Source organism: Quercus lobata, chromosome 8 (genome assembly GCF_001633185.2).
Source record: "Quercus lobata isolate SW786 chromosome 8, ValleyOak3.0 Primary Assembly, whole genome shotgun sequence".
Lineage (NCBI taxonomy): Eukaryota > Viridiplantae > Streptophyta > Magnoliopsida > Fagales > Fagaceae > Quercus > Quercus lobata.
In genome coordinates, this window is record NC_044911.1 from 26,916,991 (window position 1) to 26,977,962 (window position 60,972).

General features: G+C 38.5%; 2 protein-coding genes across 2 annotated transcripts; both read left to right on the top strand.

Moving 5' to 3' along the window:
• Positions 1-17,793: 17,793 nt before the first annotated feature.
• On the top strand, positions 17,794-19,245 carry LOC115955610. Its single transcript, XM_031073806.1, has one exon. The coding sequence runs from the start codon at positions 17,794-17,796 to the stop codon at positions 19,243-19,245; it is 1,452 nt and encodes a 483-aa protein (XP_030929666.1).
• Positions 19,246-26,707: 7,462 nt separating this feature from the next.
• Positions 26,708-27,427, top strand: LOC115956671. Its single transcript, XM_031074979.1, has one exon. The coding sequence runs from the start codon at positions 26,708-26,710 to the stop codon at positions 27,425-27,427; it is 720 nt and encodes a 239-aa protein (XP_030930839.1).
• The last annotated feature ends 33,545 nt before the right edge of the window (positions 27,428-60,972 follow it).

Below are 60,972 nucleotides of genomic sequence, written 5' to 3' on the forward strand. Positions count from 1 at the left end.
TCCCCAAAAAATCTTTTATACTTTCTAGGGTAACTGCACACCTTTTCCCGCCCAAAAAGACCAGAAGATCACCACCATTCGATTTCCATCATACCGTAGAACGTGGGAAGCACAAAGCCGCCTGTATTTAATGAGGCCACGTTTCGCCTTCCAACGGCTCTAGGAACGTGCCTTGGGCAGGTGAAAAACCTCGGGAATCGATAGATGACAAGGATTGATAGGCATTGGCAGATCCCTGATGTCATCAAAACCTTCCTATCTGTCCGAGGAGATGGATAGCAGGATTTTGAGGGGCTATTGTGGGTTCGAGAGGTCTGCAATTCGGCCCAAACTCTATCTGGGCCCAGGGCCCGTGCCGAGGAGGTCTCTTGCCGAGGACGAATGATCGATGGTCGGGGTGTCAAGGGGAACGGCTGAGAAACTACCCTGTCCTCGGCATTCCAGAGCTTCAATGGGAAGACCAACATCTTGGTGGAGGCAATCCCCAAACAGCTCCCTCAAGGGGATGAGAGTGGAATGGGGCCCACAGGGAAGCAAGGTGTAAAATTGGACCAAGGAAAATGCGTCCCCTCTTCAGTAAATGCACCTGCCAATACCCAGAGCTGATTAATGAGAAAAGACGTTTGGACGGTGTAAACTTCGATCCATGCAACTAATAGAAAGTAAAAGAGGACGGTTGATGGGATGGATACAGAAATAAGCACTTGCTTGACCAACAAGTGGAGGGCCAGGATCAACCAAGACAGACTATATAATAAAAAGGTAGGTGCACCAGGCAAGGGGCTGAGAAAAATGGCCAAAAACCAGAGCCTCCCAGCCCACCTCCAGGAGAAAGATTCTAGGGGTGAAGAAAACTTAACCACGGATGAACACCACGAAAAACCCACCACCTGGTGACTAAGGCCTAGCCTTTCAAACTCACGCTCTACAAATGATATTGTTTGGGCCTTTTTACGTGCGAACCCAACACTGCTACGGTTCGTTACGAATCGTGTCCTTACAATATATATATTTTTTTCGAGTGAGCTATATTTTTGGTTCTTTCTTTTTTTTTTTACCATCTTTCTTTTTTCTATAATTTATATCATTAGAACGTGTATGGATCTTAATACCAAATATTATTAGATATATTAAGAACCTTAAATCTCACTCAAAGTTGTTTTTATTAGATGAATGTTCTTTTCATGTAAAAATTACTTTGCAAAGGCTATTCTAACTAAGAAGAGAGGAAGTGTCTAGTTTTTATTTCATTACCATCCTGTGCCTTACATGAATGCGTGGCCAAAATTGCAAAATAATGCATTTTTTTTTAACTCATTTTGCCAACCAAGTTAATTTGAAAGTTATTGGAGGATATATAACCTCATTTGAAACTCGACTTTTCAAAAGTTGAGTTCACTTCAAATTTATCTCTCTCACTCTCCTCTTATTTCTTGCCTTTCTCGCATTTATAGCGAAAGGAGTCTATCACTAGAAAATCACTCTTATCTCTCTCACTAGTGTGGACACAACAAAGAGTCGCCACCTAGTTTTACAATGGCCTAGGAACCATATATATAGCGTCCTCTCGAGGAAGGACTTTTTTGATTTTACTACCAGAGATATGAGTTCAGAATTAAGGTATGGTCTTGGGAAGACCCAAAACCACCTAACCCTAGTGTTGGCTTCCTCCCATTATGTCTTATGTCTTAATCATATTAAAAGCACACTCAATATTATTATTCTAACTCACACACACCAGCATTCATCTAACAATCAACATGGTATCAATCATCCCAAAAAGACCTAATCATTCGTCTATCATGGCAATCAACCAAAGCCTAACATTCATCTAGCACGACATATCCCAACCTAAACATACATGTCATATCAACCTAGCATTCATCTAGCATGGCATCTTATGTCTACCTAATATTCATCTAATCATGCATATCATTACATCACAAACCACAACATACATCTAATCATGACATCTACTAACATATTGCATCATCCAAGGCAGTAACAAAACAGGGCATAAAGATAGGCATGGCAAACAAACATAGATCATCACATGTATTCCAAACTTTTTGACATGAAATCAAACATCAAACAAACATATTACATCATTAAAATGTTTGTTCATACCAATGCATGACTTACCTCACTTACCTTGCAGTAACTTATCACCTATGGCATTATGTAGGGGTGTCCAGGCAAACCGGCAACCCGCCCAACTTGTTCGACTCGCCGCCGTCTAACCCGCCGACACCCGATTTGACTACTTTGGTAGTCGAACGCGATTTCCGACTTTGCTAACCCGACACCTAGCAGGTTGGTTATGGGGTTTTCAATTCAAAACCCGTGAAACCCGACTCGAATCGAAGTCCATTCAATATCTGGCCATTTTTTCCAAATTCCAGCCATTTTTCTTTTTTTTTCTAGATTTCGGCCCATTTTTTCTAGATTTCGGCCCCTTTTTTCACTTAAATTCGTCAATTTCTGGCATAATAAACACCGGATTTAGCCGAACTAGTGATTTTTCATCACGATTTGGCAGAAATCTCGCCAGATTCGATGGGATCTCACTGGATCTGGTAAGATCTCGCTGCGTTTCGAAGGATTCCGGTGAGATCGGTTTCACCCGAAACGGTGAAACCGACCACCACCCGCCGGCGACCCAAACCGACGAATCTGTTACTGTTACAGGTGGGTTGCGGGTTGAAAAACCACCCACCTGAATTGTTTCGGGTCGGTTGTGGGTTGGGCAAAAATCCAACCCACCCGACCCATGGACAGCCCTAGCATTATGCATGAACATGTGAATGCGTGTTTATAGCATTGAAGTAAGGAAAACACAAAATAAACCCTAATTCTAACATGCGAAAGACAAACAAGCAATTAAACATGTGAAACAGAAGCTTAAAACCATAAATACATGAAAAAGGATCCAAAACTGAAGCATTACATATGAAAACAGAAGTAAAGTCAGAAGAATTAGGGTTAGGGTTTTTGGGTAGGATCATGCGCACATATGAACAAGCCTGCGTGTGCAGGCAGAATTGTACGTGATAGGCCAAGAATGTATTGACCCCTTGTGATAAGTTAACCAATTAATTTAGTCAAGTTAATTAATTAATTCTGGTAGCACAAACAACTCACCAATTAACTAAATGTAGCGGAAATTAAATTGACACGATGATTTGTTTACGAATGGGGAAAACCTACATGACAAAAACCCCACCAGGTGATTTTAAGGTCACTACTCCCGAGAATTCACTATTATCAAAACAAGCGGTTACAAGTAAAGAAATCCCAATACCTTATACCAACTTACAATTGAATCCTTACCCAAATACCCAATTGAACTTGTTCTGTAGTGACAATCTCTCATTTTTAATGCATGGCACCCAATACATGACTAACCAATAGATGCGCGGATCCTAGTATGCGACTTAATTACCAACTTGAGAAAAATGTTGGCTACAAATTTTTTCAGTTCATCACACGATGAAGATCACGAAACTCCTTGGTCACAAAACCTTAAGGTGTACAAACAATGCAACTTCTTCAAGAGAAAGATGAATTAGGGCAAATTCTATCTCCGATCACAATTTGCATGAACAAAACTTTGCTTCACACTTGTGCAACCTTTTACGGCCTTTAAAATAATACTTATATATGTTTAGGGTTTTGAGAAAAGAAAGCTCAAACATATACACACAGATTGGATGAAAAACAGTTCTAAAAAACTGAATTCCATAAACCTTGATAGATAGGGTATTTATTGAGATAGCTATCGAGTTACGAGCTTTAGCAACTTTTTAAACCTCGATAGATGCTAGCTGTCAAGTTTTAAAATCCAGCACTTCTTCACTTGTTTCTTGGACAGATTTGCATGGCTTTAACACTTGAATTTGATAACTTGTTCCTTAAAGTATTAAACACATCATAGATCTACCCAATTACAAGTAAAGTGCGTTTTGTTAAAGGATTAGCTAATTCTAAATTAACATATGTTCCTAACATCAAATCACATATGTCCTAATAATGCGCACGTGGGTTTCAGCCCAGAAACCCTAGCAACACAGAAGAAATTTAAAACACTAAATCTAATATCCTAACATGCTTTTAAGATATACAAATATGTAAACCTAGACTACATAAACATATTAAAACATATAACAACTAAGAAACTAAAACAAACATAAAGATTAAAGCACAAAAAGGAAAAAAAAGTTTAGACTAATACCTCAAAGAAAAAGCTCTTCAAGCTTGATTTTAACCATTCCCTTAGTCAAATCTATTCATAATCAATAAGAAACGTGATTAGTAATCTTAAACTCAAAGATCAAGGCCAAAAAATGCCCTAATCAAAAGAAAATTGACTTGAGAATGTTTTGTGAAAAACTTTCTTTTTGATTCATTATTTCTAGTGAATTTTAGTGTTTTCTTGTGGGATTTCTGTGTTCTTGAAAATATACCATGTAAGACTACTTATATTATGAAAATAGGGCGTTTGGAATGACTCCCAGACGATATGGGATTCGTTCCAAACTTTAGCATTAACGCAGAAAACTTGCCTTATTTATGTTTCTGGAACCCTTCATGTGTGCACAAGATCAGGCCTGCATGCGTATATTGAGGGTTTCCTTGGTTTACATTTCCAAAAATAGATTTATTTGATTAATAAAAGTTATATTTTTCATTTTAACATTTCTCAAGTCAATTTAACATCTGATTGGGTTTTAAACCAACCTTGGGTTTTAGAATTTCAGCATTATTGGGGAACAGGGGCCCGAGTCATAAGGGGTATAAAATATGGTGTCTACAGATGCCCCTCTTTTGATTCGTGTGCTTCGCTAACAGAATCAAAAAAATAAGAGACAAAACATTTTGGTTCAACGTACGACTCGGGTCTAATCCACACACATGACACATATCACACATACATGGGGCAAGGTGCAGCTCCGAAGAGTTACGTAGGATTCGTATGTTCGAATTCCCACATTTTTTCCTTAGAAAACGAGCAACGATAGGTTCACCATCCCATAACCTGTTTTACCAATTGTAAGCAAAAGGCAAGTGACTCACTATCCTAGAGTTACTAAATAAGAAAAACAAACAAAGCCAACGGTCGCAACCATTAACCAAACAAACAAGGGTGCTCCTACGAGCTTAAAAGGATATATATATATATATATTTGTGGTGTCTATGAGGCTCTTGCCTCGGGGTGACCTTGGTCTTTATCTCTATCTCTACCTCTTCTATTGTGCCTGTATATTCAATTCCCTCCAGACATGTGCACAATTTCTATATTATGTGCCTGCGTGTTTAATTCCCTCAAGATATGTGCACAAGTTCTATATTATGTGCCTGCATGTTCAATTCTCTCAGGATATGTGCACAAGTTCTGTGTTGTTCGTTCTGATTTGTATATGGTTTTGTGCTTACATGTTCAATTCCCTCGGGATATGTGCACGAATTTTGCATTCTGATTTGCTTGACTATTTTTTGGCTAAAAGATTTACTAGGGATGTAGAAGAACTCACTAGGGAGTATACTTTTATTAAGAAGTGTTTTGGTGATGATTCTGACCTACCACGAAGTCTCAGTAGTGTACGGCCCATTAAGGGGTAGCTTACTGGGGATTTCCTAATGGTGTGCTGTTCATTGGGGAACTTTCTTCCATTGGAGAATAATTATCTTCTTCTTTCTTATAACTCATTGGGGATTGATGTTGACTCCACCATCGAGGGGGTTTTACCAAACTCTATTGGGGAAATTTTATTTTGTAACTCTTGAGGGGGTTGCCTCTATATCTTGGACCTATGAGGGAGTCTATCTATGATACTGGATTTACTTGGGATTTATTTGATGATCTTGTCTCACGAAGGAGTTTTCATGATGATTTTTGATCCACTGAGGGATGTTTTTTTTCGATCCACTAGGGATGCTTTTGTTGCTTTCGATCCACTAGGGATGCTTTTTTAGAGTCTTTGTGTTCCTTGCCTATTGAGGGCATTTCTGTCATTTTCGAATGCATTTTTGAATTTTCCTTTGCATTTCTAGACTCCTAGGAACTTTCTAGGGATATTTGGATTTTTTTTTTGCTAAACTTCACATAGTTTAGCAGGAAGGCCTAAACTACATGTAGTTTAGCCATCAGGTATGTTCTCGCCTCTTCATATTTTTTTCTCCAACGGTTACCAACCATTTCTTTTTTCATTCTCTTCATCTCTCTCACCTTTTCATATTCTCTCTAACTCTCTCTACAAAAGCCTTCTGCCTCTCTCTCATTCCCTTCCAATCTGACCTTCATCTTCTTCTTTAATCTTAACTTCTCCCTTAAACTTTCTCATTTCCTTTAATGGCATCGAAGTCCAAGAAGAGTTCCTACATCCTTTCCATCGATGCCTTCCATCTCACTTGCTGGAATGGAGCGGTAAGGTTGACGACGACTCCTTCCTTGACCTACAGATCACAACAACACCTTTCGGAGAGTGCAAGGACCGGATCAGTAAGTTTTTCAAACTTTTCTCATTTTCTCATTTTTCCTTTAATCTTCTGTTTTGATATGTTTTTAGGCCTGTAAATGCTTAGGTTTTGCTGTGGGATGGGTTTAGATGAAAACCTAACACTTTAGGAGGGGTAGTAATATGTTTAGGTTGAGTTTTGGTTGGGAAAAGTTTGAGAATGTCGAAGAACACCCTTCAGTGTTTGTTCTTGCATGCATAGGTTTGGGCCTGTGTGCGTAGACATGTTCTTGCGCACTCAACCTATATTCATGCGTTCGCAGGCTTGTTCTTGTGTGCGTGTATCTGTTCTTCAATTTATGCGTGTGCAAGTTCTATCTTGTGTATGCGTGCAGAATCCTGCGTATGCAGGGTCCTTCCTGTGCATGCATGGTGCTAGGTAGAAACCCTAGTTTGGGCATTTTAGCCCATTTTCATCTGTTTTTCATATGTTTGCAATTTTAACATCATCCTTCACCATTTTTGCATTCAATTGTACATCCCATGCCATATCTCATCCTATGGTGAATCCAATATCACTTTCCCACAATTCTTTTCACCTAATCATGAATATAATCCCATTCTCTTTTTGTAGGTTTCAACCTTAGATTCCGGTAGAGGAAGTACCAGTCGGGTATTGGTATGGTACAACATCCTTACCAAGGAGACTCGGGGCCACATCCGTGTTGCAGGTTTTAAGCCCGTCATCCATCTGATGCCTGAGAGGTTTGCCAATGATGTCTTGATGTAGACCTTAGCCAAGAGGTGGTGGGACACTACCCACACCTTCCATATTGCTGATCGGAAGATGACTATCACTCCCCACGACTTCCACCACATGATTGGCTTATGGTTTGATGGATTCCTGATTAGTCTGGAGGACGAGTCAGGATCTCGGCTGGGTGTGGAGCTATTAGAGAGGAGGTATGCTACTGAGACGATTCGCTATACAAATCTTGAGGCAGACTTCATACATAGTCCATAAGGGATAGTTGAGGAGTGTATCTGGATGGCTAGGGTCTACTGTACTTGTTTACCAATGGTGGGCAGACGGTGTCCTTGATGTGGTTGGCCCTTTTTTGGGATTTTGAGAGGGCTCGAACTGCCAATAAAGGGCAAGTATGCTTGGCCTACTTTTACTCCTTCTTGGACACACTCAGTTGGGGGATTTTGGGCTAGCTAGTGGGGCCTTAGAAACTCCTTGAGGTTAGTTTCTCTCCCTCTTCTCTTGTAGCTCATGCATTCTCATTCTTATGGTCATATATCCACATGCCATTTAGGTTAAGACTATGTACCATATTCTTTCTAACTGCATTCATTGCTTGGGGGACTTCGGTGGACTTGAATAGTGTTACCTCGCTTTGGGCCTACCTCGACAGGCTCTCTCCTGATGATGTAAGTCAGGAATATATTGCTTTCCACTATTTGTATGCTTCTTAGGATTCTCTTTCTAACCCCATGTGTTGGCACAGATTATGTGGAGTCTTTGGGAAGATGTTAACCTTGTAGCGGACTTGAACTTAGAGGCTACTACTATCATTGCTTCTAGGCTCTCTCAGCCCCTTGAAGGTGGTGGATTGAGGTGATCTACTTGGTAGAGAGGGTATGCTGCCAGCTGGCAAGTGAGGACATGCCTTAGGTTTCCATGGACCCTCTAGTGTTCATGCTTGCTCATTGCTCTATGGTGAACGCGGAGTATGACTTTTGGGGGCTAGGTGTCCCTTTCACTGAGCTGGACAATGACGAGTTTAGTAGGACTCACCTTATGCCATCCCTCATTGCTCCGGTATGTGTTCTTGCTTCTCTCATTTTTCTTTAATCATTCATCATTTGCATTCTTATGCATTGGCAATATTCAAATGAAACACTTGTGTCAAGAAGGCCCTGTTACTGGTGCTCTTATTATTCCTCCTTGTTTACCCTGGTTGGTTTATGCCTACGGCCTTGATGGCTTTGCTCAGGAGCGTCCTATTGATCGCAATAAAAATGTTATAGGCTACCCTTTTCCCGATGACACATAGGTGGTGAGTTCTCTTTCATTCCTGTTCTCTTTCCTTTCTATTCTTGCATCCTAACACCTGTTCTAACAACCTTTTCTTCAAAATTCAGCCCACTGTTCAGGAGCATGAGGAGCTCGTTTAGCTTGCGAGAAATCTCAAGTTGGAGTTGATTGAGTATTCCCGACAACTGTACGGTGGCGGGGATGTCAGTAATGATGATGATGATGGTGATGATGGTAGTGATGGTGGTGGAGGTTCAGTGTCGACTCCAAGCTATCAGTCGAGGAAGAGGCATTTCTGGTGACCCTGAAGACAGGCAGGCATAGATATAGACACAGCATAACATAGCATACTTTCTTTTTTGTTGCTTTTATTATTTTTCTCTTTTTAGCATACATGCCTGCACTTTAGATTTGGTTTGAGATATTGGGTTGAATTTTAAGAACATCTTTCACATTTATGCTTTTATTAGGGATATGTACTTAAATTATAAACTTGTGGAAACTTTATGCAATTCTGCTATCCTTGGTCTTTGACATTTGGAAGTTTTGTGCTTGAATTGTGCCTTGAGTAGTCTTTTAGGCAGTAAAAGTTATAGGAAAACATACTCAAAATAGGAGAACTTGGTTTTGCATGCCTTCCTTCACCTTTCCTAGTCCCAAAGAGGCTCACTTCTCTTGGTTTCCCTCGCATCTCTCCTATACCATTAAGTCAAAGTGGGTGAATCTTTTCTCTTAATCCCTAATTTTTGCCTAGGCCTTTGACCTAGCGGGATTCCTCTAACTTTTGCATGGATTGCCTTTCGGTTTTCAACCCATCGAGGCTCCTTGTATCGTCTTTGAACTTTTTTTTTTATTATTATTTTTCTCTTTCTCTCTCTTTTTCTTTTCATTTCACTCACGCCTTCTCTCCTTCTCTTTTACCTCTTCCAGCTATGGCCATATGAAAGGCTCTAATTGTTTCATCCAACTTTAGGACATAAGAAATGACTTAGAGGCTATCATGAAGTGGGTTCACATAACTAAGAAAGCTTTCAAGAGTCCAATCAAAAGAAAGAAAAACTGACCGACCACCTTAGTATGCTCCAAATTTTACTTTTCTGCACTTTATGATTCTCATGTCTGTTCTTATGAATTTAATAAAGGATTAGAATGTTCCAAATCCTCTATAGAAACAGTTTATCATCTTTTTTAATTTGAGCAATGAGAGAAACACCCATTTATTATCTTTGTTTATTGCATTATTTTTCTTCTTTTTCTTTTTCTTTTCTTTTTTCCATGCCATGTAATTTTTGTCCATGACGTCCTTTGATGAATTTTTGCCATGCCCATGGTCTTTGCCCCTATCTTTTGCCTAGATCGCTCTTTTGGGTTTTCAACTTAGCGGGGTCCTTTGGCCTTAATTTTTTCCTAGGCCGCCTTTTTAGGTTTTCAACCTAGCAAGTTTTTTTTTTTTTTTTTCAAATGTTGTATCTTCAGAGTCTATCCATGTTGATTGGGTGAAGCATCTCTTCCCCATCCAAGTCTGTAATTCTCGTAGCACCTTTTGACATGATTTTCTTGATAATAAAAGGCCCAGACCACCATGGCTTCATCTTTCCTCTTGGATCAAAAGTTTCATCTCTAAGCACTTTTAGGACCAAGTCCCTTTCTTTAAGGTTTCTAGGTTTCACCTTCTTGCTAAATGCTTTAGCAATCCTCTTTTGGTATCCTTATGCATGCTATTGTGCCCTAGCCCTCTTCTCATCTATCAAGGCCAATTTCTCATATCTTTGTTTCATCCATTCTCCTTCTAGGACCTTGGTTTCCGCTAATACTCTCAAAGATTGTATCTCCACTTCAATGGGAAGTATCGCTTCACTACCATAGACCAAAGAGTAGGGGTTGCTCCAGTTGACGCATGGATAGAAATTCTGTAACCCCATAAGGCAAATGGGAGCTTCACGGCCCAATCTCTACCATCTTGGATAGGATGTTCTTGATGTTCTTATTGGCTGCTTCTACAACCCCATTGGTTGGTGGTCGATATGGTGAAGAATTATGATGCTTAATATTGTACAATTCCATGATTGCTCTAACCTCTCCTTCAAAGTGGGAAACATTATCGAAGATAATCTCTTGGGGTACCCCATATCGACAAATGATATTATTCTCTATGAATCAAGCCACATGCTTGGCTTTTAACACTTAATAGGAGGCTGCTTTCACCCACTTGGTGAAGTAGTCAATTGCCACTAGGATGTATTCATGTCCATTTGAGGCCTTAAGAGCTATTCTTCCAATCACATCTATGCCCTAGATTGAGAAAGGCCATGGAGAGGTCATGCGGTATAGCTCACTAGGTGGCATGTGATTCAAATTTGCATGTGTTTGGCAATTGTGGCAACTCTTCACAAAGTCTACACAATCGGTCTCCATCGCGTTCCAATAGTATCCTATCCTCAAGACCTTCTTGGCTAACATTCTCCCATTCATGTGAGGACTACAAATCCCTTGATGAATTTCTTTCATAACTTTCTTGGTTACTTTTTTCTTTAGACAATGAAGATGTAGACCATCATAGGATCTCCTATAGAGTTGACCTCCACATAAGATGTATTGCATTGCCATCATCCTAATCAAATGACGCTCTCTCTTGTTGGCACCATTCGGATATACCCCTAACTCCAAGAATCTCATGATGTTATAATAGCAAGAAACCTCTTCCTTTTCTATAACTAAGACTAAAGCTTCGGCCCTCTCTTTGTGTATCATCCCATAACTTTGTTCAATCTCTAAGGGTTGTGTCCATACTCCCTTAGGTATTTCAACCATGGAAGCTAAAGTAGCCAAGGCATTTGCAAACTGATTCTGAGCTCTAAGAATGACTGTATATTCAATCTTGTCAAAAGTTTTGGTCAAATCCTTTAAATATTTTTAATAGGGTTTTAAGTACTCTTCCTTTATTTTCCACAACCTTTGTGCTTTAGTTATAACCAAAGTTGAATCTTCAAAGACCTCGGCCTCTTTCACCCCCAATTCTTGGAGAGCTTCCATTCTAGTGATACAAGCCTCATATTTTGCCATGTTATTGGTTGCCTTGAAGTTTAACTTAACTGTCAAGGGTATGTGAGATCTTTTGGGAATGATCAAAAGTACTCCTATCCCATTCCCATATTAGTTCACGGCTCCATCAAAATACATCTTCCATGCCCCTAGCTCAATGTTCGAAATATCCTCATCCATAAAATCTTTTCTACCATCCCCTCCTTCCATGGGGTTCTCAGCACAAAAATCTAATACGGTACTCCCTTTGATAGTTGTCTTTGCCACATACTTCAAGTCAAATTTTGCCAATAGGATCAACCACTTGACAGTCTTCCACTTAAAGCGGGTTTCTTAAACAAGTATTTCAATGGATCCATTCTGATTGCTACCCATATTTGGAAAGGTAGGATAATGTGTCTCAACTTCTGTATGGCCTATATGAGAGCAAAGCATGGTTTTTCTATGGGTGTGTACCTAGTCTTGTAATCATGGAACCTTTTGCTCAAATAGTACATAGCTCTTTCATTCTTGTCATTGTCTTCTTATGCAAGCATACTTTCAACCACATCTTCTATGATGGAGAGATAGAGAAGTAATGGTTTTCCGTGCATTGGGGGTACCAAGATAGGTGGATGGAGGAGATATTCCTTAATGAGCTCAAAAGCTTTTTGACATTCATCATTCCATTCATGAGGTTCATTCTTTCTTAGTAGCTTGAAGATGGGCTCACAAGTGGAAGTGAATTTGGCAATGAATCGACTGATGGATTGTAATTGGCCCAAAAATCCCCTTTTCTCTTTCTTGCTCTTGGGTGGAGGCATTTCTAATATGGCTTTGATCTTTGATGGGTAAACTTCTATCTCTCTATCACTTACCAAAAAGCCTAACAACTTCCCCGCGGTTTCCCTAAAGGTGCATTTTTGCGGGTTCAATCTCAGCCTATACTCCTTGATACTCTTAAAGAACTTCCATAAGTTAACGATGTGACCCTCTCTTTCCTTGGATTCCACAATCATATCATCAACATACACTTTGACCTCATTGTGCATCATATCATGTAACAAGGTTGTGACCATTCTTTGGTAAGTCGCACCCATATTCTTGAGCCCAAATGGCATCACGGTGTAACAATAAATTCCCCATTCTGTGGTGAAGGTAGTTTTGTTCATATCCCTAGGAGCCATATTGATTTGGTTATACCTTGAGAAACCATCCATCCATAAAAGACATCAAGGCACTACTAGCTGTGTTATCCACTAAAACATCTATGTGAGGAAGATGGAAATCATCCTTAGGGCAAGCTTTGTTCAAATTCCTAAAATCCACGCACATTCTTACCTTCCCATTTTTCTTGGGTATGGGCACAACATTGGCTATCCACTCGGCTTGGTGTACGGGTTTGATGAACCCTACCTTCAATTTCTTGGTGACCTCTTCTTTGATTTTTAGAATCCATTCGGTTCTCATACGTCACAACTTTTGCTTGACGGGTCCCATGTGAGCATGAGTGTCAGTGTGATGTCGGGCTATCTCGGGATCAATGCCAGACATATCTTTGTAGGACCATGCAAGCACTTCTTGAAATTTTGTGAGCAATTCTTTGAGATATTTTCTTTCTTTTTCACTTAAGGTTGAGCCAATTTTAATTAAGTGTAGATTCTTATCATTGCCCAAATTAAGAGTTTCAAAAGCTGGTTCCACAGGTTCAATTTTCTTTTCCAATAGTTTATTAATTTCATTTTCATTAGAATCATTTAAGTGCAGAATTTCAATATTATGAGACACATCAAAATAAGCCAAATCAAAATTTATCTTATTAAAATGTTGAAAAGTACATTAGGACTTGCATTACAAACTTTCTTTCCCACATTTTCAGAAAACCCAATTCAAGTCCAATTATTTAGTTGCCCCATAGTAGGCATGATGAAGGTAGAAGGATCACTTGGCTCCTCGTTGGTAATGGCGAACACGTCCCCCTCCATCTTTAGCATAGTCTCCATGGCTTCAGCATCCATTTAGTCCATCCAATCGACTTCCTCTTGGATCAGTGATGTCATCCATGCCATGTCATACATACCATGTAAGTCTTAGCCGACATCATCGACACATCAATTTTTTAGATTTTGCCATGTGTCTTCAATCATCCATGTTAGCGCCTTATCAGTAGCATTTGACATGTCACTAGACTATTAGTTCGACCAGCTTGACCAAACCGAACCGTTCTTATTTAGATCCAAGGATATCAACATGACCTTATACGTTGACTTTGACCTTCTTGTTAACGTTGACTGAATGTGAAAATTTTTAATAGGGCTTATCTTGCACAGTTTTTTGCGTAGATTCCAATTTTGGGCTCCATTTTTTTATTTGAAACTTCTAAATTGTCCAAATGGTCCATTTCTCATTTATTTTGGGAACCTCCTACGCATAAAGACTCGTAAACCATGCTTCATGACGATGTTCTCTTCGCCGATCTTCTTTAGACCTTTAATGTAGCCATTCTTTTGCATTATTAGGCTTTCTTGGTCATTAATGTAGCCTTTCTTTGGCATTCTTCAGACATCTCTCTGTCGGGGATGTTTTTGCGACGAGGGCCGAAAATGCGAGAATGACCCAAATCTCCCCTTAAGTTCTTTAGAAGTGTTTATTTGTGGAGAATCAAGCCCAAAATTCCAAATGTATAATGAACAAAAGGCTAATGGTGCTTTGACAAGAGAAAATCAAAATGCTAATAATGAAAGTGCAGAAAAAGCATAAAAACATAACAGGTCTGAAACTTCGACCCACAGTCACACAGAAAAAGAAAATGAGGAAGGTTGTGAGGAAGAGAGAGAAGGTTCCCCTGTACCCATATTTCCACCTCTAAGGTTTAGAATTGTGAGAATGTCTCTTAGCTCAGTGGGTTTTTGCTCTCAAGTTTCAGCTCTATAGGGAAAACGTGGTTTAACAAGTCTGAAACTTTAACCCACAGTCACACAGAAGAGGAAATTGAGGGAGGTCGTGAGGAAGAGAGAGAAGGTTCCCCTATACCCATATTTCCACCCCCAAGCTTCGGAATTGTAAGATTGTTGAATAGCTGAATGAGTTTTTTGCTCTGAAGTTTAAGGGCTCTAGGTAGTACGTGGCTACCCTTTTTTATGAGCTGAAGAGAGAGTTTTATATAGAGTTTGCGGTATTGCTCTTGATTGGTTTTTGAGTAGTGGAAGATGCTTTTATCCCCTATGATACCAATTTGGTGTTTTGGCTTGGGTTGCTTTTGTTTAGGGAACAGTTTGGTAAGCTTTTTACATAATTTTGGAAATAAAGGAGGTTTGCTCTAATTGGTTGCCTTTGGTCAGACATTTCAAACCATTGGGAGGCTCACCTAAGTGAGGTCTAGCAGATCGAGTTGGCCAATGGGAGCCAAATATGTTTTAAAGGTAAAAGTGGGTTAGAGCAGAAACTTTAGGCCACAGTCACCCAGAGCATAAAAACTATTTTGGGGTGGAAATTTTGGATACAAGACCTATTCCATGAGCCTGAAGTGCTACCAGTGTCCCTTGCCCACTTGGTAGCACGCGTTGGCTGGGCTCATGTAAAAGGTCTGAAAGGAACTGACCCATACTCTCCAAACCACACTTCCTCAATTTCCCCCAATAAGTCGTATAGGCTTGGGCCATACTTAAAAAAATAAAATATAATACATGAATTGAGCCCACAAGGAAGTCGGGCTTGGTTGAATCGGACTTGTAGAAAATGTGTTGCAAAAATGGGTATCAACACTCTCTCATTGTGCATGGTTCTTTCTCTATAGTGCTCGATTCTTCTGGTCTCTTCCAAGGTCATTCCTCAAGGCTTCCTTCATGGCTTCTCCAAGCATTCTTATGGCTTATTCAAGGCATTTTTGTAGTCATCTTCATGGTTTCTTCAAGGCGTTCTTCAAGGGATTTTTTAAGTTTATCCAACCTCAAGGCTTCATCGAGCTTCCACCTTGAGTTTAAGAGAGGTTGTTAGAGGTATGTTAGAGATATGTAATAGGCCTAAGCCCAATCCTTCTATGTGTGCAAATCAAGTTTCTTACTTATACTAGAAGTCTATTAGTCTAGGGTTCAACCTGCTATATAAACCCATGTTATGGTTCATAGTAACAAATGATTTATACTGCAATCTTATATATTAAAGATATAGTCCTCTAGGGTGAACCATGTAACTATTGTGCGTTCTTGTGTTCTATATTTTATGCTTCTGATTCCGCATCTATTCTAACATATTCAACATGGTGTATTAATGCTAATATTTAACAGTAAAAAATTATAAATTTAGCACCGTTGATGTAGAATTTTTTGTGTTTTGGGTGCTAAAATAATATTTTAGTTATCTTAACACATTTGATGTGAATGCTCTAATCCATTTTCTCATAGAGAAGATTATTAGTAGCTTGCTCCTCCGCAATAAATTCTCAGTGTTGACTTGATTTTTTTTCTTTCTATTTATTATGTACGTGCTATCTGTGTATAAAATAAATATACATTATTCGTATATGGTTTGCACGTAGTCTATAGGCCTGTCACTCTCCCCATGTTTCTATAATTTTATTTTTCCTCCAATTGATTGACTAATGGAAAGTAAAATTAAGACCACCGTGTTCCCGGTTGTTTTTTTAATTTCCTAAGAGCATCCACATCAGTATGTGGAAACTCTTGTATAATAGAAAAAAACTACAATTTTTACACATTTTGAAGCAAAATTGCTCTACATCAGTGATTCCAAAGTCTTGTATAATCATGTATATTTTTCAATGAGCTACAGTAACCGTGTATATAGCTCGTAACCGTGAATATATACACGGTTACTGTAGCTCGTGTATACAATATTTTAATAATTTCTGGTTCGCTCGTTTTTTTCTCTTTCTTCTCCATCTGTACAACTAACCATCCCTCATCATGTCCTTTCTTCCTCTGATACACACTCCCACAGACACAAAATCAAAAATCAACTACAAATATCAAAAATCAACCACAAAATCAACAACAAAATCAACCACTAGAACAAAATCGTTTGATCGGTGATCGGTGATTGTGGATCGTCGATTGGAGAGGCGATTTGAATCGGTGATGTGAATCGGTGATGTGAATCGGTGTTGATGGAGATCGGTGATGGGTTGACGGAGATCGGTGTTGATGGAGATCGGTGTTGATGGAGATCGGTGATGGGTTCATAGAGATCGGTGATGGGTTGACGGAGATCGGTGAGATCGGTGTTGATGGAGATCGGTTTTAATGGAGATCGGTGTTGATGGAGTGCTTCTGGGTTGACGGAGATCGGTGGATTGGAGAGGTGTTGTGGTGCTTGTGTTAGCTATGGTGTTGGAGTCCTTGCCCTGCTGCCTCTGGGTTTTGACCGTGAAAGAAAGAAGAAGAAAGAAGAGGAAGAAAAGAAAGAGGAAACAGCAGAGATAAAAGAAAAAGAAAGAAAGAAGAAAGAAAAGCTCTGGTGCCTCTGGGTTTTGACCGTGAGAGAAAGAAGAAGAAAGATGAGGAAGAAAAGAAAGAGGAAACGGCAGAGATAAAAGAAAAAGAAAGAAAGAAGAAAGAAAAGGATGTATTGGAAAAAGAAACGGTAGGTAAAATAATATTAAAAAAAGAATATAAAAATATTATTTATATAAAATATAGTGTATAATAGATGAACTGATATGGATGTTTTGTAAAAATAGATGTGTAAAATAGAAAAAGTAACTTTTTTAATGTAAAATAGATGATAAATTTAAACGAGCTGATGTGAACGCTCTAAAAGCACACTTAACCTAATTATCAATGGAAAAGCACTAGTTCCCGAGTCCTGACCATATTGTGTCACAAATCCAAGTACAAAAGTATCCTCAATTTCAACAAAAAAATAATATAAAATCCTCAATTAAATAAATAAATAGTAGCCTTATAGTTTATCTCAGCAAAAAAAGAAAGAGGCCAACCCAAAAAAAAAGAAAAAAAAAAAAAAGAAAGAGAAAAAAAGAAAAAGTAGCTTTAAAGTTTGAATTTCTGAAGTGGTAGAGATTTGACAGAATATCATACGTATGCCATGTGCAACGCTTCCATTAAGATTGTAAAAGCTCGAGGAGATCCGGCATCCATGGCTGAAAGCATTAATATCACTTGTCAGTTGTCACTACCCACCAAAAGTCTTCCAAATTTAATACTAATATAATAAATCAATGTCAAAACAGAATGATCCGTTGCAATAAAGAACCAAAACCTCCTTTGCAATTTGTAGTCTTCTCTGTGTAGCTAGCAATGGCCATGAAACGCCAAGCTTATAAATCCACTTCATGTTCTAACTTCCTCTGCATTAGATATTCAACCATCCTCAGTTTAATTCTAGTCTTTACCTCCTTTTTCCTCTTCCTTGCACAACTTAGGCACGTCCGGGAACCATTACTTTGGGCAGGGCAAGCCCGGTTTCACGGTGACCTAAGAGATGCTAAATTCCCATGGAACAAGCTATGCTTTGGACCGACCTTTAAGAAGCTCAAGCTCGCCGTGTTCTCCAAGACATGGCCAGTTGGTGCAGCCCCTGGTGGTATGGAGCGCCACGCTTCAACTCTATACCATGCCTTGGCGGCAAGGGGCCACGAAATTCATGTCTTTACTGTGCCTTCAAATAGAAGGCCTCAACATGACATCCATGAAGGCAACCTTCATGTGTACTTCGCTGCAAATGACCATGGTTCAGTCAATTGCTCTCTAGCATTTGAAATTTTTAATAAGATAAATGCAAGTGGCGCGTTTGATTATGTGCACACGGAGAGTGTTTCCTTGCCATATTGGCGTGCAAAATTTTTGCCTAATCTGGCTGTAACTTGGCATGGCATTTGGTATGAAATTATGCACTCAAAGTTGTTCCAAGAGCTTCTTGTCAACCCAAATGAGGCTCTTCCAGGTCCCATGACAGAGCTCCAAGAAGCTATACCCAGGCTAATTGATGAAATTAGATTTTTCTCGAGCTATAGACAACATATTTGTATCAGTACTAGTGCTGGCGAGGTTCTAGTTAACATCTATCAATTACCACAAAGAAATATCCATGTTATACTAAATGGGGTTGACGATGCAAAATTTGTGCAAGAGCCAGAAGCGGGTGCAGCTTTAAGAAGAAAACATGGGGTCCCTGTCAATGCAAGCCTTGTCATGGGAGTGGCTGGGCGCTTGGTTAGGGACAAAGGGCACCCACTTCTGTATGAAGCCTTTTCATCAATAATTAAAAGACATCCTGGTGTGTTTTTACTTGTAGCAGGGTCAGGTCCTTGGAGAAGAAGGTATGCTGAATTAGGCTCAAATGTGATGGTTTTAGGCGCATTGGAGCCCTCGGAGCTGTCTAAATTTTATAATGCTCTTGATGTGTTTGTGAACCCAACATTGAGGCCTCAGGGGCTTGATCTAACTTTGATTGAAGCAATGCATTGTGGGAAGCCTGTTTTGGCCCCAAATTATCCTAGCATCGTTGGGACTGTAGTTGTAAATGAAGGACTTGGGTATACTTTTTCACCTAATGTCAAATCTTTTGTGGACGTCTTGGAGTTGGTAATAAGAGATGGGCCTGAAGTTCTGAAGAGGAAAGGCATGGCCTGCAAGGAATATGCACTGTCAATGTTTACAGCGAATAAGATGGCATCTGCTTATGAAAGGTTCTTCCTCTGCATGAAGGACACTAGGTATTGTCAGTACCCTCTTCTAACAGATTGTTAGAACCTGCACTAAATGGAGGTTATATTGGTATGTTAAACTCTAAGATGGTCTAGTAGCTTATTTTTCTGCAAACAGGTATAAAAAGAATTCCGTATTCAAGATACAAGATTCATATATTTAAGGCGAAAAACACATTTTGGTCCCTACATTTTCAGTCGATTTCCGTTTTAGTCCTTAAGTTTTTTTTTTACCGCTTTTAGTCCCTCTCCTGAAAAACGCTTCCATTTTAGTCCCTGCCGTTACATCAGAAACGGATATTGCAGACGTGGCAAACGGCAAAGTTAAATAATAATAAACTAATGTCCACGTGGCCTAAATTAATAATAAAGAATATTTTTTAATGCCACGTCAGCATCTAAATTAAAAAAATTAATTTATTAATTTTAACTAAATAAAAAAATTAATTTATTAATTCTAACTAAATAAAAAAATTAAAAACTCTCATAAAAAAAAAAAATCAAAAACAAATTTAAAACTAAACCCAGCAAGAACAACAAAACCCAGAAAGAACTAAACCCAGCAAAAACAAAATCAACAAAACACAAACATGGCAAATTTAAAACTCAAAAAATTAAATTCAAACCCACGTTGTTTTTGTTTTTTATTATTATTATTATTTTTTTAATATTCAAAAGCAAATCAATCCTTTCTCTTCTTCTTTGCAAATCAATCCTTTCTCTTATTCTTTGCAAGCAAGGGAACGGTGAAACCACAAATACGGTCCAAATCAAATAAAAAGGGGAAATAATAATTAAATTGTCTAGTAACCAGAAATGATGATCTAAATCAACGATGCATATATTATTGAAAAAAACATGGAAGGCAGAAAAATACGTTGATCTATCAAAGAAGTAGATCTGATAATTAATAATAATCACACAGAGAGAGAGAGAGAGAGAGAGAGAGAGAGAGAGAGAGAGAGAGAGAGAGAGAGAGAGAGAGAGAATCGGACCGTCGCCATCCTTGTCGAACAAGCTGAAAGCTTCCTTGAACTCAGAGATCTGGTCGTCGGTGAGAGAGAGAGAGAGAGAGAATCGGACCGTCGCCATCCTTGTCGAACAAGCTGAAAGCTTCCTTGAACTCAGAGATCTGGTCGTCGGTGAGAGAGAGAGAGAGAGAGAGAGAGAGAGAGAGAGAGAGAGAGAGAGAGAGAGAGAGAGAATCGAACCGTCGCCATCCTTGTCGAACAAGCTGAAAGCTTCCTTGAACTCAGAGATCTGGTCGTCGGTGAGTTGGTCTGCCATTTTCAATTCTTTCCTTTCAAAAAAAAAAAATATTTGGCCTTTTTCTTTTTGTTTCTCTTTGTTTTCTGATTTTCTTTTCTCCGAGAAAAGAAGAGATATCATATGAGAAAGGATTGATTTGCTTTTGAATATTAAAAAAAAATAATAATAATAAAAAACAAAAACAACGTGGGTTTGAATTTAATTTTTTGAGTTTTAAATTTGCCGTGTTTGTGTTTTGTTGATCTTGTTTTTGCTGGGTTTTAAATTTGTTGTTCTTGCTGGGTTTAGTTCTTTCTGGGTTTTGTTGTTCTTGCTGGGTTTAGTTTTAAATTTGTTTTTGATTTTTTTTTTATGAGAGTTTTTAATTTTTTTATTTAGTTAGAATTAATAAATTAATTTTTTTATTTAGTTAAAATTAATAAATTAATTTTTTTAATTTAGATGTTGACGTGGCATTAAAAAATATTTTTTATTATTAATTTAGGCCACGTGGACATTAGTTTATTATTATTTAACTTTGCCGTTTGCCACGTCTGCAATATCCGTTTCTGATGTAACGGCAGGGATTAAAATGGAAGCGTTTTTAAGGAGAGGGACTAAAAGCGGTAAAAAAAAAACTTAGGGACTAAAACGGAAATCGACTGAAAATGTAGGGACCAAAATGTGTTTTTCGCCTATATTTAATTTGACAATGTAATTAATGATTGGATACCACATTCTCAAACTACAGAATTTATTGATATAAATAGAACATCTTACTATATCTACTTTGTAGCAATGAATTTTGCTAAAGTTCAGTGAAGTCAATGTTCATTGGAGCTAGCTACATTCAAGGTTTATGCGTAGTCTCTAAAAATTAATGCAAAAAAATCTTTTCAATTTGCTTCCCACAAAAATTGAGATTTGACGATGATGAAATGTCCTTTATCAACTTTCAGCAACCATTTCATTAATATTATGATACAAGATGTTTTCTAATGGAAAACAGTTCTGCAGAATTAGCTCTTAGCGGGCATAGTGTTTTCATATCTAAGTTGGAAAATATTGCATTGGTTTTTTGACATCGAATGCTAATTTACCATTGGAACAGATAGCAAGTAATTACATTTTTTTTTGAAGTAATGTTACAGGTTTTGTGTATGGGGTTCGGGTTTTCAGATATTTATAGCATAGAAACACACGATAACATCAAATGACAAAATACAGCACAATGTTATATTTTGCTGTTGAGTTCTAGTGTACTGATATCCTTATCTACTAGAAATTGGCTACTCTACTCCTTGTGTCGATTAAAGCCAGTATCAATACAACTAGAACCATTAGAACTCCAAAAGGCCAAACGTGGTGCTTTTCACAATGAGTCACTGGACAGTAAAGTAAGACAGACATGTAATCCATTCCCAACAAACACATTTTCTTTCAAGCTTTTTCAAAAAAGACGAAAACAACATAGTAGAAGATGAAGCGATTCAACGGCAGAGATAAAGTTCACAAAACTTGGGGCAAGCAATTTGGCAAGGTTGTACTTTTATGACAAGAATAGATTTACTATTTCAGTGACACTTCAAAAGACACGCCTTTCAGAGTACATAAAGGGCTTATACTTGTACATTGTGCCTGATGAGAAACTTTTTTTAGCTTATCTGAAAATTAAAGAGCTATGCCGCTAGTGAATAAGCACTAAAGGGGCTAGTGATGTTGACCATGTGGTCCTCCAGGTGCAACTCTTTGAGTTCCTGCACCTTGCATCAACCTTCTTCGGTAGTACTTGATTTTTAATTGATGATACTGCAGTTCACGTAAGATAGGGGGTTTACCAATCATTTTAGGTACGATTGAGAAACCATGAGAAAGACGTGCCTCAGAACTTGTTACAATCATTAGTACAATGATTAAGGATAGAATCTCAACCTTAGCCTTTAATAAAGTACCCATAGTCTTTAAAAGGCTAAAGTGAGGACACTAGGAAGTAAGTAGCTGAACAAGTAACAAATGTGAATTGAGCAGCTTAAGAGTGTAGTATGATTCTCCTTGTACATTCGAGTCTCCTTATATATATTCAAGTTCAGCAATGTGTGATGAGGAACTTTATGGAAGCTTTTGTCTTTAAATATTCCTAGTGAATGATAAATCAAAGACTGTGTTATATTGCAATGCTGAATAAGCGGATAACTTCAATACACATATTTCTTTGTCTCACTTCTAATCTTGGAGTTTTCTGCTTTTTCTAAGTCACTCCATTCACTATATTTTCTATCCCTATTGGCATAACCAATTTGGGCTTCTTTTCAAAACGCCACCAAGTCGATCAATGATTCTTGGTCATCATCTAGTCATCCTTAATTGTCCTATATCATCCAAAACCTGAAAACAGCAAAAATTACCCAGACAAATGATAAAGACTTATAACTCTTTGATCTACAATGAAAGATTGTATATTATCAACTGATATGCTGTTATGCTTCATCCACAATCAAGAAGCCACGGACAAAATGAGCCTGGCCGATAAATGTCTACCTCGCGAGGTAGACATTTTTTTAATCTCTTCGTTTTTTGTTTTTATAGTTTTGGATTTATGTGTTAAACTGCACAGCCAACTAACTTTTTATTTTTTTTTATTTTAGTTTGCATTTGGTATAGCTTAAAAAGCCATTTTTTTTTTTTTTTTTTTTTTTTTATTTTTTTTTTTTTTTTTTTTTTTTTTTTTTTTTTTTTTTTTTTGAGAATCAGTTTATTTTTGTTACTATTTATGAGTCCCATTACACTTTTTGATACTATTTATGGATTTACTATACAAATTCAGCAACATTTTAACTTTATTTGAAGTACTTTTAGTAAAAAGTTTTTAATTTCAACTAAATAAGCTGTTCCCAAATAGACACTTAGGGTCTGTTTGGATAGAACTTATTTTGATGAAACTGAAAACTGAAAACTGAAAACACAGTAGCAAAATAATTTTTAAATGTGTGAATAGTACAGTGGGACCCATTTTTAATGAAAAAATTGTTGAAAAGTGTAATTTGTGGGTCCGTGAACAGTGCATATATACACTGTTCATGTGAAAAGTCAACATTTGCGGTTACTGTTCAATGAACAGTAACCGCATTACTCCAAAACAAAACGCGTGAAAAAAAAAAAAAACCAAAACAGAAACGCAGCTTCAGAAACGCAACGCGGAACCCAAACACACACTTAGTCATGTCCAAATATTAGGACCAATCACAGCAGTACTAAAAAAAAAAGAATTTCCTTTTTGGATTTCAACATTTTGTGTACTAAAATACCCTCACGCAAATTCTTAAACTCTTTAAAATACCATTATCTTTTTGTTAAATAATTTTAAATTAAAAAATACAAATTGATTAAAAGAGTAATTTGTTGTTCCTAAGTTTTAAGTTTTTTCCTTTATCTTCTCCATTTAGCCTAAAACTTAGGACACTATATTTATCTTATTTTTAAACATTATTCCACGTTATCTTATCTCCTTCTTTAAAAAAAGAAAAGAAAAGAAAGTTATTTATATATCACTTTTAAACATTATAACACTAAACAAAAAATAAATAAATAAAAAAGAGTATTATTGCATGCGCAAAGGCGTGTGATGAGTCTAGTGTGTGTCTATATATATATATATATATATATATATATATTGAAAACCTTGACTTGTCCCAAGAATATAGGTTCAACAAAAATAATCTTGATTTCCCAAACATGATCCTTAACCCATTAAATGAAAAAAAAAGTGGATTCCAGTTAACTCAGTTGATAAAGTCTCTAATGGTTGAATAAAATATCTAGGGTTTAATTCTGGCTTATACCAAAAACTGATTGGTGTTTTTGTCTAATGATATTGAGCATAATTATTAGAAGCAGATATCATAGGTTGAAACTCTATAAAAAAAAAGAAGCCTAAATAACATCAATAAAAATCAATCATCAGAAGTGAATATCGTAAGTTGAAACTGTATAAAAAAATCTAAAAGAAAACTAAATAAATAAAAGCCCAAATAACATCAATAAAAATAAGCCCAAATAACAAAAAAAATCACCCAAACTATAACAAAAATAGGCCGAACAACAATATTTAACAAACTATTCAACAAAAATCCCATTAAAAAACAAAAAGTAAAAATCCCTAATATTCAAATTCGTAATTTTTTCAACCCAACTTATAAAAGTTCTCCTCAGTGGCGCTGGCATATCTACTCTCCTCAACTTCACAGTCGCAACAAGTCTGCATACTCGATAGCTTGACTCGCAGTCTTAGTAGGTAGCATCCATCTCTCTCTATTTTTCTCTTTTCTATCATCATTATTTCTTATTCTCCTTCATCTTAGCATTCTCATTTTTGGCATTTTATTTTCTTAGTAGAAGAAAATTGTAAAATTTCATAGATTTGCGTTGTTTCGTTTTTTATTTATTTATGTCAATGTCTTTAAGTTATCTTTTTTATTAGATTTTGTATGATTTAAATTTCTTAATAGTTATCCTAAAAAAATTCTTAAAGCTCCCAGCAAAATTTTTTATGGAATATATATATATATATATATATATATATATTGGTCCTAAATGCAAAGAATATTTAAAGAATTTCAAAAAGAGAACGAGGGGATTGACCCAAGTTATAGTAATACCGCCACCTGTAGTCAGAGTCTTGACTTAGTGAAGAATACCAGATAAAGACGCATATAGGGAGGTCAAAAAACACATCATTTAGCGTTGAATTTATAGAATTTTGAGTAGGGAGGATCATATTTTTTTTGTAAATCTAGGTAGTTATCAATTTGGATTTGACGAAGTAGGACTCTGTTCGTATATGATTACATCTTATCTACTTGCAAAAGGATAAGTATGAAAGCAAGAATCATATTATTGGAATAAATTTGCAATATACATTTATTCTTTTACTAAATCCAGCAGCTAATGTCTCATTATATATGGATGATTGAATATATATATATATATATATATACACACATTGTATGTGAAAAGACATTTAAATATTAACGATTTAAAATTGAAAAATATTTAGATAATTTTGGAGTACGGCTTTGGACTCTCACACTACAAGTAAGCCCTACCATGGGGCTCACCCATTATATAAAAGCTTGAAGCACTACTCCGAACTACCTAAGTATTGAAGGGGCAAAATTTAGCATAATGGACTTTTACCACATTGGGCCTGACGGACCCAAGCCCATGGGCCGGCAACAGTTGAGCTCAGGGCCTAGAGTAATTCTATATTCTTGTTGCACACGTAGAGTCTCTAAGGAAATCAGAAACCTAGCGCAAAGAGTATTCCGGAAGATACGCGCGTTAATCCCCTCTACAAGGAAATGTCTTGTCCATCACGTTTGGGATTACTCAAGAGGATTCCTATAAGGAAAAAACTTCTACATCAAGGAGGAGAGATCAACCTACTACTATAAAAGTCTCAATACCCTCGTAAATCAAGGTACGCATAATTTTACCCTCTCTAGCACTCTAGAGTTGAGAACAATTCTAACTTGACCGTCGGAGGGTATTTGGCCAACACCACACCGGTGCCCTCGGCGAGATTACTTCTTTCTTCTTGCAGGGTGTTAGTTTGAGCGAGTGTGGATCGTGTAGCTCACTGGTGATTTTACGGCATCATCAGTTGGCACCGTCTGTGGGAAACACGAAGAGTTTAAGCCAGACTATCGCCTCCCGGACATTAGAGTCGCATGGTACTCACTCGCTCGATGGCTACCACCAACAACGTTCAAGAAGACGAGCCGCCGAGATCTACTGCATTAGAAAGACAGGTCTAGACTCTCATGACAGCAGTAGAACGACTCACAAAGCAGAACCATGATTTGGAGGAGTAGCTACGCTAAAGGGATGCAGGACCTAACCTTTAGGAGGAAAACCAGGAAGGTAACATTGCCGAACAAAGGGAGCAAGAGAGGCCAGAGGGCAGCAATGCCCCAAGCCGACCGAAGCGGTAAAACACAAGCCTTTCATCTCTCATGGATTTTGCCCCTCCGCCTATTATCGTGGAGATGCGGGCGATGAAGGAGCAGATGGAGGTCATGATGAATGCCTTCAAGGGACGAGTATTTTCTGATCTCGATGACTTAGTAAACAGAACCGACTCACCATTCACCACGTCCGTCAACTAATTCCCCCTGCCACCGAAGTTCCAGATGCCCTAGATTGAAAGCTACGACGGGGTCAAGGACCCCCTCGATCATCTAGAGACCTTCAAGACCCTGATGCACCTTCAGGGGGTACCAGACGAGATCATGTGGAGGGCATTCCCAACCACGCTGAAGGGCCCTGCGAGGGTTTGGTTCTATAGATTGACACCAAACTCCATTAATACTTTCAAGGAGTTGAGCGCCCAGTTCACCTCACACTTCATAGGCGGACATCGATACAAAAGGTCCACCGCGTGCTTAATGAGCATCAAGCAGCGAGAAGACGAGACGCTGCGGGCCTACATAACTCGTTTCAACAAAGAAGCCCTTTCGATTGACGAAGCTGACGATAAGATACTCATAGTTGCATTTACTGACGGGCTGCGGAAGGGTAAGTTCTTGTTTTCCTTATACAAGAATGACCCGAAGACCATGACGGACGTTCTTTACGGGGCTACCAAGTACATGAATGCAGAGAATGTATTGCTAGCCCGCAAGGAAAAGCCTAAGAAGAAGGAGAGGCAGGAGGACACGCGACAAGATAGGGGGCGAAAGGTCGCTAGAACCGGGGATCAACGTGATGAAAAGCGCCCTAGACCCCCCACTGGAAGATTCAACAATTTCACCCCATTAACCGCCCCGATCGACCAAGTATTGATGCAAATCAAAGATGAACGAGCATTGACTTTCCCTGGAAAGTTGAAGGGAGACCCCAACAAAAGACCAAGAGACAAATATTGTCGCTTTCATCGAGACCACGGGCACAACATAGCCAACTGCTATGACCTGAAGTAGTAGATTGAGGCCCTAATCAGGCAGGGGAAACTACAGAGGTTCGTCAGCAGGGAAAAAACTGATACACCTGAGGAACAGGCCCCACGACGGGAGAACGAGCTCCCTAGACCACCTATAGGGGACATAAGAATGATCGTAGGGAGCACAGCCGCAGCTGGATCTTCCAAGAAAGCCCGCAAAACCTATCTCAGGATGGTCCATAGCGTCCAACTCACAAGATCCGTACCAAAGATGCCGCGAATAGATAACCCTGTCATAAAATTTTCAGAGGATGACGCTCGGAGACTTCACCATCCTCATGGCGACGCACTTGTGGTCAGCTTGCAGATAGGGGATTATAACATGCATCGGGTCCTCGTCGACAACGGCAGCTCAGTAGACATCCTGTACTATCCAACATTCCAGCAAATGAGGATCGACAGAGAACGGTTGACCCCAATGAATGCCCCACTTTTAGGATTTAGGGGTACAAAGGTGTTCCTTTTGGGCGCAATAACACTAGCTGTGACGGCGAGTGACTATCCTTAGCAGATCACTAAGGAGGTAACGTTTCTCGTAGTCGACTACTCGTCTGCCTACAATGCTATCCTCGGGTGACCCACTCTCAACTCTTGGAAGGCAGTAACTTCAACATACCACCTGATGATCAAATTCCCGACGGAATATGGGGTGGGAGAACTGCGGGAAAATCAAGTAGCAGCGCGAGAATGCTATATTGCCATATTGGAGATGGAGGATCAGCAACAAACGATGTGTATCGGGAAGCAGGGAGCATTAGCAGAGCCAGTTGAAGAGCTAGAAGAAGTAAGACTTGACGACACACGGCCTGAACGAACGACTAAAATTGGCACACTAGCCAATTGGCTAGTACGCCAGATGATCACGACTTTCCTAAGAAATAACCAAGACATCTTCGCCTGAAGTCATGAAGACATGCTAGGAATCGACACCTTAGTCATGGTCCACAAGTTGAATATGTCGCCCTCCTTCCCTCCAATCCGACAAAAGAAACGAGTCTTCACCCAGGAGCGGGATAAGGCCATAGCCTAGGAGGTTCGAAAGTTACTAGAGGCAGGTTTCATCCAGGAAGTATATTATCCTGACTGGTTGGCAAATGTCATTATGGTTAAAAAGGCCAACGGAAACTGGAGGATGTGCGTAGATTTCACAGACCTTAACAAGGCTTGCCCTAAAGACAGCTACCCGCTCCCACGGATAGATACCCTGGTGGATTCGACTGCAAGACACCAGCTCCTAAGCTTCATGGATACTTTCTCTGGCTACAACCAGATCAGAATGGATGAATTTGATTAAGAGAAGACCTCCTTCGTCACAAGCTAGGGATTATTCTGCTACAAAGTGATGACTTTTGGACTCAAAAATGCTAGAGCAACATACCAAAGGCTAATGAACAAGATGTTTGCACATCAGATCGGCAAGAACGTTCAGGTTTATGTTGACGACATGTTGGTAAAAAGCTTGCACGAAGTAGATCACCTAGACGACCTTAGAGAAACGTTCGATACGCTCCGATCGTTTAACATGTAGCTGAATTCGAACAAGTGCGCATTCGGAGTAACGGCTGGAAAATTCTTGGGTTTCATGGTATCCCAAAAAGGAATAGAGGTCAACCCAGAAAAGGTGCGGGCCATAATGGGGTTGGAACCACCAAGGACGGTTAAGGAGGTCCAAAGTCTAAATGGAAAGATCGCAGCTCTAAACAGGTTCGTCTCAAGGGCGACGGACAGGTGTTTACCATTCTTTCTCATTTTAAGAAAATCATTTGAGTGGACGGATGAAGGCGTATCTTTTGTCTCCATCGCTGCTCAGTCCGTCCATGCAAGGCGAAGAACTCTACCTTTATTTGGCCGTCTCATAAGCTGCAGTAAGTGCAGCTTTGGTGAGAGAGGAGGACGGATCACAGAAACCCGTTTACTTTACCAGCCGTGCACTCCGTGGAGCAGAAGAGAGGTACCCTCGGATAGAGAAGTTGGCTTTCGCGTTGGTAATCGCCGCACGAAGACTTAAGCCATACTTTTAGGCGCATACAATCGTTGTCTTAACGGACAAGCCACTGAGAAAAGCCATGAGTAGCCTAGAAGCAGCAAGAACAATGGCTTTGTGGGCAATAGAGCTGAGCGAGTTTGACATCCAATACCACCCATGGACGGCCATAAAAGGGCAGGCAGTAGTTGACTTCATCGCCGAGTTCACTCTCGGGGAAGGCTAGTTGGTGGAAGAGAAAGAATAGTGGAATATTTATACAGACGGATCCTTAAACAGACAAGCCGGAGGAGTCGGAGTAGTGATACAAACTCCGCAGGGGGACAAGATACAATGTATGATCCGATTGGATTTCCCAACAACCAACAACGAGGCAGAGTATGAAGCCTTGGTTGCAGGGCTAGACCTTGCAAAGGCCGCTGGAGCAGAAAACATAGTTGTCCACTACTATTCACAAGTGGTGACGAGTCAGATCAATGGCGACTATGAGTGCAAGAACGATAGAATGAAGAGGTATTTAGAAGAAGTGAAATTCTGAATCAGCGACCTCAAAGTCGAATTCATTCAGATCCCAAGGGAAGAGAACAAATGGGCTGACCATCTAGCAAAAACTGCGTCAGTCGAATTCATGCTGGTTCCCGAACAGGTATTATCATTCGTTCAAATCTCCTCACTTATCGATGACGGAACAAATATGCAGGTGGTAAACTCTGAATATAACTGGACCATGCCATTGATCTCCTACCTAAAGGCTGGGGTGTTACCAGACGAGAAGGGCGCCGCAAGAAAGCTAAAAGTCCAGGCATCACGATTCGTGTTGATAAAGGACGTCTTATATAAAAGAGGTTTCTCTCGACCGTACCTGAGGTGTTTGTGCCAAAAGGAAGCAGATTATGTGGTGAGAGAAGTACACGAGGGTGTCTGCGGAAACTACTCCGGCGCATGATCACTTGTACACAAGTTGATTCGAGCAGGATACTACTGGCCTACAATGATGAAGGATGCGCAAGCCTATGACCAGTCCTGCGACAAATGCCAGAGGTTCAGCAATCTCATCAGGCAGCCAGCCGAAGTACTGACACCTATGGCGGCACCCTAGCCGTTCGCACAATGGGGACTTGATATCATGGGCCCATTCTCGACGGTGATCCGATAGTTGAAATTCCTGGTCGTCGGCATAGACTACTTCACTAAGTGGGTCGAGGCGGAAGCCTTGGCCACCATCACGAAGAAAAACATCCGAAGTTTTGTCTGGAGAAATATCATATGCAGGTACGGTATACCCAGAGTACTGGTCTCTGACAAAGGTAAGCAATTAGATAACAGCGCGTTCAGAAACTTCTGCTCGGAGCTAGGGATTAAGAATCACTACTCGTCACCTGCACACCCATAGGCGAACGGGCAAGTCGAAGTCATGAACCGGTCCTTGCTCAAGATAATCAAGACCTGTCTCGAGGGGCCAAAAGGTATCTGGCCGGACGAACTACCTAGCGTCCTATGGGCATACCGGACCACAGCAAGAACGCCCACTGGAGAAACTCCATTTCGACTCGCATATGGAACCGAAGTTGTCATTCCCGCAAAAGTGGGGCTCACGAGCTACCGGGTGGAGAACTACGATGAAGATAAGAACACAGAGGCTATACGCCTCCAGCTCGACCTAGTGGACGAAGTCAGAGCGGCAGCAGAGCAAATGTTGGCGCGCTATCAAGATCTTATGGCAAAGCACTACAACAACAAAGGGAGGCATAGGGACTTCCAGGTTGGGGACCTTGTACTACGGAAAGTAATGGGTGCCACTAGAGATCTTTCACAAGGAAAACTCGACCCCAACTGGGAAGGACCCTACAGAATCGCAACATGGCAAAGGAAGGGCACCTACCACCTCGAGACAATGGACGGACAAAAGCTGCAGCATCCTTGGAACACGGAGCATCTACGGAAATACTACCAGTAGAGAGAATATGGAAAACAAGCGATTTCCCAATTTATTTTATTTTTTAGCTACAATTTACTAGTTTTTCTTTGACTTTGCTACAATCTTTTTGTGCCTTTTTAAGCCCAAGGGGGCAGGCACTTTTTCTACAAACGCATTTTTTTTAAAGAAGAATATTCAGACACAACTTTGATTTTCCACATGGATTTTTATTATGAATAGATAGGCTACACAAAGTGGACGGACCACCCAAAGGGTGAAATAACTTACAAAGTCCACAAAGTGGACGGAGCACCCAAAGGGTGAAATTACTTACAGAGTCCACAAAGTGGATGGATCACCCAAAGGGTGAAATAACTTACAAAGTCCACAAAGTGAACGGATCACCCAAAGGGTGAAATAACTTAGTCCACAAAGTGGATGAATCACCCAAAGGGTGAAATAACTCACAAAGTCCACAAAGTGGACGGATCACCGAAAGGGTAAAATTACTTAGTCCACCAAGTGGAAGGACCACCCAAAGGGTGAAATAACTTACTAAGTCCACAAAGTGGACTGATCACCCAAAGGGTGAAATTATTTAGTCCACAAGGTGGATGGATCACCCAAATGTGAAATAATTTACAAAGTCCACAAAGTGGACGGATCACTTGAAAATAATTAAAGTCCACAAAGTGGACGGATTGTGCATAAGTTGGAAATACTCGTGTTAGAAGGATAAAAAGAATAAATGAGTATAACTAGACGAATACCAGACCGTCAACACCTTTATACAAAACTACATAGGCGGGTGTTTTTTCAATCTCTCCTTCCTAAAGAGGACGGATATTTATGAAAGTTTCAAACAAAAAGTATTGGCAAGCATAAAATTATAAGATAATGCATTACTGGCGGATAAAACCCCTAGGGGGCAATTTTTTAATACAAAAATAAAGGATGGATCGTTCTCAAAATGGATACAAAAAAGAAAAAAAAAAAGAAAAAAGAAAAAAGAAAAAAAAAGAGATGTAATATTAATCTACATTTTTTGGTCGGCATCTTGGACATCCTTCGCTGGAATTGACTCTCCGTCAGCCTGAACCGCATCTTCACCAAAGAGGTCGTCTGTATTCTTTGAAGCTACGGGCAAAGCAGACGTCTGATCTTGGTCATTGACATTTATCATCGACACGTCCAGTTTAGGGTAGGCTTTCTTAACTTGACGGAGTGCATCATCAAAGCCTTGAAGGAACGATCCCCCAAGCTCACCTAATAAGGCGTCGGAGTCACGGTATTCACGGATCGCAACCTCCTTAGCTTGATGGAGATTTTCCTTCAAGTCTTGGACTTCCTTCTCTTTGGCTTCTAGGGCCTTCCCAGCTTCCTCCGTCCTCTGCTCAAGCTCTTTTCTCGCCTGTTTTGAAATGTCAAACTTCTTCTCCATTGTCGACTTCCATTTGTGAAGTTGACCAAGTTCATCCTCCGTCTGCTCTGCCTTTGCTCGTACACGTTCCAGAACCGCCTCATGGTTTAGACATCGGTCCATTAGGCCCTTCATCATAACCAAGGACTGAAATAGACAAGTTAAAAGGTGTTAAACAAAAAGCTAAGCAGAGTAGATGGACTCAAATCGACAGATAAAAGTTACCTGTGCAACGGTAAAGAGACCCGTCTCCCTCATTGCCTTCATCGAATGATTGCCCAAGTCCTCGTAGTCCTCCGAGGAAATAATTGATGAAAGTTTCTCCAAGGCAAATTTGGAGTCGTCACGGAGGAGAGGAGGAGGCTTCTCTTGGCTAGTGGACGGGGCCTTCATTAAGCTCTTGCCAGACCCTTGTTTTGCTGGGGTGACAGTCTTCGCACCCTCAGCCATCAACCCTACGACGGGTTCCAAAGGGACCTTTTGCTGCTTATGTGGACGGTCAGAATTGGACGACTGTTTCCTCTTTACCGACGACACCGTCCCTTTAGGAACCACAACCTCGTCGGACTCCTTTTGCTTGGCGGCCTGTGATTTTATCAGTGCCCTCCTCTTTGCGTTGTCCATCTCTGTAATACAGGACAGATGAAGTTATTTACATAAATCAAAACTATTTATGCGAAGTAAAGGATGACGGACTTACGTCTGTGAACTCTTTTTCGTCGTATTTGATGGCTTCACGGGTAGGTTCAGGACCGTCACAATACCAATGGATTGTTTTCAGATTTACCAACTTCGCCCAAGTCCTTTCTTCCGGCTTCGTCTTCTGAAAAATCCTTTTGAGGAAACTAAACTCCTTAATACTAACTTGTGGGCACCGTCTACCTGTAGAGAAAATAGACGGTTAAAGGAAAGAACTATAGCTGACGAATGTAAGAAATATTTACATAATTGAAGGATGCATACAAGATGAATGTAAAACCCCCCAAGTTGTGTCGACGGGCATATACTCTGTCTCTCCTAGACGGCTCATCCATCCGTCACCTTCTAGGAAGAAATAATGACTCTTCCAGTCTCTATTTGAGTCAGGTGTTTCAAAAATAACCTTCAGCAACGGGCTCCTACTGGCAAAACTATAAATTCCCCTTGACCTGTCAATCTAGTCTGGATGGTAGCAATGAAGGAATTCACGCACCGTCAGCCTCCGAGCATCGTCTGTCATTGCACCATAGAGAATCTCCATGGCTATGAAGACCCTTCAGGCATTTGGGGATATGTGGTTGACGGACAGACCCATATATTTTAAAAGCTCTCTATGCAATGTACTTAGCGGAAACCTAAGTCCCGCCTTCAGCAACTGTTCATACACTCCGATACCTTCTACCCCGTCGTAATAGCATTTTTCTAATACGTAAGGTAGACGGATTGGAATGTAGTCCGGAATTTGAAAGTTAACCCTAAATGTGCTGAAATGTTTCTCTTTAATGACGGAATTGAATTTATGCACCGTCCACTCTGGTAGCATGATGAACTCCCTAAGTCCATCAGCACAGACGACGGGTCCTAACGGTAGATCCTCGCCGTCATCAGACATTTCTTCTACTTCAACCATCTCCATATCCTCATTTGTTGAGGACGAGGAAGAGGCAGACAGACTCCTCTTTTCGTCGGGACTCTCTTGGTCTTTATGACCAGATGAGTATACTTCCTCGTATTCCATCCCATCACAAACCACTGACTGATTACTCGACGCACTAGATATTTCCTACAATTGACGGTAAAACCTAAGACTGACGGATCTAAGAGTATTGACGGTTGTGTAGATCTAGCTAAATATAATTGCCAAATACAAGACTTGTAAATGAGAATAGCGATACTCACCGTTCTTTGAAGTAACTGAAGGTTGACGGTTGTATGGTCGACGGGTATGTATGTACGACGGATTGCTCTAACAAGGTTGACGGTGGTACTCTGACAATGTGTTTTGGCTGTAAAATGAAGAAATGAGGATTGAGAAGTGTTATATATGTACCTGAAGTGCACGGAAGACGAAACGACGCTTCGATCTGATAGAAAATCCAATCAAAAAGCGACACGTGGCATGCTCATAAATGCTTGACAACCTGTCATCAAATAGTTGCAATCCGTCTCCTCCTGAAAAACCGTCAACTTCAGTAATCTTAAGCCGCCGTCCTAAACTTTCTTTGACCGTCAACCCCAAATAACACCAAACTGTCACCCTAAGGGTCCATCCATATAAGTAACGACGGACCCATAGGGTGAAGGGGGCAGCTGAAGGGGAAAAATTTAGCATAATGGACTTTTACCACATTGGGCCTGACAGACCCAAGCCCATGGGCTGGCAACAGTTGAGCCTAGGGCCTAGAGCAATTCCATATTCTTGTTGCACACGTAGAGTCTCTAAGGAAATCAGAAACCTAGCGCAAAGAGCATTCCGGAAGATACGCGTGTTAATCCCCTCTACAAGGAAATGTCTTGTCCATCACGTTTGGGATTACTCAAGAGGATTCCTATAAGGAAAAGACTTCTACATCAAGAAGGAGAGATCAACCTACTGCTATAAAAGCCTCAATACCCTCGCAAATCAAGGTATGCATAATTTTACCCTCTCTAGCACTCTAGAGTTGAGAACAATTCTAACTTGACCATCGGAGGGTATTTGGCCGACACTACACCGATGCCCTCGGCGAGATCACTTCTTTCCTCTTGTAGGGTGTTAGTTTGAGCGAGCGTGGATCGTGTAGCTCACTGGTGATTTTACGGCATCATCAAGTATTAACCCTTAAAACTGTACAATAGTTGCCTTTTATATAAATGCACCAAATAATACATTAGAACATAAATATGGTAGTTTGATGTACAAATTAAGTATTGAGTTATTGGTACATCGTATTACTGGATGCTGAAGTGGGGCTCTTGGGCTTATATTTACATAACACCCTCGTAAACTCATGTTGGGTTGTGCGAGATCAACTTGAATTTGGAGAAGATCATGAAAGCAGCATGGTGGAAGAGATTTGGTGAAGAAACCAACTGACTGATCTTGCAAGGAGACAAATGCAATTGTAGTGTGCCCTCTAGCAGGTGGTGACAAATAAAGTGACAATTAATCTCAATATATTTGGTACAATAAAAGAAAATGTCACCATTGGCATGCAAATAGTGGCGGCGCCACGTATAGGTCAGGGTGTTCCCTGGGAACACCTTGACCTGAAAAAAATTAAAAAAAAATATATATTTAAGCTAAATTAGGAACACCCTCAAATTAAAAAAAAAAAAAGCCCAAAAACAAAATTGAACTAAAATTTGAAAAAAAAAAAATTGTAACAGAGCGAAGCCAAAATTTATCCGTTCAACTTTCAAGCAAAAAAAAAAAAAAAAAAAAAGCCCAAAAGAAATTGAACTAAAATCTGAAAAAAAAAAAAAAAAAAATTTGTAACAAAGCCAAGCCCACGGCAAGCCAAGCCCACGGCGAGCCTAACAGAGAAAACCCACCCAAGGATTCTTATTCTGATTCACCGTACCCACGATCACGTCGCTGGTAGAGAAAGCAAAGAAAACCAATCCCCATTACACTGATACAGTCTATACAGAGCAAAAGCAAAACAAACCAAAACCAATACTGTGTTTATCAAAAAAAATAAAGAAAAAACCCCAATATAGAGCCTCTGTACCAAAACCAAACAAAAAAAACTCCTATACTCACTCATCGTCGTCGTAGCTCGCTCCTCGTTATTGTCGCCGTAGCTCGCTCGCCCTTCATCGTTGTCACTTGCCCCTCATCACAGATCGTAGATCGTAGACGGTAGATCGCAGATTGCTCTACTCAACTCTGGTGCTCGGTGCTCGCAGATCGCAGATCCCTCTGGACCCTCCCTGAGCTCCCTCAAGGTATTTCTAATTTCTCTCTCTTTTTCTCTCTCAGTCTCTCAGTCTCTCTCTCTTTTTCTCTTAGTCTCTCAGTCTGAAAGTCTGATTTTCTAATTTCTAAAATAATGAATGTCTCTCTCTCTTTAGTCTTTATTCTTTAAGACTAAATTAACTCAGTGACTCGCTCTCTCTCTGTGATTGGCTGGCCGAATGAATGGGAATTTACTTTTTCCTATTTTTTGTCTTTTTGAATTGGGCTTTAGTGTTTATCTTATCCGTTGGTGTTGGTCAGTGTGTGTTCACTGTGTTGGTGTGATATTAATTGTTGTGTATTGTGATTTGTGAATCTGTGATTGTGAAATTTTCTGATTGGCAGACTATTGTGATTGGGGCATCAGGCATGAGGCTTGTGCTTGTTTATTGAGTGGGGTGGGGCTGTGGGGGTAGATGGGCTGATGGGCACATGGGGTCGGGAGCACAATAATTAAAGCAGTGTAATGTGTTGCACATTACATTGCTTTAATTATTGTGCTGCACATGAGATGTGTAATGTCAGGCTCTTTTAGTGTAATGTGTATAAGGGGCTAAACAATATAACAAATTAAAACAGTATAATTAATGACAAACAAATTAAAGCAATATAGTTTATTGTTACGCTAAACAACAATAATTAAAGCTGTATAATTAACCAATACATTATAAAAGACAAATAAATTAAATTATTGTAGGGTGTAAATGATTTATGGGCCAAGCCGAGGAGGATTATGGCCCAAGTTCAACGAAATAGACTTTGGGTACCGCCGAGGGTAGTTCAGTCCTCGGCAGACCCAAAGTTCCCCCTCGTAAAGAAGGGTAAAAATGGTATAAAACTGAAACTCGGAAAAAAGATCTAAAATATCCAGGGAAAGCTGCCCTTACTGCCATTCAATGCTCTGAACCTGACAAAGCCGCATTCTTTGGCTTTTACAACCACCCCCAACGACTTTGAATATGGGCTAATGGGACAAGTATCAATCTAGGAAAGGTTGATCCAATACGTGGACGAAGGACAATGAACGCAGGCAAATATAAAAGGAAAAATAAGTAACCTAAAAAGGGGGGGTTGGGAAAAATGGCCAAAAACCTGAGCCTCCCAGCCCACCTCCAGGAGAAAGACTCCAGGGGTGTAGGAAAACTTAAACTGGCACGAACACCGTGAAAAACCCACCGCCTATCAACCAAGGCCTAGCCTTCCAAACCCACGCTCTACAAATGATATTGTTAGGGGCCTTTTCACGTGCGAACCCGACACTGTTACGGTCCGCCACGAAACGCGTCCTTACAATTGGCGCCGTCTGTGGGGAGGGCTTGTGTGTTGGCATAGGAAGTGGGTCGATAGAGTTTCTTCGATTATCTAACCGTTGGTTATAGAGTTCTAGTATAAAGTTTTGTTAGGAACTACGTTTCTTGATTAGGGGCTTGGTTGAGGAGCCAACTCCCTTAAAGCCAACGTCCCCTGTAAAGAGTAAACTAGGTACCTTGTAACGTTAACCGTATGGATAAACTCTAGGGGCTTGGCTGAGGAGCTAACTCCCCTAAGGCCAAGATCCCGCACAAGGAGTGGAAAACTAGGTTTTGGACAGAACCAAGGCATTGCATGGTCCTCGGACTCAAGCCTCAGGGGAAACCAACTACCTGGATGTAATGAAAACTAGGTTTTGGACAGAACCAAGGCATTGCATGGTCCTCGGACCCAAGCCTCAGGGGAAACCAACTACCTGGATGTAATGAAAAACTAGGTTTTGGACAGAACCAAGGCATTGCATGGTCCTCGGACCCAAGCCTCAGGGGAAACCAACTACCTGGATGTAATGAAAACTAGGTTTTGGACAGAACCAAGGCATTGCATGGTCCTCGGACCCAAGCCTCAGGGGAAACCAACTACCTGGATGTGGGAAAACTAGGTTTTGGACAGAACCAAGGCATTGCATGGTCCTCGGACCCAAGCCTCAGGGGAAAACCAACTACCTGGATGTTGAAAACTAGGTTTTGGACAGAACCAAGGCATTGCATGGTCCTCGGACCCAGCCTCAGGGGAAACCAACTACCTGGATGTGGAAAACTAGGTTTTGGACAGGGCATTGAACCCTGCATTGCATGGTCCTCGGACCCAAGCCTCAGGGGAAACCAACTACCTGGATGTAATGAAAACTAGGTTTTGGACAGAACCAAGGCATTGCATGGTCCTCGGACCCAAGCCTCAGGGGAAACCAACTACCCGGATGTAATGAAAACTAGGTTTTGGACAGAACCAAGGCATTGCTTGGTCCTCGGACCCAAGCCTCAGGGGAAACCAACTACCTGGATGTAATGAAAACTAGGTTTTGGACAGAACCAAGGCATTGCATGGTCCTCGAACCCAAGCCTCAGGGGAAACCAACTACCTGGATGTGGAAAACTAGGTTTTGGACAGAACCAAGGCATTGCATGGTCCTCGGACCCAAGCCTCAGGGGAAACCAACTACCTGGATGTGGAAAACTAGGTTTTTGGACAGAACCAGGGCATTGCATAGTCCTCGGACTTAAGCCTATGGGGAAACCAACTACTTGGATGAGGAACCAACCATTTAAAGAAAAAAAAAAAAAAAAACTACGGCCCGTAAACCTCGAAATCCCTCCGAAGGGAATTCCGCGTTAGCAGACGGGTTAATACCTTGATTGCGCGGATTCCTCGGTCTACCCTCGGATCCCCAGTATCAAAGGGGTTGATGCGATACGGCGCAACATATTACCCCAAAAGCACAACCAAGGTCCCTCGCTACTTAGCTACCCTTTCAGACGAATTATTTAGAGATTATCGTTCTCGAACATCGGTCTAGCATGCATCGCGTAATACTCAGCGCTTATCCCGGTTAGTTCCAGGAATTTAATTTATTGAAAGTTGTCATTGTTATACTTGATAATATTTGTGAGTTTAAATTAGAAGGAACCTGTGTTAAAGCATTTTTTCTGCCTGGAATATCCTTAAGGGCAAGCTTGCATTTAATATTCATGCATAAAGTAGTGGTTACGGAGAAGGAAGATATGTATGGAGAAACAGACACATATTTTATTAAGACAAAAGAACAGTACAGTGTACAATGAAAAGCTGAAACAAGCTTACATTAAAGCTGACTACATAAGTAAAGGAAAATTCAAGCGAGTGGAGATAAGGCCGTGGGGACAGCTCAGAGGAGAGGTTGGCTACTGCGCCAAGTTATTGTTTAAGGAAACTATTCCTCGACACTTCTGCATGCCCATAACTCAGGCAGCAAAAGAACCTGACCTCAGGCTAACACCGTCTACAGAAAAGGCGCAGGGAGCCGGAAGTTGGGAAGCCCCCGCAAGAATTTGCCGGTTGCAAGGTAGACAGTGCTGATGGTGGAAATTCCTTCTTCGGACATACCAAAAATCTGGCATGACCAGAACCTGCTTCGGATTTTGACTGAAAGGAGGGGAGACACCCTCCCCCCTCCGTAGAAGTGTAAATTTCTCTTTAAATTTATGCTTTCTTGGCCCGTGCATCACTCCTTCGAGTCTCGGGAGGACACGGCGCCTCCGCGGTGGAGAAAGTTCTTTTTCCCTAACCCTCGCCTCAAACATGATTTCCTAAAGGAGGAAGCTGAAGGATTTGTGCGTAGGAAAAGTAACTTTCTCTCCTGTTTTATATCAAAAGATAAAATAGTAGCATTTAATTCACGCAGCGTCCCAAGGAACGCTACAGACAAAATGTCTCTGGCTCGATTTCCAACGTCGTCTGCAACCCTGAAGTTAGAGGAGTCTCGAGAAGGCGCACCTCGAATACTGGGACGCCCAAAAAGTATCGCGTGGCCTGAGAATACGGAAATACCCCCTAATTTTGGGCCCAGTCAACTCACGGCCCAGGCCCGATTTAGCACAAGGGCCCAGGGACAGAACCAAGGCTTTGTATGGTCCTCGGACTCAAGCCTATGGGGAAGCCAAGCACGAAAAATTATAAAAATTACAAGTTTTTGGACAGAACCAAGGCCTTGTATGGTCCTCGGACTCAAGCCTATGGGGAAACCAAGCACGAAAAATTATAAAAATTACAAGTTTTTGGACAGAACCAAGGCCTTGTATGGTCCTCGGACTCAAGCCTATGGGGAAACCAAGCACGAAGAATTATAAAAATTACAAGTTTTTGGACAGAACCAAGGCCTTGTATGGTCCTCGGACCCAAGCCAATGGAAAAACCAAACACTTGGATAAGAAAAGGTTTGAATCTCATAAGAAGAGTTACTTGATAAAAATGCCAGGTCACTTCATCCACGGCTTAAACACCATAAAGGGTTAAGGCCAATAAAGGTGTAAGGAAAGGGGTGGAACGCCCCAGCGCTTAGTCATATAAGAAGGCCGCTCATTTGGTGGGTGCCATATCTTCAAATGGCTATTCCTTACCTGACATCAAGCCTTCGTTTTTCACCTCGGCTAGCATGGGGTAAGTATTACTCTTCATTGATCGGCCTTATTAGGCCAAGAATTTCTATTAAAGTTATGGCGATATCTATTTATTATCGAGTATTTTGGTTTTAGTCGTCATTGATTTAGATATTATATCATTGTGCCGAGCAGTGCTTGCAAATTTATGAAAACATAAAGACATAATATGCGAAACAAGGTAGACAACAATCTTTATTGATATGAAAAATTGCTACAACATACAAAAAGGGGCTCAAACGAGCCTATACAAAATGTAAACTGCCTAAGCAACCATTACATCTGTAGTACAGAAAGGTAAACTGTCAAGCGTCTTTTAAACTCGTCTTCAAAGTTTCTCCAATCTCTGCCTCATTGCTGCTCATACTAAGAGAGGGACTCACTTTAAAAAAGAAAATGAATGAAGAAGAAGGAAATAGTAAGGAAGAAATCAATGACGAAGACGAAGGGGATGAATAAAGAAAATGGAGGACATGAGTAAAGAAGGAGGAGAAGAAGAGAGAGGGATGAAGAGACAAAGAGAGGAGCAAAAGATAGAAAAGAAACAGCATCAGGGCGGAACTGGTGCTGGGAAGACAATAAGAAGAGGGAGGGGGAGGGCACCAAGGAGCAAAAGAGGGAGAAGCAGAAACGCTTAGCCCCTGCCTCAGCCCTGACTCCTAACACGCCGGTGCCATATTAGGTACGCTCGTGAGGAGCCGGGTGGTAACGGTCTTGGGTGTTCTCGACTCCGTCACGTCGAAAGTTTGACGTGACGAGTCCCTGCTTCGGATTTTGACTGAAAGAAAGATTAGGTTGATTTTGAGTCTTCGCCATCCTTGTCCCGATCGAGCCATGATAAGTTTTATCGGAACGTGGCGTTTTTGGGAGGGGTGGGGCTTTTGCATCCCTTGTTGTTATGGTAAAGTATTTTACGATTAAGCGTATAAACCAGCGAGTAAACCGAATCCTAAGGGAGGTTAAGTATTCCAGAGTCGCAGGGGGATAAAAAGGGATTTTTGGTAAAAACAATAACCTCCTCCTGTCCTACTTATACAGAGGACGGAGCGGGAGGCATTTAATAGGTTCAGATCTCCAAAGGAATCAGCAAACCCAAACACGCCGGTTCCACTTCTCCACCCCATCAGAATAAACCGTCGAATTAAAGTAGTCTCGTAAATAGTGATTATTCAAAACTCGTTTTGGATACCCCAAGCGATAAGAACGTCTCAAGCGCGAAATTAAAAACTATCTCGTAGACCGGTGAATCTCTTGGGCATATGAGGAACCGCCAGCGTGTTTAATAGGCCGAATGGATTGGGCCACAGGAAGAAGTTTGGCGTCACCAAAACCCCCCTGTCCAGCCCAGAGGTTGGACAGCCGGGTTTTGAGGGGCTAATGTAGGGTGTAAATGATTTATGGGCCAAGCCGAGGAGGATTATGGCCCAAGTTCAACGAAATAGACTTTGGGTACCGCCGAGGGTAGTTCAGTCCTCGGCAGACCCAAAGTTCCCCCTCGTAAAGAAGGGTAAAAATGGTATAAAACTGAAACTCGGAAAAAAGATCTAAAATATCCAGGGAAAGCTGCCCTTACTGCCATTCAATGCTCTGAACCTGACAAAGCCGCATTCTTTGGCTTTTACAACCACCCCCAACGACTTTGAATATGGGCTGATGGGACAAGTATCAATCTAGGAAAGGTTGATCCAATACGTGGACGAAGGACAATGAACGCAGGCAAATATAAAAGGAAAAATAAGTAACCTAAAAAGGGGGGTTGGGAAAAATGGCCAGAAACCTGAGCCTCCCAGCCCACCTCCAGGAGAAAGACTCCAGGGGTGTAGGAAAACTTAAACTGGTACGAACACCGTGAAAAACCCACCGCCTATCAACCAAGGCCTAGCCTTCCAAACCCACGCTCTACAAATGATATTGTTAGGGGCCTTTTCACGTGCGAACCTGACACTGTTACGGTCCGCCACGAAACGCGTCCTTACAATAACCATTTGATTTGTTGCTAAGTCGCACAGCAGATTTACATATTTCCTCTTAAATGATTTTTTTTTTTTTTTTTTTTTAAAGCGAATTTGATGCGCAGTAGTATAATATACTTCACATTTATCTTAGTGGTAGACTCGTAGTGGTAGTTAACAAAGGGACAAACCCAAAGTGCAAAGTCTAATAAATTTCATTGTTTATTGGCATTACTATAATTTTATGGTAACATCAGAAAAATAAATAAATAAAATAATTACAATGCATTTTTTTAATTGTTGTAATAATGAAATAACATCGGAAGACTTTTTAGAATAACTCTGAACATTTCTATTGTTTTTTTTAATGCCATGACTCATGATTCATGCCATTCATTTTTCTTCGCCAATAGAAATATTGGATGAGCAAATATTATCAAAACTTTAAACAATCTTTGAATGACGTTTTCCGGCTTTTACAGCTTGAAATGGTCATTTCTTTAGGGCCAGAACCCAGAAGGCCATGAAAAGATTGCCTTTCAATAGCTATAAAGGATGAACAAGAGACTGCCTTTCCATTAGCATTAAAGGCTAGGCAACTATCACAATCAAATTTAGGGGGTCGTGTTAGAATTAAGTTGAATATGTTTTGAAGATAACTTTTTTAAAGTAACTCCCAAAATGTATGTTTTGAATAAATTAAGTATCATCATATGTGTGAATCTGAAATCGCTCATTATAATGACCAATAATACTGATTCAATGTTCAAACCTCCATGAAACTCTCAAGAATGATGCTTAATTTTGACTTAATAATGTATGTCATTTGTCTTGTAAAGCTAAAGATTGAAAAATGCTAATGACTTTCAAGTTCCTTTTAAAACCAAAGTTTGAAGGCTGCAACCAGATAGTATCTTCATTTTTTTTTTTTTTTTTTTGGGGACAAATGAGGGTATTTAGGCCTCTTTGAATATCTGACAATATCTTGGATACATGCGATTTTCGTCCCACACATATCAAATTATTATAAGAAGGAATCTCTTCAGATTACCTAATATTATCTTCATTTTGAATTTTTGATCAGTTGTATTCCCTTCATGAAAAGGGTTTTCTTTTTTGTATACATTGAAAAAAGTGGGCAACATTAATTGGAAGAATAATAGTTGCTGGCCATCTTTTTGGGCATGGAGGTTGATCGGGAATGAAGATGGACTGTTTGGTTAACTTTTTAATGGTATAATTAGATACAAACAAGTTAGCGAGCAGGTGGAAAGCATAATGCCAAAAACTAGCTATGTCATGAAAGAGGCCTTCCAAGTTTAAGAAACATTACTTAAAGTTGAAAAAGCAATTTCTTGTACCTTTTCCCTGTTTAGCAGCAACTTTAAAGAAATCAAGAAAGAAGCCATGTATTTTGTATTTGATTGTAACCCATGAATTGAATGAAAGAAGTTTTACGTTAACGATGATCATAGATTTAGCTTATGACTGTAGCTACATTCTTTACAACTCCGATATTTCACAACAATTATATTTTTGAGATCAGAACAACATCCTTATCACGTATAGATGCATTGATGATATTATTTTATTATGTACCAATCTCAGTGAGATATATCAAAAGTTATGTCTCTGTAATTATTGAATCCTTTTTATCCTTACACAATCATCCCGAATGTCACTATTATATACACTCAAAATGAGATATATCAAAAGTTATGTTTTTATAATTATTGAACTCTCTTTATCCTTACACAATCATCCAGAATGTCACTGTTATGCACACTCAAACTGCTCTTTAGCAATCCTTTTGCTAAAGTTTAAAAGATCAAATCTAGGCAAAGTAAAAAGCAAAAGTTTAAATCTTTTTTTGCTGGAGAGAAAAACAAAAATTGAGAAGATTCTAGGAAGGATGGTAACTTGGCAAATTAGTGCCAAAAATTGATGCTACAGTCAAAGATTATAAAGATTCAGTCATAAAAGAACACAACTCTTGTGACATCAGAAGACAAATAGTTTCTTTCTGGGGGAGCAACTATGCCTATGATCTTTTGGATTGGGAAAATAGAAACAACAATTTGATGACACCAAATCCACACTATATATAATCCTTTTCTACTTGGGTAGTGAAGATCTAGAAAATTCTTGGAAACTGACTGCCCATAACTTAGCTCACTGGATTAATTGCAGGTTTCAATGTATGTGGTCATATATTTCCCTTGGCTTGTTGCTTTCCTTTGTCTTTATTGACAGCTGATATATGGGGGGAGGTCTTTTCAGTTCCCTAACTTTTTGTTTTTTGAGAGATTCATCAGTTCCCTAACTTTGCAGCCTGTTTGTTTTTATATATTTGGCAATTGCTTCACAGAAAGGGAACTATAAACTTTGCAAAAAAGAATAAAGAATGTATATGTATACGATTCTCTTTGTAAACAGTAATTTGTTTAGTACGTAAAAGTGAAGGTTTATGGATATAGTAGTTGTACACAATACAAATTGAAAAAGACTCTAAAAGATCATCATTAGTGCTATATTTTTATCAAGGAAAAAAAAAAAAAATCTTTTGTCTTATATTAGCGATTGAGTTTCTTTTAATGGTTTATTTTGCATAAAAAAACATTCTCAAAAAAAATTTGCATAAAAAAATAATAAAAATATATATAATGAAGTTCTAAAAAATCGTACATAAATCAATTAAGTCAAACAATTTCATACTAATTTTGGAGTTATGGTTTAATTTCTTTATTTGTAAATAATAAAAAATCACACAAATATGTTGTTTATTAGTGTCCCAAAATTTATTTTACTTATATATATATATTTGAGTCCTACAAGTTTAGAAAAATATTAGGGTTTGTTTGGATACTGTTTATTACTGAAAACTGAAAACACTGTAACAAAATAATTTTTAATTGTATGAATAGTATCGTGAGACTCAATTTTAATGAAAATTTTGCTAAAAAAACACTTGCGAGTCTTGTGAATAGTATACAGGACCCACCATCCAAAAACACACCGTTGAAAAATGCGCTTCCCAAATGGGCACTTAAGTTCTTTAATTATTTCGGAAGAAAGAATAGAAGGGTGCATCCAATCATTTTTTTTAGGATAAAAACCACAAAAAATGTCAGCAGATTGCTTGCATCATCTTATGCTTGGTTAATAGCGACTTATAATTGATCCATTAAAGTCTATGATTATGACGGGTGATAAGGAAATTATAATGACCCCCTCTCTTTCAAACCCCCTACCAGTAAAAATTATGTCAAATATATTAACGCAAATGCATAGAGACGTGCAAGAGTGCAAATGTGCAATGCTTAAAAATTCACCTGAATAAAATCTTGAAACCCAGGTACATGTATGTTATAATGAAGCTATAATCAACCTCTTGACTCTTAAAAGATCTTTCTTTTCTTTTCTTTTCCTCTTTCTTTCTTTCATTCTAACCCTTAAGAAGAAAATTCATTATAAAGAATTTTGAGAAATTCTATCCCGTGTCACGTTGAGATAGAGAGACAGGCAGAGGCGGCGCCAAGTACTAATGAGGGTAGTCACAGGACTACCCTGAAGTTTTTATTTATTTATTTTTTAATATGCCTTAAAAAATTTTGAGTTTAAAATAATTTTGGGTCTTTTGACCACCCTAGGAAAAAAAAATTTTGACCACCATTAAAAAAAAAAAAAAAAAAAAAAAACTTGAACACCCTTAATAACAATTGATCCTATTAAAAATAAAATTCAACCTCTCCAAAATTATGGTCCATTGAAAGTTGAACAAAAAAATTGCAAATGCAATATTCACAATATTTTCGTAACAAATCCTAAATAACAAGTTGTTACTGGTGTGGTGGGCTTTTTTGATTAAAGTGGGTTGGGCTGCCTCCTGCAGTATGGGGCCCGAGTGTTCTAGGTATGAAAGTTAAGACCGGTCCAACTGCAACTCAACTTGGTCCGACTTGTGCACAAACTATACCTCATCTGCTAGGAACACACTTACAGTGGACAGAATTGCTTCAAGTGAGTTACGGCAGGCAGACATGATAATAATAATAAAATCAAATACTTTGAGATCTTTATTAAGGTGAATAGATAAACCTTACTTAAGAAAAAAGATAATCACAATTTTAACAACAATCATTTTATAAGAAAAGTGAAAGGGAACAAGTGGGTAGTATGTGAGCTGATTGAGAGAGTAAACATATTAGATCAAGTTTGATCCGCAAGATCGAAACTAGAGAGGGAAGAACATACCTTCTCAAAGTGAATAATCTCTCAGGGAGATCCTGCCGTAGAAATTAATCACTTTGAGGGAAGTGGACCTGAATGGTTGGTACCTAAGAACACCTTTCGTTTCCGGCAGAGAGCAGGATTTTGAGACGGAGAGAGGGAATCAACTTATTGGTGCATGCTTGCCGTTCTTACTCTCTATCTTTTTTCTCTCCTTCTTTTCTAATATTCCCCTTTTTCTTATCTTTTTTCTTTTCTTAATCCTTGTTTCTATTTTCTGATTTTCAAGTTTTCAATACCATAATGCTTACTGTTTTTTTTTTTTTTGGTACACAGCAAGGGCCTCTTTATAGTGCCTATCATGATCAGATTTTACTATTTTAGTCTTTAACCACCTTTGTCTAGTCTGGATGTACCTGCCAACCACCATTGGTCCGACTGTGAGCCACTCCCGATCGCCAGACAAAAGAAAGTTATTTTGTTTGTTTGTCTGTCGTGGCACCATTGCCTACTACAGTATGGGTGTCTTCTCTCTCTCTATCCCTCATGGCATACACCTAGTGGTTCCAGGTCAGTTTTGCCCGTTTGGGTGGTATGTCATCTCAGCAGAACACTTCCCCCAAAAGAGCCCTAGCAGGAACCTCAAAATAGATTTTCCCCTCTCCCCACCACCAAACCATGCCCTCTTACCTTTAACCCATGACCTCACCGTGTCCTATATTGGCTGGGTACAGGCTGGTGAGGTCTGGGCCTTGCACGTGCCTCTCTTCCATGTATGTCCAAAATCTGCTTGTTGCTCATGCGTCTGCCGTGGTTAGTCTGCACAGTCTGTCGTCCGTTCCTGACCATTTTCTGGTTTCCCTTTCCTTTATGGCTTGCCTTATTCGGGGCTAGGCCTTGCTTGTTGATGGGATTTGCTTTTTCCTCAACCTACCCTTCTTCCTGCTACTATCTCTTACCATATCACTCTATCATTCTTGCTGCAAAGTTGTTTTGTTTCAATCTGGCTAGGCCCCTTTGGGCCTGCCGTTTATTATTCCCCTAATGGCCTAGCAAGACCATTGGTTCTTGTGTTACATTACTAGCGGGCTCCTGTGTTCCATTTGTTTTCCCTTAGGTGTCTTGGGCCCATTTGCTTTCCTTGGGTTTCCTCGGCCATTTTCCTAACTTTGCATTACCATGGACTTTTACTGAATTCTTTGGGTTTTCCCGACCCAATTACGCTATTTCTCATCCTTGGGGTTCATGGGCTTGCCATCAACCCTTTACTTTCTTTGCTTTCATTACTTTGGGCCTGCCGCGGCCCATTCTCACTTTTCCACATCATATACTGCCCATGGTTTGCTTTTTCTCTCTTTTCGGACTTCTTTAAGCTCATTTACCTCTTCAAGACCCATTTGTTTATCTCATGAGCCTGTGATCCATTATTCCTGCCGCTTGGGCTTAATGAGTTTTCTATCCGTTTGCCAACTCCTTTCTGTCCGTGTTGCTGGGCTTCTCCCTTCCACTTGGGTTTCCAAAATGGCCATCACCAACTGGTAAAGAAAAAAATAATTCCAATGGTAAGTTCAAATTAGAATCAGTAAAAACTTAGCACTTAGGCTTTCTTGTGAAAGTATTGCAAAAATGTTGTAAATATAACACTTCTCAAAAATTGTCCAAATAAAAAAATTAGCCTAAAATCTCAAATCAAACGTTTAGTTGTGAATTTTTAAATTATGTTTTCAAATGGCATATTTTAAAATCGCTATTTTTTTATATAAAAAAATGCACACTTTTTAAATCGCTAGTCTGTTAGTGGTTACTTTAGTTTTTAGCCCAATTTGTTGGATTTATGTGATATATTTTTTCAAAAAGATAATGTATTTTGTTTATATTAGTACTTATTTAGGCAATATGTTAGTAATTGAATGAAAGATCAGTAGCTTAATAATTACTTGATTTTATACATTGAAAAAGATGTAGCTAATAATATTGGTAGTGAAACTATCATATCACACAATGATTTCAAAATATGAAAACTTGTGAAAGGAAATTTTAAAACTTTATATATTTGCATATGTTTTTATTTGGTGATGTTAATATATTCAAGTTTTATTATTATTAAATTTTTTTAATTTAATTGTTTTTAATGACCACCCTGAAAAGAATTTCTAGAGCTGCCACTAGAGACTGGATATTTCATGTATATAGAAACTATTACATTATGTATATTGTCTATTTAGGGTGCGTCTCGTATAAGCTTTTGTGAAATGTAGTTTTGGTTTTAAAGTGAGTATTTGTTAAAAAAAATTATGAGGAGTTCTTGTTGCAAAATGACGTTTTGGATTTTAAAAACACGTTTTTAAACTCCTAAATAGCCTAATCAAATGGACTCTTAGATGGATATGTACAAATTAAAGGAAAAAAAAAAGGGAGCAAATCATACTTAACAGCCATTAGACTTGCCATAAAAAATTAGGAAAGCTACTTATGGATATTTGAATTGTGCTGGTGCTGGTTGTCTGCCTCCTAGAATTAAGGTGGTTTAGAAGTATTTTCTTCCTGATTACTCTCCTTAATTTCAGCACTTGAACATTAAACAGAGCCAAGAGAAAAACAAAGATCCAACTCCAAAACCCAGTGCAGCTTTGTGGGAAAGGAAGCAAGCACACCAGTGTGCGATTGACAACATTGCTCACTTAATTAACAATGACTGTCGTATTATTTGCCTCCCACATGACTACAAAAAAATTACAAACTTCAAAATCTTTCATAGCATTTTAATAAAATCAGAAACGGTTAAGCATGCCTAGCTAGAATCTTTAGGGAGACAATCAACACAAATTTTAGAATCACCTTCAATTTTAATTCATGATCTGAGAGGTCCAAACCAAATGTAGACCTATATATTTGTCAAATAAAGAAACTAACCTTGAGTTATAGTCTTTAGTTAATTCTATTGTTAAGTGAACTAACCCTGAGTCTACTGCAACTCAATAAGTAAACTATTCATTTTGTTGATTTTGAGGGTATTTTAATTGTTTTGGAGGTTCAAGGAATATTTTGGTTAGTTTAAAATTTTTTGGTGTTTTGACTGTTTATAATTACAAATGTGAGTGTAATCACTAATATTGGATAAATGGGCAGGTGGGGTTCCACCCAAGATTTTTGAAGCTCCAGCAGCAAATCAATGGATTCAATTCCCCATATTGATTAAAACATTACTATCTTGTTTAGCAAGAAAAATATTTCACATTCTGGATAATAAGCTCAATAGGGTGGAGAATCATAGAAAAATTCTTCCGGCCATATCAAGCATTTTCTAAAAACAAAATGATTATTTCATGTGAATTAGCTTATGGTGGTGAAACAAATTATGAGGCACAAAACCTAATTAATCTATCTTATAAAGCCAAAGAAATAAAGGAATCGACTTTCAATAAATTTATTGTATCTAGCGGTAAAAGGCTATTTGTTATTCAAATAGCAATCAAATACATGCAAAATGTAGAGTAAATTAATAAATATTAAAAAAAACTAAGGATTTGCTAGAAGACTTGACCACAAGAAAAATAATGATATGTTGTACGACTTATCTCTACTAGGAGATAATATATAAATCCTACATCTAATTGATGATAGTTGGAGTCCAATCTCTTCTTTATCACTAGACGACGAAAAATATCACAACTTTATCAACAAGATAGAAAAATGACAATAGTATGCGAGAAGCTTGATGGACATTTGCAAATAATTAAAGACAACTTATTAGGCCAACTCATGTTTTTGTAGAAAATCGCTTTAAAAAAGTTTGTACAATTTTGCTATTAGTGGATTTATCATCTTGTAACACTAAGAGATGGTCTCCTTTTTTATTTCTTATCTTCTTTTTTTAATATGTCATTTTTTACTTTTCTTTTGCTATGTAAGGAGTGTAATTGTTGTGTCAGAAAACAACTAATGCATTAGCTTTCATATAGTTTATAAATAGTGAGTTTCTTGTGGGCTTTATTTATTTTAAGGGAGTTTCTTGTTGGTTGTTTTTCTTTTTTGTAACTAGTGTGAGAGTCTACTACCTATCTAAATAATACAAATTTCTTTGCTTTAATTATTTGTAAATAAGTGTGAAACATTTTATCTACTATTCTTAAGGGTTTGTTAGGTAATTTTGTATCATATTTTAAGTGAGTTTGTCTATATAAATCTTTCTTAAGACTTTCCAAATACAAATACCAAAGAAATTTTTTTTCTCAAGTCCTACTAATATTGAATGCAGATCAGGATTAAACTTCTATGTAAAATATTTGGCTTTGGGATTACAAATAGGATTATCTTCATAAAACCCGTACTTTCATAGTTATGATGGTTACTCAAATGGGTGATAGGTAAAGAAAAAAGGGGAAGAAAAAAACCCTATAACATGTAAAATACATTGTACTATTGTTAGCATTAATTTTATTTTTTTAATACGTAAATAGGGGGAAGGGGAAGGTGGAATTTAAACTATAAATACGAGACACCATGAAAAATAATACTACTACTAAACTATCCTTGAACTCCAAATGTATTATTATTATTTTTTTTCTTTTTGTTTTTTGATAGGAAGATGGAATTTTATTCATTACGAAAAGTAGAAAGTACATCATGAAGAAGAGTTTGTTTAATAAAAGGGTAAATTACAAATTTGGTCATTATTTTTTACACCATATTTAGTCCCTTACCTTTCAATTATGTCAATTTCGTTCCTAACATTTTTAGTGCCGTGTCAATTTAGTTATTACCGTTATTGCTTAGATGAAAAAAGCTGATTTGTCAAACGATGATATTTAAATATTAACATTTATGCCAACTAGGATGCCATATATATTGCCAGATTAATTAAAAATATAAGGAAAAAGAAAAACTCAAAAAATAAAGAAATTTAAGATGTTTTGTTCCCATCCAAATTCTAGGTTTTGATGGGTATAGGGAAAGCAAATGCTACCTAGGGACGCTGATTTGAGTGAGTATAGGCCAAGTTTATCAGCAATCTCAAAAGCACTGGCATTGCGTAGTTCAAACTGCAAAATAACAAACACATCCTCTTCACCATTACTTGTTGTCCAACTCCTTAGAAAAACGTGAGTTCACAAGAAAACTTTTCTTCCTCACGGTGTTGAGAGATGGATGGTAGCAAAATTCTTCCTCACAACGACGGCGGCGTTGAATTTTCAAAATCGTTGGCAATGGGTCAAAGATCTAATTTTGTTGGTGGAAGATTGGAAACCTTTCCTTTCTCTCTCTTCTTTGGTTGTCGTTGTTTCGTTGGTTACATTGAAATTTAGATTTAAAATTTCAGTGGCTATCTCAAAAACAAAACAAAAAAAGTGGTTGAGTTTATGGGTCCAAAACCCAGATTAAATTTATTTACTTTTTAATTGATATTTAGGGTCTGTTTGGATTGAACTTATTTTTGTTGAAACTGAAAACACTGTAGCAAAATAATTTTTAAATATGTGAATAGTACCGTGGGACCCATTTTTTATTTTTTTTAATAAAGTGGTTGTGAGTCCCATGAACAGTGCGTAAACAGTATCGAAACAGTGCGTGAACAGTGACATTTGTCTCATGAATAGTAAATTTTGTCTCCTCCCTGAAACGCGTGAACAAAAAAAAAAAAAAAAAAAAAAAAAAAACGCAACGCAAGATTTAGCAGAAACGTTGAATCCAAACGGCATCTTAGTTGTAAAAAAAATCTTGGAATTGGACATGGAAAATCCCTGTGATCTCATTGGTGTAGATGTAGTACACCATACTAACCATCTACCTTTCCTTAAAATAGGATAATGGCTGTTGAGGGCCATTTGTGAGAAAGAAAGCCCAATAATAAGGGCAACAAAGAATTGACAAAGTAGACAGCAAAACCATTAGGCCCAAGCGGCAGGAATAATGGATTACAGGCCCAAGAAATAAACAAATGGGTCTTGAAGAGGCAAGTGAGCTCAAAGAAGCCCGAAAAAAAAAGAAGTAGCATCCCATGGGCAGTGTATGAGGTAGAAAAGCGAGAAAGGGCCGCCGCAGACCCAAGGTAATGCAAACTAAGAAAGTAAGGGGTTTATGGCAGGCCCATAAAGTCCAAGGATGAGAATAAAGTTATTGGGTTAGGGAAGCCTAATGAAGTTAGTAAAAAACCTATGGGAGTGTGGAATTGGCAAAAGGGCCGAGAAAGCCCAAAGAAAGCAAACTGGCCAAGGATGCCCAAAGGAAAGCCCAAAGGGACATAGGAGCCCATAAGTAAAAGCAAAACAATGACCATGCCAAGCCACTGAGAGAAGGAATAAACGGTTGGCCCAAAAGAGGCCCAACATGATTAAGTTATTACAGCAGGAATAACAGTACGACATTGTAAGAAATAAAAGAAACCAATGAATGGACCAAAGAAATGTAAGGCCCATCATCAGACAAAGCCCAGCTCTTGAATGGAGCGGGAAAAACAAAGAACAACCCACATAAGAGGTCAAAAAATACGGACGGCGAGCCTCCAAACCACGACAGACGAATGGGCAATAGGCAAGTTTTGGACACATATGGAATGAAGGCACGAGTAAGGTCCAGGCACCACCAGCCTGTACCCAGCCAATACAGAGCATGGTGAGGTCGGGGAGTCAGAGGATCAGAGGGCATGGTTTGGTGGTGGGGAGAGGGGAAAAATCTATTTTTATGGTTTCGGCTTAAGCTCTTTCGAGGAAGTGTCCTGCTAGGATGGCTTACTACCCAAAAGAGGCAAGCTGAGTTGGAACCATTAGGTGCATGCCATGAGGGATAGGGAGAGAGAAATAACCCAGACCGTGGCAGGAAGGGTGCCACGGCAGACTAGCAAACAAAATACTCTTCCTTGTCTGGCGATGGGAGGGTGACACACAGACGGAACAGTGATGGTCGGCCAGTACACCCAGACCAGACAAAGGGAATTAAGGGTTAAAACAGTAAAATTGGGTCACGGCAGGCACTATAAAAGGAGGATCTTGCCGTGAACAGAAAGGAAGGGAGAGGAACAACGGAACTTAGAGAAGGAAATAGAAAACTTAAAAGAAATAGCAAAGAACACAAAGTGAGAAGAAAGAAAAAGAAACAGTGAGAATTAGAAAGGTGGGCATGCACCGGTAGATTAATCCCTTCTTTCCCTCATGAAATCCGGCCCTCTGTAACAGAAAAAACTCAAAAACACCTACGCAAAAAACCACTCAGGCCCGTTTCCCTCAGAGTTTTTAACCTCTACGGCAGAACTCTTTCCTGAGAGATTGACGGCTTTGAGGAGGGACGTTCTCCCCTTTGTGGCTCTGCTCCCGCAGATTGAATTTCCGGTCGATTACTCTAGTATTCTGATCAACCCATGATTATAAACATTTGATGTTTCTCTGTTATTCTTTCTTTCTCTTCCGCAAAAAAAAAAAAAAAAAGTATTGTTATTATAATTGATGTTAAGGGCTATTTGGTCAATTCCCCATCTAAGTGGCTAGATATTTTATGTTTATTCTATTATTATTATGTCTGCCTGCCACAATTTGTTTGAAACAGTTCCACCTGCTGTGAACACGTTTCTTGCAGACTTAGCCTAGTTTGCGCACAAGCCGGACCACCTTAAGTTGAAGCTGGACCGGTCCCGACTCTCTTATCCAGAAAACTTGGGCTTAGTGCAGCAGGAGGCAGTCCAATACCACTAGCACAACCCACCCCCTTACAATGGCTTTATTTCGCCCAACCAAACAGCATAATCTGTGAGAAATTGAGGAGCAAACAAGATCGACTTCGAACAAGTAGGCAAAGTAACTTTCCTGTCTGCAACTTTAGGGATTTTAGGGATGGAGATTAAGAAGAAGAGATGGAGTACTAATTTTAGAGATTTTAGAGCGTATTAGTTTCCCCAAACTTATCTCACATGTACATATTTTAATTTAGGCTGTGTTTGTATTCTTTGAATTGATGTGGTTGTATAGTTAGCAGATGATGTGGTATGAAAAATAATTTTTTGTTATTCCGTTTTACACGTTAGTTTTTTCCATCCAAGAAATAACGACAGAGACTAAATTGACATGTCACTAAAAGGTTAGGGACTAAACTGATACAATTGAAAGAATATTGACCAAATTGAAATATGATGTAAAAGATAAGGACCAATTTTGTAATTTACCCTCAATAAAATAAGGACTCTCTTCAATCCAAGTTGAGTAATCATCAATGCCTGGGACACGTTTAGTTAAAAAATGAGCAAATTTATTACCTTGCCTACAAACATGAGATATATATGACGATAAACTTGCACGGAGGACGTACAACACGCGATGGATAATAAAGAAATACTGCGTTCACAACATTTTCACAGTAAATTTTAAGTGGCAGGTTGTTATTGGTAGGAAAAAAAGTAATTTCAGTAATAGGTTCAAATTAGAATAAAAAACAACTTACCATTTTTAATTTATTATAAAATAAAAATATTACAAAAATATTGTGAATATAACACTTATCCGAGATAATAGGGTCAACAGAGGAGGAAGAATGAGATTCACGATTTATCTGCTAGCTAGTGCGTGATGAGATGAGACATGATCAATGTGTCATTTCTTATTAGTGGAGTAGTTCTTTTTCCTTTCCACTAATTTATTTTCCTCGTGACTTTACAACACCGTTTTACACATGTAGTCGTGAAAAATATGATGATAAGAAAATTCCTGAAAGCCGCAAAATTCTCTAATGCTCATCATTCACATAACGATGAGACCTAACATATATATAAATATTGCTGCGGGATTCCACGTCACCGCCTACGTGATGCATGGACCATATGTGAATTAAAAAAAAAAAAAAAAGATAGTCTTTTTTTTTTTTTTTTTTGGTTGAGAAAACGGCATGTTTATAATCGGATTAGTATATATAATGAGGTCATAGATGTACCCAACAAAGCATGGGCGGCGCCACCTTAAGGCCAGGTGGTCCTAGGACCACCCTGACCTAATTTTTTTTTTTTTAATATATATAATAATTTAGAAGTTTTTATTTGTCTACCTTTCAAAAAAAATTTAGGAATACTCTCAGTTTTTTTTTATGCCAATAAAATTAAAATTTGCTCCATAATTTGTTCTACATCAGTGGATGAATGATTACTTGGTTGTGTACATTGAAAGAGACGTAACTTGTAGCATTGATAATGAGACTATCATGCACTAATTTCAAAATATGAAAACTCGTAGACAGCAATTGTAAACTTTATGTATTTGCGTGTTTTTTTATTATTGTTATTGTCAATATATGAATTTCTTTTTTTATTAAATTGTATAATTTATGGTTTTTAAAGAACAACCTAAAAAAAATTTATGGAGCCACCACTGCAACAAAGCCCACTTCACTAAATTAATATTAAAATAATAATAATAATAAACAAAATGACATCCTCAAAACACTGTTAGCCACAAAAACACTTGAGAATGACTCCATGAGAATTTGTTTTCTTTTGCCGAAGGCACATATGCAATTGAGAAAGTATTTAAAATAGTGGCCGTGTGCACTATCTGACCTAACTAGTTTGGTTGAAGAAGATAGGATAAGACTTCTAGAGAGCAAACAAACTACATCATAATTTTAATTATTAAAACAAAATAATGAAAAACTTGATTGCATGAATTTGTATAACTTAGTTGTAAGCAAATAAAGATGTCAACCTCGCCGTAGAACACTCTGGGTTCGATTGATGCGTGACTTATTTATACTGGGGCTACATGCCAATGAGAGAATCTCGTAATATATTCTACCTGATAAGACATAATGCTATCCACTGTGAGATGAAAACCAAATGTTACCCAACAAACACTATTGAGGCATAGTTTTTTTTTGGTCATTATTCCATGGTGACCTATGAGTGTGGCTTATCTTAATTGTGAAAAACCTTTTCGTTGACTAATACATCCCCTGCACGTTTGGTGTACTAAAATTGTTTCGTTCAAGTATTCACAGCTTTTACAAATCAAGGGCAATCCTGAATTCACATTTTTGAAAATTTTGATCTTCAAAAGTTTCGAGAAGTATCAAGCAATGCTTGAATAGTCTTTGGGAAACACTCAAAATGGGTGTGTGAATCACATTTAAAAGTAAACAAATAAACCAGCAAATTCGAAAACACTACGTGCTCCAAGACATGCATGGTATCGATAAGAATTAATAAACTAAACAGTACATTAAAAAAAAAAAAAAAAAAAGTCACTCTTTCATGGAATAGTACTGAAAAACTTTTTATTGTACTGTGTTTTGCTCTCACTATTAAAGGCAATGAATAAATTTAACAAGTTGTGATTGTGAATGTTGTGATTAAGAATGTTTAAATATTGCTTTCTTATGGTCTGTTTCAGCCTGCAAATTGCAACTTGCAAGCACGATTCTTCCACAATCTCATGCCACATATTGTGATTGGGCAACTTTGTGAATGGACTGAAATATATTTTACTGCTATATTGTTTTTTTAGTGATTGAGCAACTTTGTTATTATCTTGGCTTATTAATAATCTTAATTTTTCAATTTTTAATGGATCAATTGCAAATTTTAAAATTTGTGGGATGAAATTGACAATGACACCATTGGAGGGGAAAAAATATATATATTTTAGCTATTATCTTGTATTATCCTTCTTCCTTTATCCTGTTTGTTTTGTTTCATTTGATTTTGTTTGCTTAATCTTTTTCTCCTTTTATCTTTCAATAATGTGTTTTTGTTTTGGTATTGTGGTCACTATGTATGAACCTGATTGATACTGCCATTTCTTCATATTTGTCTGTATGGAATATATGATGCAATTGAGTGTCAGACAGACCATCAATGGAGTAAGAAGTCAAAGAGTTATTTAACCCAAGTTTTTAATTGGTTTGAACTTTGAATTTGTTTATGCAAATAAGGTAGGACATAATTAATTAGACCTTGTAATATGCGAAGAGAAGGGACCTGCGTTGTCTTATTATTTAGTAAACTACAACAATAACCTACATGGAATTACAGTGACATCGATCCCTTTGCTAAGTCTTAAACAATACATCATATTAAAAAAAAACAATACTAGTAACGTTGAGATTGATGAATTGATATCTTATTGGTGAATTCCCCAATGGCAATTACTTTTGTTCCATTCACGTCATTGCAAGTATATAAGCTCCATCAATGGTGACTCGGTGAATTAAAAGCAAAGAGAAAACCCATTTTAGTGAGAATGAAGCCCCGTCAGCATTGAATTTAGAAAGAGAAAATCAGAACAATCGAGGGAGAAAAGTGAGTCATGTTTAATGAAGGTCTCAATTTCTGACTCAGCCATGACTATGACCCAAAAAAGTGTCGGCTTTTTTTTAATTATTTGTTATTTAAATGCAAAAATTTTAAGACCACGTAAAATGTTACAATTTGTACTACAATTGTTCACTTGTAAACTATAAACAATGAATGAAAAAAAAAAAAAAAACAAATAAACAAACAAATAAACAGTGGATTTATATAAGAGTGACAAACAGTCAATCACAGTCTGACATGCAAGATAGTCGTGATAAAAGTTATGGCATTTTATGATGAACTAAAACTATTCATTTGAATGTGGCACTTTGCATGGTAGAGATTGATGGGCATGGATGAGCATGGGTATAATAACATACATGATGGGTATTGGGTTTGGCAATTTGCAACAATGTGAGAGTAAATGGTGGTGAGTTTGAAAGAGGTTTGGGTTTTAGGGAAGGTGTTGGTGTTGGTGGGTCACAGAATAATGTAGAACCACGGACGGTTGATGAAGTTAGCCACCAGACATGGATGGGAACTTCGGGGGCCCAATCCACGTCATTCACACTTGGCTCTACGTTGGAGTTTGAATTTGCACGCCATTAACATGAGTAGGCTTTCCACTCTTTCATGTTTTAAAATACCATTGGAAACTCCCTCAAACTCAACTAATGTTCAACAAAGAAGAAAGAAGAAAAAAAAAAAAAACCCCTTTAATATTAAGTTGTACAAATATACTAGCTCATTAGTATAAGGTCAAGCCCAATATTACGTATAAGTTAAGCCTTATTCTTCTACTATAAACTTATTAACCATAACTAACGTATAGTTAGTTTATGGTTTAACTTATTATATACATTTATGTTGGGTTTATTGTAATACAAGAATTTGTACCAAACTTATATATCAAAGATTTAATTTTTAAGGGTTTTTTCTGTAGACGTTAGCCGTCAGAGTAACCTTCATGTTTTTATGTCTATTTTATACTTTCAATTTCGCACATATTTTAGCATATTTAGCCGCCAAGAAATAAATAAAGAGTTGAAACTTTTTTTTTTAATTGTATATTAAAGGCGGTGCAGTTTATAGTTTGAAGTCCACAAATTTGAAAGGGAATGCAAAAGAAAAAGACAAAGGTGGTGGACCGGTGGTTGCCGGATAAGGATATGAAAAATTAAGAGCTCCATTTGGAGGATATTCAATTATAGTTGTCTAATTAATCATGAATAGAGTTATTTACTACTCTCAACAAATTAACTTTCAGTTTTAAAGTAAATAGTATATTCTAATGATTATATTGATTTTCATTTTTCTCAGAATGATGATTTTATTCTTAGATTAGTCTTAATACATGATTTTAAATGCGTTACCATTAATTCAATATGGAAGGCATCTATTAAGTATTTATATTTTATAGACATTTTTGTTCATAGAGAAAGAAGAGAATTAATGCTAAGCAATGATCTAACTCTCTTGAAAGTTGAAACTCCATTTTTTTCCAATTGTTTTAAGTTTTGATATAAAATGTTGAAAATCCATTCTTATTTCTTTTCTAACGTGAGTTATGACTCATACTGACATAACACTTATTTTTTATTCTATTTATTTTAATTAATTTTTTTTATAAAAAATTATACACGCGCGTCTTTATTTTTTTAATCCAAAATTTGTTAATAATAAGAGAAGAAAATGTAGACGTAAAGCACATGAATGTCATGTAGCATGCAAAACAGTACCTAATTTATGTCATTTATTTCTTCTCTTTTCCGCTAAAAGATTTGTATTATATGTTAACATACCCCACAAGGTTGATTCTCTAATCATGCCACTAATTCTCAAATCCTCAGAAGTTGAGGAAATAATACACAAAATTGACTTCAAAAACCATTGCCCAATGCCATTGTGGTTTTTACTTTATATTCCACGCAGCCATTGAGTCCCTCTTTCACAGCCCATAGTCTTTTGTTTGAATTGATCTTATCTCTCTCCTATAAAATGTTTAATTTGACAAAGTACAAAAGCAAAACTCGGAATATAAGGATTTTACATATTATAAAACATAAAAAGTCTAAAAGTGGAACCTTGAAAAAAAAAAAAAAGGGCAAGACTGTTCTTATTCATAGTCCACGTGCGTCCATGTTCTTCCTCTTCCATTTGTCATCATTAACATTCAACCCTACGCTTTCAAAGACATACTAATTAAATTTGGTTAACACTTTGAATATTTCGGAAAGTTTGTTTGAAATTTTTGAGTAAATTTGACCTTATAGGCATTCCAACATTAGGAAGCAAAGACCATGTCTTGTTTCATTCTGATTTTGACTTTTGGGATCACATTGTGGATAAGCTTTTGAAGGTTGCTTGCACAACTTGCTTTCTCTTGGACCCTTT

Bases quoted from the DNA above. Each gene is read 5' to 3' on its own strand.
- LOC115955610 (XM_031073806.1), top strand. From the start codon at position 17,794: ATGGCCATGAAACGCCAAGCTTATAAATCCACTTCATGTTCTAACTTC.
- LOC115956671 (XM_031074979.1), top strand. From the start codon at position 26,708: ATGCACCTTCAGGGGGTACCAGACGAGATCATGTGGAGGGCATTCCCA.